Here is a 72,089-nt window from a genome sequence, read left to right on the forward strand (position 1 = left end):
TGAATTATTACACTTTTGCTCTTGTTCAACGTTATGAAATATTTTGTTATCTGAGAAGCTATTTCAAGTGTTGGGTAATTATTTTGCAGCTTAGCTGTAAATTTATTTCGAAAACTGATTGTGAGAATAACTGCGGTGAAAAAGAAGAGAAAAAATCTTTCATTTTTTCTATTCACTTCAATTACACTCATGTAATTTAACATTGCTCTTCAAATCTGATTATGTGATTCATTTATAATAAGAAAATAAGTGTAGGGTCATTTGGGGGTAAATGTAAACAGTTGTTGTTTGAGATAGTGCTGCCAAATGATTAACCCGTTTTTTTACGAAAATCTTTTTATTTATTGTTTAATATTTTTTACAAAAATTTTAAAGTATACAGACATATTTTACAGAGTTTAAACTGTATTTAAAAAAATTCTTCACTTTGATCAGATGAACAGTACAAAATTGGTAAAGCTTTAAAAAATGATCTAAAATGAGGTGTGTTTTTTTATTACAAATGAATGCAGAAATTCAATCATTTTCAAAGATAATAAAATTTTTTGCAGAAATTCAATTATGTTCAACAATTTTTTTTAAAATTCTCGTTGAAATTTCAATAATCTTTAGAAATAATAAAATTCTTCTTCCAAATTCAATTATTTTCAAAAATTTTGGTAAATAAAATTGTTAGCAAAATTTCAATTATTTTCAAAAAATTTTCTCTTTTCCATGATTTTTAATATCTACTATTTTAATAAAATTTTTCAAAAGAATTCAATTATTTAAAAAAAAATTTAATAAAATTCTACGCAAACATTTAATTATTTTAATAAAATAATAAAAATTTTACAGGAATTCAATTATTTACAAATTTTTTATTTTCTTCACAATAATTCAATTAATTTCATTAAATTAAATTTTTTAAAGGGATTCCATTATATTCGTAAAAAATAAAATTCTTTTAAGGAATTCAATTATTTTGATAAATAATAAAACTCATTGCTGAATTTCAATTATTTTTAACACAATTTTTATTGAATTTCTGGAAAAATGTAATTATTCTTAAAAATTTTATTAAAATTCGTCAAGAGAATTCAATTCTTTAAAAATGTTTTTGATAAAATTCTTTATGATAATTGAATTTTAAGAAACATTCAATTATTCAAAAATTATTTCTTTTTGTATTAAAATAATTGAATTCTAGTAGAATTTTTTAATAAAAAATTAAAAATTGATTTCAAAATGAATTTCAATTGAAATTTTATTTATAATTGAATATTAAAAGCATTAGAGAGTGAATTTTTAGAAATAATTGAATTTTGAAAAGGTTTGAAATTAAAATCTTTGAAAATCTGAATTTTTCATATTTTTAGCTAACAATTGTGTGGAATTAATTTTTTTGAGAAATTTTAATTGTGGATTTTGTTGTTCAAATTACTTCAAGTTTTTATTTTCTAATACATATTTAATTGAGGAATTTACGAATAATTGAAATTTTGCAAAATTGAATTGTAAACAAATGAATTTGAAAATTCTTAAAGACCTTTTTCAAAAATTATTAAAAATAAATAGAGAAGAATTTTAGTTAAAAACACGAGAAGAAAATTTAATTTTGGAAAAGTTACTAATTGTTGCAAAAATTCAATTATGTTCAAGAGTTCAATTAAATATTGTTCAAAAATAATAAAATTCTTCTTCGGGATTTAATTATTTTCACAAATAATAAAACTCATCCCAGAATTTCAATTATTTTTAATACAATTTTAATCGCATTTCTCAAAAAATGAAATTACTCTAAATTTTTTTATTAAAATTGGTCGAAGGAATTCAATTATTTAAAAATTAAAAACTTGTTGATAAAATTTTTTATAAGAATTCAGTTAAAAGAATAACATTCAATTATTCAATAAATTATTCATTTTTGTGTTAAAATAATTGAATTGTAGTAGAATATTTTAATGAAAATTGATTTAAAAATTAATTTCAGTTAAAATTTTAGATTCTAATTGAATATTAAAAACAATATAGCGTGAATTTTTAGAAATAATTAAATTTTGAAATTAATTTTTTTGAGAAAGTTTAATTTGATGATTTTTTTATATTATTTGAAGTTTTTATTTTGTGATATATTTTTAATTGAAGAATTTACGAAAAACTGAAATTTCGTAAAATTGAATATTGTAAACAAATAGATTTGAAATGTCAAAGAACTTTTTCGAAAATTATTATAAATTATTGATTTAAAGAAGAATTTTAGTTAAAAATTCATGAAAATAATAATTGAATTGATAATGATTTTATCACTCGGTTATCTTCAATTATTATAAAATATGAAGAAATCGATCACTCTGAGTCGAAGACTCGGAGTTAGCGATATCTTCATGTTTTATTGTTATGGAAAATTTAATTATTTCTCTTATTTGACTTATTGAATTTTCGCAAAAAATATTATTATTTATAAACAGAATCAAATTTTTTCAAAGAATGTTATTAAAATTATTGAAAATAACTTAATAATTATCATTAAAAATTTGTTTAAATAATTTAATTCTTGCGAAAAATGGTATTAACATTTTTGAAAATAATAAACAAGAATAGGTAATTATGTAGTTAATAGGTAAATTTTTTAAATTTTGAATCAGAAATTATTTAACAATTAATATATTTGAAAATATAAAATTTTAATTTGCTAAATAATAAATGGAACAGTAACATTTACAATAGTAATTAATAATTATTACATTTATTATTATAATCATAAGAATGTAAAGAACAAAAATTATAATTTATCTTCAAAAAATGGTTTATTTATATTATTTAAATGTTTATAAATATTTTCATTATTACATGATATATACACAGCGTTCGCAAAATTTTCAAAACATCTTCAAGCTTTTACAATATTTCTTCAAATTCTTCAAATATCGCAGATTGCTTTAATTTTCTTCAGATTTGAAGAAAAATCTTTCAATAATCTGGCAGCACTGGTTTGAGATTAATTTAAAGACTTAAAATTAAGGAAACTTAAATTCTAAATGACTAGCAAAACAGTTCAATATAGTTTCATAATAGAAAAAAATGTCCTTATCACCCCACATTCCTCTATTCAAGAATTCAATTAAACATTTTTCAATAAAAATTTCAATCCAAAACTTTAAAAATAAAAATGCCAAAAGCTTTGAAATAAAAACAAATTTCACCGATATTCGTATAAAAAATGAAAAAAAAAATTTATTCGAAAATGTCAATAATATATTACTTGCTGCTACTATTAGTGAATCAAGTTTTCAATATATATTCAAGTTGGCGAGGAGTCGTAAAGAAAAAAAATCTCTTTTAATTTGAAATTGAAAGAGTTTTTAGAATCCTTTACAACGTCATATTCAGTATTTAATAGCCTTGCCAGACTGAAGATTCAGGGTGATGGCTGTACGCGCGCATTAACAGTAACTATGAAAAGAGAAGTATCACTTTAAAGAAAATGCTTTTAAATGTTTTAAATTATCGTTTTCGTGAAACTAACGGGCTATATTTATAAAGGCTTTATGTCCATTTTGCGAAGGTGTGTAACAATAATGCTAAAATTTACGACAGTAGTAAAATCTCCCACTAAATAAAAAAAAACAGAAAAAAAAGAAGAATCTTCCACTAAACTAAAAGAGAAAAAGTATTTACTTAAATTACTCAAATATATTAAAATTTATTAATATTAAATTATGTTCGCTTAAATACCTATATTGTCATTTTTTGACTTTTTTCCCTTAACTGTTTTCCTATATTTTTCTCTCTTTAACTATTTCCTATATATTTTATCCCTTAACGTATTACCATATTTTTTCTTTCACTATTTCTTATATTTTTTTTCTTAACTAATTCCTATATTTTTTATAGATCTTAATTAATTATATATTATTAATATAATATATTAATAATCATAAAATTAAATAATTAAATAAAAAATAATTAAATGAAGTCAATTTTTGAATAAATAAAAACGATTGCCAGAATATTATTATAAAACATGACCGAGTGATAAAATCATTATTTTATATTATTAGAGTATTGTTACTGTTACATCTTCAAAATTATTTTTATCATTACAAATCAATTATTATTTTCTACAATTTTTAACTAAAATTCTTCTGTAAATCAACTATTTTTATAATTATTGAGAAAGTTCTTTCAGAATTTTTTAATTCATTTGTTTACAATTCAATTATTCTAAATTTCGATTATTTGAAAATTCTTCAATTAAATATATATTAGAAAATAAAATTTTGAAATAATTTCAAAACAAATTCAATTCAACTTTTTCAAAAAAAATTAATTAAATTTTAAATAGAAAAATAAATAATTTATTGAATAATTGAATGTTTCTTTAAATTGAATTCTTATAAAGAATTTTAACAACAAATTTTTAAATAATTAAATTCTATTTACGAATTTTTATCAATTTTTTAAGAATAATTATTATATTTTTAGAGGAATTCGATTAAAATTGTATTAAATACAATCCTTCCTCTGTGAGGAAGAAAAATAATTAAAATTCTACTATATTTGTTATTCATGAAAATAATTTAATTCTTGGGAAGAATTTTATTAAAATTTTCAAAAATAATTAAATTTCTGATAAAAATTCGTAGAAATTCAATTATTTTCAAAAAATTTAATAAAATTCTTATTATAAATGAGAAATAACAAAATTCTTTGCAGATATTAAATTATTTTCAGTAATTTTTATAAAATTTTTCTCAAAAATTTAAATATTTTCATTAAATAATAAAAATCTTTGCAGACATTCAATTATTTTGAAAAATTTTAATAAAATTCTTGTTTTGATAAAACTTGTTCTTAGAAAATAGAAATTCAATTACTTTTAATAAAAAAATTTTTTTTTTTAAATAATTTAATTCTGATGAAAAATTATTTGTGAAAATAATTGAATTCTTGCAAAGAATTTTATATTACTTCAAATTTTACATATAATACATTATGATAATAATTAAAGTCTTTCGAGAATTTAATTAAAATTGTATTCAAAATAATTTAATTTTGATAAAAAATTTTATTTAAACTTTGAAAAGTATTTGAAATCTTTAGAAAAGTTTTATTAAAATTGTATTCAGAATAATTACATTTTTGCCAAAAATTTTATTCTTTAAAAAAATAATTAAAACCTTTTTAAAAATTTTATTTTTTATAAAAATAATTGAATTATTGCGAAGAAATTGATAAAAAAAATTGGTAAATAATTGAATTTCTGTGAAATTTTTATTATGTATAAAAAAATAATTAAATGTTTGCGTAGAATTTTATTAAAATTTTATTTAAATAATTGAATTATTTTGGAAAATTTTATTAAAATAGTAGATATTGAAAATTATTGAATTCAGGAAAATTTTTGAAAATAATTGAAATTTTGCCAAGAATTATATTAAAATTTTTGAAAATAATTGAATTTCTGAGAAGAATTTTATTATTTATATAGACAATTGATATTTTAATTTTGACGAGAATTTTAAAAAATTTTTCAGAAGAATTTTAATACTTTTGCAAATAATATTGAATTTCTCCAAAATTCAATTTTTTAAGTGTTTTTAACTAAAAATCTTTTATGTTTAATAAATGACTAAATAGATATTAAAAAATTTAACTAATTTCAGAAGAATTAGAATTATTAAAATTTTTCAAATCTGTAAGTTCTTTAAAATTTGTAATTAAATTCATTCAAAATTAAAATTTTATAAAATTGAAAATTAAAACATTTTGAAGTTAATATATTTATAAAAATTGTAAATGCAATTCTTATAAAATTCTATTATTTTTAAAATTATCAAGTAAAATTATTTATTAATGATTTATAAATAATAATTTTTTTATGAATTCTAAAAACTTAATTTTTTCCAGTACTTCTAATAAAAATCTCTGACTTTTCCCTGACTTCCCTAATCTGTGGCAACCTTGATTAAATTAATTGAATTTCGCGCGATTACAGTTCATTAAATTGCCGCCTAGATGGCATGAAAGTTCTCTCACAAACGAAGTGAAGAAAATAGAAATGAATTATGGTCGTAATAAAAAATTGTTTAGTTTTTGTTATAAAATGAATAATATAAATTACAATAAATAAATTGTACACTAATATATTTCAAACAGTTCTCAGTATTATTTTATATTAAATTTATAAATATTTAATTGAGTTGTCTCAAAAGTTAGTTTATAAATTGATCCAGAATGTCAAACATTTAATTAGAATTAGTCACACCCTTAAGAATTAATTACCAATTTCTTTTAGTAAAATTGTTACTAATTCATATTTAGAGAGAACACACACCAGCCATAGACTGTATTTCTCGATCTCATCGCTCCTTTTTTTCTCTTAGATCGCAACTATAAATTTACCTATGATCCACCGACCGGTGGGCACAATTATCCGTATTTATATTGCCGGCACGGCTCTAATTGCCTTGTGTAATTCTCAATAATCGTAAATACACGCGTCAAAAGGTGTTGAAACTGCAACACGCCTCAAGGAGCATGGCCGATAAATAAATCACGGCCAGGACGAGATAGGTAATCTAATTCCGCGATATGGGTAGCGAGAGAGGCATCGAGAGAGTCAAGTCCGTGAAGCGCGAAATACAAGAAGAAGAAAAAGAAGGACGCTGGTGAATCACTCGTTACAAAATAATCAAGACATCCCCCATACCCTTTATAAACATACAGACATAAAAAAAGAAAAAGAATCAGATAAAATTAATTTCATTTTCTGTGTATTATAAATTATCGAACCGATCTTTTTTTTTTTATTTCCTCTCATATATATTATTATGCCATTTATTTATATTTCATTAAAAGAGATGTATAAGTGGCGTGGGTGAAAAGGAAAGTCAATGAAATCCATATTGATAATAATTGTTTCCGAAACGTTTATAACTTGTAGGAGGAATGGAATTTACGAGGTTTGATATTATTTCAATAAACTAATGAGCATTGTGAATAGACAGATAATAAAAGTTTTCTATTATATTCGAAAGAATGTTGCAATATTGTTGCGTTTATTTTTTTTTCCTCCATTCTTGATAGGAACATTGTTGTAAGATCGATGTAGGTTGTAAATAAAGGAAAAATTATTTTTTTTAATGTAATAAACGAAAGATGTTTTCGGAAGAGAGTTTATTGAACTTTTTGGCCAAGGCGGAAAAGATCTATAGAAATTTCCCGAATCATTCTATATAGAATTATTCAAGGGGAAATTATTATTCGAAGATAAAATTATAATTGAAAGAAATCAAATTAAAATATAGTTCAAACATATGAATTCAACAATTAAAAAACACTTAAAACAACTTAAAAATTCGAACAAACTACAAACTAATATGTAGCGCACAATTTACATTTCACTGTTTTCAAGGACGTAGGAAACGAAAAAGGTAAAAAATCAATTTCTCTGAAAGTTATTTTCAAAAAAGCTTGGTTTACAATTAAAAGCGATACCATCTACGTAAAATAATGAAAATCACTACTGACATACAAGAATTGATACCGTAAAGTAGAGTTCCACTTTGGAAAATTTTTTAGAACTGAGAAGTTCAGTTTCAAGTTGTCAATCTAATGTTTCTATTGCAGCTTTCAATTTCCTACTATTACGATGAAGAGTTACAATTTCATTATAATGATTTAAATGCTGATGATATGTTTCGAAGAAATTGCTGATATGAAGTTCGTAAAGTTCAACGTATTTTTAATAATAATCGGAACAGGCAGTCTGGGGGACGCACCAAAACATGATTACCTGAAAGGATTCACAAACTATCTGCAGAAAGAGTCGAAATTACATCAGGTAATTTAGAATTTATTTATTAAATTTAATAATTAGAGTAGAACGGGGTGAAAAAGCCACATTTTTACATTTGACACTATAAAATCTGAATTTAAATTTTTTTTCTCAAATTTCCAATTGGCATTGAAGGTTTAGCTATTAAGCTTGAATATTCTTGACGGAAATATTTTTTATTCCATGAAAGGACTAAATTATAAGAGTTTTACGAATGCACTGCAAGTGGCTTTTTTGTATCACCTGGTGGAGGGAAAAAGCCACCTCGCGATTTTAGCAAAATATGTTATTAACATTGGTATTTTTATAGTTTTCCTTTATTTATATAACAAATAATCTTATTTTTAAAATATTTTAATAAATTTTAAAGAGCTTTTAGCAAGGAAAATTGAATATTATGTTAAGTTTACCTGTTTTCCATTTACACTACCAAGTTTTTATACCTTTTTTTAAAATCTTCCTTAAATTTCATCACAGATGCCAAACTTTGTTGCAACCGTTTCTTCGTTGTTTATTTTTTTAGCGCACTTTAAACTATTTTTTCGTTGTGTTTAATTAATTTTATTAAGTAAACACGCGAAAATTTTATAAAATTAGAAGGTTAGTTTAAGTAGAAAACAAATGAATTTCACCTAATATTCAATGGATTTTTGTCCCTGGCTTTTTCACCCCCAAGACCAGTTTTTCTAAAAGCTATAATAAATTTTAAATTCAGTTCAATTTCCAAAAATTAACATTGTATACGTTTTTAGTATAGTTTTCTGCTTATGTACAAACATTTACTTTTATTACCCGTTCACTTAAACAGGTTATAATATGTTCGAAAAGTTCATCGAAATATTGTACGCAGAGTAACTCAAAAATTAAAATTACAATAAAAACTATATTACTATAGGTACAACATCCAAACTAGAATCAAAAGTTGCGTATTACCTAATAGTTTTTATAATCTAAATGGCTGATAAATCGGTTTAACAGTTTTAAAATAAAAGTCAAATGGCTTTTTTGCACCTTGGCTCTTTCACCCCGTTCTACCATATTAATTATTAATAATTAAATTAAACAATTATAAAGATACTTATATTTTGATAAAAATTAACTAATTAGGTACAACTATATTGTAATAATTAATATAATAATATTATTAACCCTAGACTCCTTCACAAAGCTACATAATACATTACTGCCCAACCGGGGTGCAATAATACCACAAATTTGTTTAATAGTCCACACTAGGTGTCCAATCTGATGAATTTTGAAAATAACGGTCAAAAGCAACAGCAGAAGGTTAATATACCTTAAAAATGTGATGAAATAATTGAAGAAATCAGAAAATCTAAAAAAAATATTTAGACAATGACGTAGTTTAAATTTTACTGTGGTACCAAAAACCCTCTGTTAAGGAGTCTAGGATTAATAATAATAAAAAAATGCTATTATTAATTTATTCAATTAATTAATCAATAAGTGAATGAAATATAAAATTAATATAAACGTTGTTGATGCAATAATAATTGTGATATTAAAGCATCCACGGAACCTCATGATTTAACAAAAATAAATATACAAATGTTTAAATTGTACTTACATCCTCTGCTTATTATGCGATTAAATATGTTCGAAATATTTTCAGCAACCATGATTACATAAGCATTACAAAAAATATAATTCTATTAATTTTTTCAGTTAAATAAGTTATCAATAATCATGAATTAAAACAACGATAAATAATAGTAATTAATTGCTTAACTCTTATACATTTGTATAAGAACTGATAAAAATAAATAAATAAATAAATAATAAATTATTATTTATTCAATAGAACTGATTAAAAATCAATCAAATCAGGAACAGCACAAAATCGTCCGGTTCTGTGGATTTAAACATATATACTTATTTTGATTATTGAATATAATTATTGTCTCAGGTAATGTTTGTCATTGGCGATCATATGATGAATTATCCAAGTTCAAGAGTAAATCCTCTCGTTCGAGAAGTTGGCAAGCACTTTCCAACCTTGTGCATCACATTGTCTTCTTTTCGGTACCAATTCATCGAGACTAACTACTCGTCGGCTCTACAAAATCCCAGAAGAACGACATTGTTTATTCTATTTCTCAGCGGCAACCCAAACGAAACTAGGATTCAAGAAGTAACTGTAGGTGAACAACTGAATAGTCTGTCAATGGGATATCCACATCCGAAATGTTTGATCAACCTATTTCCACACAACAAGTCTTTATCAATAGAAAAATTGCTTCAAAATTGGTGGCGAAATGAATTTCCCCAATGGGAAGTAAACGATTGGTTCAATAATGGGCCATGCTTGGCGAACTCCGTTCCATTATTGGAACATTAATGGCAACCATCATTGGACCACCAATGGTTTAAACTTGGGATGATCACGCTACTGCCAATGATCGGTATCCAAGCATCGGGCCAATATTAGTTGCCAAGGAATTGCCAAGAAAACAAAATCGATTTTTAAAAGCTTGATTTTTTATTGGCAGCCAACAAAAAACCAAGGTTTTGAAAATTGATTTTTTTTAATTATTAATTAAAATTTATTTTCAAAAAATATATTTTTCAAAAATTAATTTTAAAAAAATATATTTTTCAAAAATATATATTTTTTTAAATTAATAGAACATATTAATTTAATTTGTCACCTCTGGTAAAACAAAGATGAAAGACTGATAAATTCCCTCACTTTATATCTTACAGTGGAGGGATAACTGTGAATGTCTTTGCGAGAGAGGAGCAGGTACTTATATAGAGCCAGTGAAACAGGTCACAAGCGAGAAGAAATCACTAGCATGCACTCTGGCGGCGCTTGTCGGAAGTGGCGCAACGTTGGTTGCCAAGCGCTGTGTCGATAACGTCAGGATATGCATGCGCGCCAGAAAACAGTTCCGACAAGCGCCGCCAGAGTGCATGCTAGTGATTTTTTCTCGCTTGTGACCTGTTTCACTGGCTCTATATAAGTACCTGCTCCTCTCTCGCAAAGACATTCACAGTTATCCCTTCACTGTAAGATATAAAGTGAGGGAATTTATCAGTCTTTCATCTTTGTTTTACCAGAGGTGACAAATTAAATTAATATGTTCTATTAATTTAAAAAAATATATTTTTTTAAAATAAATTTTTGAAAAATATATTTTTTTTAAATATAAATTTTTGAAAAATAAATTTTAATTAATAATTAAAAAAAAATAAATTTTCAAAACCTTGGTTTTTTGTTGGCTGCCAATAAAAAATCAAGCTTTTGAAAATCGATTTTGTTTCCTTGGCAATTCCTTGGCAACTAATATTGGCCCGATGCTTGGCTACCGATCATTGGCAGTAGCGTGATCATCCCAAGTTTAAACCATTGGTGGTCCAATGATGGTTGCCAATTGTTTTGCCAAGAAAAAACCATTGGGTACCAAGCATGGCCCATTATTGAACCAATCGTTAACATTGGCAACTTCCCGTTGGGTCTCGATATTGCTGTAATGACGCAACCAAACGACAACCAAAGATTCTTGATAAGCGACAAATTAAATCAATCGATTTTACATCAGATGAATCCTTTTTCTGGAACCTATTTCACTCAGAAATTAACAGATGACGTACAATGGTTCCCGAACAAACTGAGAAACCTGCATAAGTATATGTTAAAATTTTGCTTCACTACTGATCAAAATTCTTTACCAAAAGGAGAAAATCTGAAAAAAATCAGAAGATTTGCTAGTCTTTTAACGACAAATATGAATTGTCGTACGAAAACATTATTTTTTAAAATCAAAGATTTTGGAGTATTAAGTTCGCTTCTGTCTGCATACAAAATGGAAATGGATTTACTTCACAAAAGCGTTCTGTTAGTCAAGCAGAGTCATGTAAAAAGTTATAGAATGCGTATAACAAGTATTGGTAGCTTGAAAGCTGTAATTCCCAAAAATTCAAGAACAACTAAAACTTTTACAATGTCTGACGAATTAATTACTATTATGTGTGTCACCGTCGGTGCAATTATTTTGCTTCGGATCACAGCTCTCGTGTTAAAATTGAGTAGGAGAACATGGCAAACTTTTAACGTCAGTCGAATTGTACTGGGAATGTCAACCGACAACGAGCCTGAAGAATCTCCAGAAAGAATAATTTTTGGCGTGTTAATGCTCTGTTGTATTGCATACTCCAGCTACTTTTATTCAATAATTCTGGACATCAATTGGCGACCACAAGCGGAAATAACAACACTCAAAGAATTGCTTGATACCGACCTGATACCTATGACATATTCAGAAATAAAGGAACACTTTTTCTTTAGTCCTATCTCAGAGGTTCAGAAACTAGGAACAAAATCTACTGTGTTTCCTGATCATTGGTGGAATTTTGACTGCCTGGATTTCTTGTCTAAGTATGGAAATGTGACCTGCATAATAAACAATTCTCAAGAAGTGGTTAAAAATTTCGTATCAAGAACACAAAAAAGGAACATGAAGGTACTACTGAAGTCTTTATCATATTACTTCAAGACGTTCATATCAAGACATAGTTCACCATACATTGATCAATTTAACAAAAAAATTCTGCGAGCCTCAGAATCTGGCATACTGTCAAAATTGATACACAATGATATAAAGGAACAACGTAAAGATCCCTCTGGGCCGGAGGAAATATCAGGTGAAAAATTACTTCCACTGATTTTTCACACTATGGCTATTGGATACACTCTTGCATTGATCGCTTTCATTGCCGAAGTTCTAAGCGTCATAAGATGGTCGAAAATTCGCTTGTTTTGCACAAGTCGAATGAACATGATTAGCGATATATTTCGCTAAAAGGTGCGTAGTTTAAATGTATAGTATTTGAACTGCGCCAAAAATTCTGTTTTGAATGTTATTCCAATAATATTAATCAAATATTTTGAAAGTTGATTTTAAATAATTTGTAGATTTGAAAAATTTTTGCCTTGTATTTTGGTTGACGTTCAACTGTTTTTCTCTATTATTTAAAACATTTCATGGACGAATGCTTAGACTTTCTATATTCAATATATCTGTTAAAGGAAGTCAAAATTTTGAGAAATATTTAACTAAATATTTAAAAGAATGTAGTTTTTAATGATGGAAAGAAGATACTTTAAAAAGTAGTACGGAACCAGAAAAAAAAATTAAAAAATGGGAAATATGCTACACAAACATGAAGCATAATTTTTATTACAATATTTGCAAGGACATAGAAACCTTACCAGGAAAAATCAATACTTTCAATGTTGTACAAAACGTACTTTTAAAATTAAAATGATTCCATCTACGAAAATTAAAAATGATATTTACAGAAATAAGAATAAAAATAATACAGGAATAGAGCATTTTATCATACACGAAAGTACTTGAGTTGGTTAAAACTGACGAGTTTTTCTTTCTTAAAGTTATAATTTCATAACATGTTTTAACTTCTGATATGAAATTCTTAAAGTAGTTTATTTTCTATCATTATTGGAACTGTTAACTTAAAAGATCCACCAAAAAATTATTACCTAAGAGGATTATCAAACTATCTGCAGAAAGAGACGAAATTTTATCAGGTAATTCAAAATTTATAATTAATTACAATCTTACATTTGGTATACAGAAAAGAATAATTCAGCGCATTTTACACAACTTTCTGGACTATCGAATACAGACATCTATTTCAGAATATTCTGCAAAAATTTGCTGAATCAATTTTTTCGTGAACAAAAAATATTGTTACAATGATAATAGATTAATATAAATTCTTTTTGGTTTCTAAATATAATTATTGTATTAGGTAATATTTGTCGTTGATGATCACATGATGAATTCAACTTCAAAAGTAAATCCTCTCGTTCAGGAAGTGACAAAACATTTTACAATGTCTGATTACGTCTGATTACGAAAATGTAACCTGTATAATAGCCAATGCTGAAGAAGATGTTAAATATTTCGAATTGAGACAACAACAAAAACAACATAAAAGTACTTCCGGAATCTGTGATATATTATATTGAGTCATGGATGCCGAGATTCGATTCTTCTTACATTGAACGCTTTAACGAAATAATTCTCCGAGCTTCGGAATCTGGTATATTGTCAAAATTGTTATATTGTTAGGCAGAAATACAGCAACCCGTGTAGAAATTTAACCATGGCCCAAATAGGGGCCAGATCTTTTGATCATTGTGTAGGCCATATCATGGCATGAAACACCTTCCCAGATCTGGCCCAAGTGTGGCCAGACTTGGGCCAGATCTGGGAAGGTGTTTCATGCCATGATATGGCCTAGATATGGCAATTTCTACACGGGAAAGCTACATAATATTATACCTGTACCGGAGGAGATTTATTTATTTATTTATTTATTGAAAATAAGTCCACTGGTTTGTTACATTATGGCTATTATTGGATACACTTTCGCATTGGTCATTATTACTGTCGTTATTACTGTAAGTTTAAGCATCATCAGTTGGTCGAAAATTCGTCTGATTTTCATGGGTCAATTAAACAGGATAAGAGAAAAATTCTAAACGCGAACAGTTTCCTAACAGTATTGCTCCTCAGGTAAATTTTAAGAATATGCTTTAAAGTAGTTGAAAATTTTTAAGAATTTTATCTTGTCCTCTAATTGTTCTTTATCTTTGCATATTTTAAGCGTTAGAAATATATTCAGCACAAAAGTATTAGCATATTTATTTAAATGAAAATTATAGCGTTCTGTTTTTTCAAAATATTTTTCTAATCTATGAAAATATATAATATAATCAATATAGAATTACTACACTATTATCAAATGCAGTGAAACCTACATATATCGGATTTTAAGGGACCGGGAAAAATTTTAAGGGACACTGAAAAAAATTAATTGATTTAAATAACCGATTAATTGACTATTATCAATTAAATATTTAATTGAATCAAATAATATTTATTGGAGTCAATTAAATGGTATTTGCTTCAAATACAAAAATTATTGGTTCAAATACCATTTAATCAAATAAATTTTTTTTTTAGTGTATAATGGGGATTCTACTGTAAATATTTACTTCACACAAAAATGTTTTATCACTTTATTTTTAAAATTTAATTTAAATTTTCGATTAAATATATTTAGGTTTCTGAAGTTAGCGTCGACGCTGAGTATCGAAAAATATTTTTTTTTTCACAAAACCGAAAAGAATTGCTCAATTTTTTTTTAAGATTGAAAAAGTAGATGCTGGTACTGGACTTAGGTATAGATGCTGAGCGTCGACTTATATATTTATTAATTTTAAACCAGTAGTTCCTGATTTTGAAACATTTTACAAATGTTTGCTAATTCATTGATGTGAAACTAAAATTACAGAAAATAATATATGTACAAAAATTATTTTGTTATAACTAAATAAACATTTCTTTGAAAATAGTCAAGTAATACATTATTTAAAAGAAATGTTTTTAGTTTAGTTGCTTAATTAATTAATTAATACTTAATTAATCACGATGAAAATTTTCTGTATTGGTCAACTATTTTTGTCTAAAATAAATATTTCTTTTTAACTTAGCATCGATACAAATTGATTTTTTAATGTAGAGACATAAAATATTTCTTTATGGAAAATGTTAAATGTTGAAAGGTCAGACATATGAAATCAATAAAATAATAATGGTACAAATTGTTTTTAACACTTTCTAAAATGACAAATTAATTAAATAAAATTAGAAATGTAAATTATCAAAATTTCTCTTTTTTATTTATACTTAAGTAGAAATGGTACGTTTTCGTCAGACTACATAGTTATTAATGGCTAAATTGTCCTATGAATTTCATTTGGCATAAATAAATTTTTTTTATTCAAATAAATTTTTATTTGGATCCAATATAGGTACTTTTTTTGGTCAAATAAATTTCTTTTTGTTCCAATTAATTTTTTGGCTCAAATTTCCTTTGCGCTCAAATTAATTTTTTGGCTCAAATTTCTTTGCGCTCAAATTAATTTTTTGGCTTAAATTTCTTTGCGCTCAAATTAATTTTTTGGCTCAAATTTCTTTGCGCTCAAATTAATTTTTTGGCTTAAATTTCTTTGCGCTCAAATTAATTTTTTGGCTCAAATTTTTTTGCGCTCAAATATATTTTCTTGGAGGAAAATTAATTTCTTTGGACGAAAATAAATTTTCCATTTGAAGCAAATAAATTTTTATTTGTCTATGTCACAGTGCCTACTAAATTATGTACTTTTTTGAAACAAAAAAATTTATTCAACACTTAATAATATTTTTTTTTCAACTAAAGTGATTGTGATTGTTAAACATCCCAAAAAGAAAAAAATGCCGTAAATAAAACCACTTTAGCAATAACTGTTTTTAATTTATTCAACGCAAGAGACTAAAAAAAATTGAAGTTTCCGCCGTCAATTTCCGGCACTTTGTTTCTGACCCTATTGTTCAAAAAAAAGAAGACAATTTCAAAAAGTTTTTCTTCTAACGAAATCTTTATTCTTTTATTTTATTCGTATCGCGTTTAAGAAATGAAGGCTGCAACAACGAATGTCCGGTTGTTCCTCGAATTCGATCACGTAGTTATTCTTAACGCTTTACATTGTGCGTTGCGCGTGCTATGCGTAGATCAGTGTTAAATTGTGTGGGTTCATCGAAGCAATAAACTTTACATATAAGCGCCTGTAAAAATACCTGTAAAAAATGCGGGTGGCAAAGTCAGGTACAATTTCTTCCAAGGAACTTCTCCCTTTACTCTTTTCAATCAACAGGAAGTGACTATATATATATATATATATATATATATTCACCTGGCGCCACTTAGTTTTATAGCTTAAATAAATTCATCCCTTTACTGAATCATTTTCCTATTTTTATTCTCAGTCAGAAAATTTGAATTTTTCTTTCAATCAATTTTTCTATATTATTAATTTTGAAAGAAAAAAATTTAGTACTCAATTTTCGAATTAAAAAATGTATCTTCTTTACAACTTTTTAAAATTTAAGATTTGCGTAAAATTTTTTTTTAAATATCCATTGTTTCTTGTTGTTCCAAAAAAAAAACTTATAACGGAGAAACGTAAAAACGTGATTTCTTCCTTTCATTCAAAGCGTGTAATAAAATGTCAGCATCAATTTCAATTTGTCGTATATTGTGAGCATTGGAATAGTGCATTCAGACTGTTTTTTTTTCTTCATCATGCTCGAATTTGAGTTTCTTAATCAAGAATTCATATGCACTCTTAAAGTTTATGTGAAATTATGTATTCCGGGTACGACGCGGATTTCACCAGACTCATCTAAAAGAGAGATTCATATTATTCCCGGATTTCCCACTGAATTTTCGAAAGCGTTTAACGTGCAAGAATTCTAATCTTTGCAGTATGCGCGACCAACGCACACGATATTTTTTCTTCTGCTTCTTCTTCTTTTTTTTTTTTTTTGCCTTTAGGAAAAGGAGAAATTTGCATGCGTCGGTTTGAACTATGGCATGATGGGTAACAACTCCTGAAAGAGGAGTTCATCAAAGAGATAACGAACTTTATTCGTGAATTAAAATATCTGCGAGAGATAAAAGTCGAATCGTTTAATTTCACCGGTGCATTTTAATGTGCTCGTGACGAGACTTTATAAATATTTCGAAAATGGAAAAAAATTTTCATAAATACGATACTACCTTTTTTTTTCAGCTGAAAACTTTGATAAATTTTTAATTCAAATCTCCAAGTTTCTTTTTTCATTTCTTCGATTTTTTTATATTAAAGGAACTCTGAAGGATTCATGAGAATATCTGATCGAAATTATTAATAATTGTTAAATTTAGCTATTTTTTAAATTCGCTCAAAAATCTTTCGAGCGGTTTTTTTGAGATAAAAAAATCAATTTCAATTTTTTTCTTTTTAATTGTTTTTTATTGGATAAAAAGTGGAGATGAAAATAGTTTCGAAAATCTCGGATGCAATTTTCATACTATTCGTAGAAAAAATAGAATTTTCGATTAATATGGGATACAACACGGTATTCAAAAGATTCCATGAAAACGCACCGGATGTGCAAGGGTTCGTGGGCGACAGTAGAATATTATTTCTTTTATCCACCGGCATAACGAATGCTGGATGCATGTCAATTTCTGATCCATCTCAGAATTCACCTTCCATTTCATTTCCTCCACCAACGAAAACCAAAGGACGTGCTTCCTGCTTTATTACATCTTCAATCGAATTTAAATACATTGCTCCTTGAATACAACAATTATTAAAGAGAGAAAAAAATCACTGTAAAGTTTTGAAGTGCAATCAATTTTCAATTTTAAATTATCATCATTAAATCTATTTCACTACCAATTTAGTAAACAGTAAATTAATTAATTACAGAAAAGGCAAAAGTTACAAACTCTGACAAAAACATGGGCATATAATTTACTTTTCCATATTCTTGATCATCAGAAAATTATTCATCTGAAGTTTGTCAAAAAAAAATCTACTTTTCCATATTTTTGATCATAAAAAAATTATTCATCTGAAGTTTGTCAAAAAAGTGATAATAAACATTAAAAACTTCAGTACAGTTCTAATTAATAAGAAACAAATAATAATTAAAAAAAAATAGTAAAAATATAATTAAAAGCTATTACTTCCCACATCCTAACGATGACAAAACAACAAGAAAAACGCAATAATTATTCTAAATCATAATTTCCGAATGAAGCAAAGAAAAGAAATATTTGACAATCCTTAAATTATATATTCCATCGCTTTTTAATTTGTCAAATTATTTCTCAAGAGTGAAGCAGTATGATTAAAAATCACACTAAAAAAGGAAAAAATAATAAAATTATCGTCTCACGAATATATTTATATGAAGTAAAGAAGAAAAAAAACGCATTTGTTTGAAAATGAGTACGCGGGGAAGTTAAGTAATTATTATTATATGAGATATTGCAGACAGGTGCACCTAACACGAGATGATCCGTTCTAATGTATGCACAACTATAAATGGTCACGAGACAACGTATATATATATAATAAACAGTCGATTACTAGAATTTGTCAACAGGTCACTATTATTTTTTTTCGCAACGAACGATAAGCCCCGCGTATTTTTTTTCTCTTTTTTTCATTTTTTTCTTTTTTTTTTTGCAATGTGCGGGACTCGGGAATTAGAGCGCACTTCCGACCTGTACTCTCCTCTTTCCCTTTCCATTTCATTCCTTTCAAGTCCTTCATTATGAAAGGTCTAAACTCACCGCGCTAAAATAAGAATTTTTTTTTTTTACAAAAGCATTTAAAAACAAAGTAGCAACAATTCGCGCGCAAAAGCGCGCGGCTAACTTTTTACTGCCTTTTTTTTTAAATAAAATTAGCAATTTTAAAAATAATAGAATTTAAAAATTTTTTAATTTCAATTTTTGTTGAAAACACTAAAAAAATTCAATTTTGGAGAAATTACAAATAATTGCAAAAATTCAATTTTTTTTAAAAAAAAAAAAAAAAATAGAATTCTTCTTATAAAATTCAACTTTCAAAATTTGAAAAAAATTCCAATTATCTTTATAAATAACAAAATTCTTCTACAAAGTTCAATTATTTTCATAAATGTCAAAAAAATTCTTGTCCTAATTTAAATTATTTTCAAAATTTTTTCTAATTTCAATGATTTTCAATATCTACTATTTTAATAAAATTTCCCAAAAAGAATTTAATTATTTAAAACGAATTTTAATAAAATTGTATGCAAACATTTAATTATTTTCATAAATAATAAAAATTTCAGAGGAATTCAATTATTTTCATAAATAATAAAATTTTTTTAAGGAATTCAATTATTATTTTCGTAAAAAATAATTTAAAATTCTAGAAAATAATAATTGAATTAAAAATAGGAATTGTCCAAATATTTTTCTTCTTTTTCTAAAAAAAAAATAATAATTTTGTTAAAAAAATTGTGATTTATAAACAAAAATAATACAAAATAAATAAATTTTCTATTTCTTAATCACAATTGTTTAACAATTTTCTAATTTTGTTTAGAAGTAAAGAACAAAAATTGAAAATATTTTTTGATGGATCAAAAAAATTATTTTTTTAAATTTGAGTAAAATTTTTAAATTAAAAATATCAGACTTCGCACTCAATAATTAATTCTAAAAAAGTAGTAGAAAGTAGCTTTGAGACCACAAAAAAATTAGTAAAAAAGTAGCTAATATCGAAAAATTAAACTTGACGACCAAAAAAACTCATTTTAAAAACTTCACAAAAACTGACAAAAATTCCATTCTATATATTTTATTTTCCTGACTTTTTTCCCTAATTTTAATCAAAAATATTTACTTTTTTCTTCTCCTACTGCTAATAAATTCAATTCTTCTGTAACGAATTATATTATTCATGAAAGAATTTAAATATTTATTCAAATAATTTAATTCTTATCAAGAATTTTATTAAAATTTTGAAATAATTGATTTCTTTCGACTAATTTTATGCAAATTCTAATTTAAATAATTCCTGAGAAATTTTTATTAGTCTTAAAAAAATCCAATTCTTAAAAAGATTTTTACAAAAAACATTTTTAAATAATTAAATTCTGTTTGGAAATTTTATAATAATAGTAGATTTTAAAAAACATTGAATTTCGAAAAGTTTTTAAAAATAATTAAATTTTACAAAGAATTCTATTAAAATTTTTTACAATAATTGAATGTCTGTGTGGTATTTTATTAAATTTTTTTGAAAATAATTGAATTTCTAAAAATCACTTTATTATTTATGAAAGTAATTGAATTCTTGAGAACGATTTTATTAGAATTTTTTAAAATAATTGAATTTCCAAAAAAATATATTACTTTTAAAAATAATTGAATTCTTGTGATGAATATTATTATTTATGAAAATAATTGAATTTTGCAACGAATTTGATTAAAATGTAAATAATTGAATTCTTGGGAAGAATTTTATTAAAATCTAAAAGAATAATTGAATTATTTCAAAAAAATTTAATTAAAATTGTATTTAAAATAATTGATTTCTTTCGATTAATTTTATTTAAATATTTGAAAATAATTGAATTCCTGTGAAAACTTCTATAATTTTTGTAAATAATTCAATTCTTTTAAAGGATTTAAAAAAACATTTTTTTTAAATAATTGATTTTTTCGAGGAATTGAAATTAAATTTTTAAGAATAATTAAATTTTTTGGTCAATTCCTGTAAAATTGTATTAAAAATAATTGAAATCCTGCGATGAATTTTATTAATTATGAAAATAATTGAATAGTTGTAAAGAATTTTATAAAAATTTCCAAAAATAATTGAATTCCCGAGAAGAATTTTATTATTTATGAAAACAACTGAATTATTGCGAAAAATTTTATTAAAATATTTAAAAAGTATTAAATTTCTGTAAAATTTTTTGTTTATTTTTGAAAATAATTATATTCTTTACAAGAATTTTATAAATATCCTTTTAAATAATTAATTTTTTCGAAATATAATGAATATTATGCAAATTTTATTTTAAATAATTAAATTCTTGTCGAAAACTTTATTTGTGAAAATAATTGAATTTTTTGATTAATTAATTTAAAATAACATTAAAAATAATTGAAATTCTCCGATGAGTTTTATTATTTATGAAAATAATTGAATTCTTGCTTAGAATTTTATCAAAAAATTTTTTTAAATATTGAATTTCCATGAAAAATGTTATTATTAGTGAAAGTAATTGAATGTATAAAAATTTTGTTAAGTAATTGATTTTTTTGAATTTTTGTTCAAAGTGCTATTCTAAATAAATTAAATGAATGAAAGAGTGAACGAACATTCAAATTATTAAAGTTAATTTTTAAGAACCAAAGAAATAGTAATTAAAAAATCTTTTTTAAAAAATTAAAAAATTTTTTAATTATCGAAAGTTTTTATTAATTAAATTTTTAATTTCTCTCGATCAAAAGATCAGTTTAATGAAGAAATAAATTTCGGCAGATCGAAATGTATGACAAGGACGATTCGTTATTAATTTTTGCGTTTTTGATTAAAAAAAATGATCTTTTTCGTGACAAAATAAAAAAAAAAAAAAAAAAAAAAAAGAGATGATTACGAGTAAATTGCAGGTATATCAGATCGGTTGATGACGATCGGCGCGCGTATCACCTGTAATGATCTTAATCACGAGTTGCATCATCGATGCTTCTTGGAATGTAAATATTTCCCAGGCCAGGACGTTATGATCTAACAACTCGATCGTCCATATATATTGCCCGTATAATAATCGAGAAAGACCGGTCCAAGTGTTTTGAAAAGGCAAAAAAAGTGGGAGAAGTGTACACAAGCAAAATATTAGTGCAATATATTAATAGCCAACATCACACTGCAATTAACATTGATTTACTTTTAACAACGCTTAATTACTTCTATTTCTTCACATACCCTTCTCTTTATTATTGATTTTTACATAAACACCATATGCTTGACCTTAATTACAAGGAAAATGCTTCTATTAAAATAAACAAGGGAAAAAAAATATTTATTACCATTATATATTTTAATTAACTTCAATTTCTATATTTAACCTATAATATCAAACTGCAATCAAATATATATTATTTTAATTAACTTGGAATTATATAGCTTTAAGTGAACTGGTTAATTGATTATATGTCTTTAGAGCAAAAAAATTAAATTATTTTTTGAAAAAAAGGAATTGAACAAATAGTCAATTAAAAACTTGTTCACTTTTCATTTTATCATTTGCTTTACTTTTTTAACTATTTTTTTATAGTTTTTTGTTTTTTAATTGTTAAATTATAATTTATAATATATTATATAATAATTGTATTTTTGTAAAATAAATTTTACTTCAAACAACTATAAATTTCACTATTTCAGCTAAATTTTTAATTGTTTCAATTAAAAATTAAAACAAATGTAATTTATGTAAAATGTAATTTATTTACTTCTTGTTTAAATTAAATTTTTTTAACAATAATTTTATGTTATTATCAAAAAAATTAATTCTAGTTTCTGAATATAAAATTGAAGTTTTTAAATTTCATTGTAATCAATGATTTACGAAAATATTTTTGATAAACAATAATATTTCGTTAATTTGAACGTTTAAAACTTGTGGAAATAAAACTTCTAAATAATTTTAGTTATTAAATTTTAATTTTTTATAGTTTCTTGGAAACACCTCTATAATTACATAAATTCAATTTTCAATTTAAATCAATAAATAAATTTTGGTATTTAAAATTACAAAAATATGTAGTTTGACTTTTGATTTTGTCTGTCAGTCCAAGTATTTTAAAAGTTAATTCTGAAAAAAATTATTTTTACAACAATTTCTCAAAAATTAAGTAAATCAATTATTTTCAAAAGTAATAAAATTCTTATCACAAAATTCAATTATGTTGAAAATTTACAAAAAAATCTCGACAAAATCCCAATTATTATCTTTAGAAATAATTAAATTCTTCTCTGAAATTCAATTATTTTCAAAAATTTTAATAAAATTCTTGGCAAAATTTTAATTATTTTCAAAAATTCCCCTCAATTCTCAATCATTTTCAATATCTACTATTTTATAATAAAATTTTTCAAAAGATTTCAATTATTTAAAAAAAGTGTTGATAAAATTTAAAGCAAACATTACATTATTTTCAAAAAATAATAAAATTTTTTACCGAGATTCAATTATTTTCCATGAATAATAAAACTTATCATAGAATTCCAATTATTTTTAATACAATTATTTTAATCGAATTCCTCGAAAAATGTAATTATTCTTGAAAATTTTATTCAAATTCGACAAAAAAATTATATTATTTAGAAATTTGTTGATAAAATTATTAAAAATTTTGAAATTATTATTTCAATTTTAAAAAATATTCATTTATTCAATAAATTATTTATTTTTGCATTTAAATAATTCAATTCTTGTAAAGAATTTTTATTAAATTCTTTTTAAATAATTAAAGTCCTGTGAAGAATTTTATTATTTATGAAAATAGTTCAATTCTTGCAACGAATTTTAATTAAATTTTTTTTCAAAAAATTGAAATCCTGTAAAGAATTGTATTATTTATGAAAATAATTGAATTCTTGCAACGCATTTTATTACATTTTTTTTAAATAATTGAATTCATTTAAGAAATTTTATTGAAATAGTAGATTTTGAAAATATTTTAATTTCAGCAAAGAGTTACATTATTTGTGAAATTGAATTGAATTCTTGCAAAAAATTTTTGAAAATAATTACATTTTTTAAGAAATTAATTTAAAATTTTATTAAAAATAATTGGAATCCTATGAAGAATTTTATTATTTATGAAAATAATTAAATTCATGTGAAAAATTTTATTACTTGTAAAAATAATTAAATTCTTGGGAAGGATTTTATTAAAATTTTTGTAAATAGTACAATTTTTTTTGGAAAATTTTATATAAATTTAAATTATTACAACATGAAGATATTAATAACTCCGAGTCGAAGAGTGATCGATATCTTCATGTTTTGTAATAATATTCTTATAATTTGTTGAATTTCATAGAGATTTGAATTTGAAATTTTTTTTGAAAATCTGAATTCCTATGGAATAATAATAATGATTAAATTTTTATTTAAAAAAGAATTTATTAATGTTTTGAAATAATTTTACAATTAAGAAAATTAGTAATTAAATGTAATAGAAAATTTTTTTGAGTATCTAATCATTTTAAAAGCAAAAAATATTAGACTCTAATCATAATAGAAATGTTAAAATAATATTAAAATACAAAAATTGTAGAATTTCCACGGAATCTCCACGGAAGTTCAATGGAATTTTTCGACGTGGGAAATATAAAAATTAAATTAAAAATAAAATGAGACAAGAGTAGAAACAAAATTAAATAAAAGATAAAATACAAACGCTGGAATAAAAATGCAAAAATAACAATTCGAGAAAAAAAATGAATTTCACATGTGCAAATTTATTAGTCTCGAACAAACGTTATTATTAAATTTTCATGTTTTTAATTTTCAATAAATACCAATCAAAGTCATTAAAATATCATCTATATACGAGGGAAAATTAATTTTTCATTTAGCACACACATATATATATGAGTAATTAGAAGTCATAAGTGAATAGAACGTGCAAATGAATGTTCCAGGATAAAGAGCATAAATCAAGCGTTATTTTACGATCGCCATCTGATTCCTCTCCTATATTGTCTATACTATATGTACATATATATATTTATAAATATATACGTAATATTTTCTCAGATTGATAATATAATGTCGAATGCGCCAATTTGCGATGAAAATTAACATGCACACGCGTGATTGCTATTTTCCAAAGAAATAAAGGCGCAGTATATAGACGAATCACGGATGTAAAGCCTGTTCGATGAGCAGACAGTAATTTTCCACACCATCATTCTTTTGTAAAATTAATAGCAGTTATATATGTATATATATAGAAAAACAATCATTTATATATTTAACGCGCGAAGAATATAATTTCCCCTTTTTGTGAGAAAATTTACTCTCAACATTTATTTTTATAATATATTTTTTTTGACAGAAATAAATTTTTTTTGGTGGACATAAAGTTTTAATTTAAACCAAATAGAATGTATTTATTTATTACAAGTTTAACGGGTTATACCCTTGATTTATAGTAAATAAATTTTGTATTTAAATGTTAAACAAATAAAACTTTTCACTAAATGTGAAAATCAAATTTTCGGCTAAAAAAAAAATGCTTGACATAGAAATTGAAACTGTGAAATAAAATTTATCATACTGCTTTTACTTTGACAGATTTTTTTTTCATCTTCATTTTCACTTTCATAGATTTTTTGTCGCCTTCATTTTTAATTTAATAGAGTTTTTTATTTTTATTGTTACTGCAAGTAAAAGTGTAATTAAAAAAAATCTATCAAAGTGAAAATGAAAGTGAAAATAAAAATCTAACAAAATTAAAATAATAATAAAAATATTTTTATTTTCAATTTCACTTTGATATAGAAAGTGAAAATAAACTGCAAGTTTTTTAATGACAGTAATTATTTCTTAATTAAATTTAAAATAGAAGTTAAGAATTATTTTTTAACGAATTTTCCATGTTCAGTTATGAATATTGGAAAATTACTGATATGAAAATAGTTGAATAAAATTTAGGTGAAATTAAAATTTTGAATACAAAATATTAGAAAAAGAACTTTTTTACCAGACTTCATCACTATTTTTTAGTAAAATTCACCTAGAGAAAAATTATATTTGAACCAAATATAATATATTTGAATGAAATAAAAGTGTATTTGTCTCAGACCCTCTACTAACTTTTTTATTTGTTTTAAATAAAAATTTTATTCGGCACAAGAAAACATTTTTTTGCACTAAATTTATTAACCAAACAATTTTATTTAAATCAAATTAATTTTATTTAAATCTAATAAAATTTCTTTGAAACAAATAAATTAAAATTATTTTGTAACAAACATTTTAGGTAATTAACAAATAATTGTTAAAACTAATTAACTAAATTACTTTAATAAATAATATTTTTTTCATATTCCAGGAAAACATTTTAGTAAAATAAAAATTCTTTATCTTCTAAGAATAATTGATAAATTGTTAGATGTGTAGAATAATTCAAGTTTAAATTAAAGTTAATTAAAAAATTAAAAAGAATTTAAATTATTATACATTAATTTATTTAAATATTATTATTTTTTAAGTTTTCCAGGAAAACATTTTATCCAAAAAATTTTTTTTTTTAATTTAATCTGTTATTATTAATTTTTCCTCCTTATTTAAAAAATAATAAATTAATATTATTATTGATAAAATTTAACTCAAAATAAAAAAATTATTCAGCCAAATAATTGTTAAAACTAAATAAATTTAACAAATAATTTTTTTTTCATAGTCCAGGAAAACATTCTAGTAAATTAAAAATTCTTTATCTTCTAAGAATTATTTTTTTTTATGTTTAAGAAAACCCAAAATTGAAATTTTGTGCAATGTTAGCAAAGCAGTTATAAATTTTGTAAATTTTGATTTTTAATAAAATTAATTTTTCTTACGTAAATTAAAAAAAATTTTTTATAATTTTTATTTTATAATCATAATTTTTGTAAAGTTTTCAGTTTTTTTTAAATATTTGAAATATATTTTCTGATTACACATGTGCACCCATTTATATTACTAGGCATTATTGTTAATTATCAATTGACACCGGAACGAAAAACTACACGCGCGCATTTTTTTAGCTAGTAACAAAAAAAATTTATTTAAAATAAATAAATAAAACAAAAAATATATAAAAATTTTATTTATGCTAAATAATAATTTTATTTGAAAAAAATAAATAATTTACTATGCTCTGCGACAAATATACTTTTACTTGACTCAAAGAAATTACAGATTTGGCTAAAATAAAATTTTTCTTTGGGTGTAGTTAGTTTTTAAAATTTAGTAGTACTCACTAATTTTGAATTAGTAAAAATGGTTACTAATTTTAATCAGTGATTGACATTTTGCTTCTTAATTAGTAAATTTTACTAATGAATACTAATGTCTAGTAATTTGTTATTATTTTATCATTTTACTAATATTAAAAATAGTGTTTTATTATTTTATTAATTATTTTATTATTATTATTTTATTATTATTTTACTAATAAATAGTTATTTCTACTAATTTATTTTACAATTTGCTTTTGAATTAGTAAATTTGACTAAATTTAGTACCTATTTACTAATTCGAAAGAAAAATGTCAGGTAATAATTTAAATTAGTAAACACTTTTAATAATTCAAAATTAAAGTGTGGTAAACTTGAAATTAGTAGAAGTAGTAGTATTTAAATTCGTAGTAGTTGTTGTAGTCATTTTTTAACCAAAATTTTAGAAAATAGTTAAAATAAATTATCAAAAAAATTTTTTTCTAATTGTGAATTATTCACCATCTAATTTAGATTTTCGAAAAAATATAATAAAATTGCATCGTACCTTGTGAAAATTTCGCATTAAAATTGACAATCAAGCGTGATAATTATCAACATACCTCATAAAATAAAAGTTTCAACAAGTTTTTCACAATCGATTATTATTATTATATTTTCATCTTCAATTTCTTTTTTAAAGTAAAGTTAACACCTTCGGCGTTTAAGTTAATAGTCGTTAAAATGCCAAAGATGATGACTCGCAGTTGAATTACACTAAAAGGCTATATAAAAGTCCACAGGTATACATAGAGAAATTTTTCAATGACGGATAATCAGAAATTTTTAATGATTTAATACTATTATGGTGAAAATCAAATAGAAACATTTTATATCATCTCTTATTAATCATTTTACGGCTAATTGTTGATTATAATTTAATTACGAATTAATTACCAATGGATCCAATTTAAAAAGAATCATTTAATCAACAATCGTTGGAAAAAAACCTTTTATAGTCACTTAATTCTTTTTTTTTCTTTTTTTTAGAATAGAAAACTCTCTATTCTAAATGCGTGTGATTATTTTCATAATTGATCAAAGAAAATTTATGAAAATCGGTAATATGAATAAAAACAAGGTATAAAATATTTTTATTGGCTAGTGAATAACGGGAAGATACTAAAAAGTGAAATTAAATTTTGAAATTCAAATTGTTTTTTTTAAATTATGACTTTTATGAATAAAATTACGAATTAAAAATTAAAAATTGACTGACGAAATTGAATTAAAAATTTCGTTCTTTTATTCTTCGAGACAAAAAAAAAAAAAGAAATAATGAGTTCAAAGAAATTTGTTTCAGGTGCTAAAGAATTATAAGATCTATAAATTCGATTTGTATAGCCTAACAATAATTATATTGCTCGAGAGCAAAAGTTGCCAACTCAGAATTCGCGAGATATGGTTCAACAAGTTTTGCTCTCTGAGAACAGTTTTAAACAGTTTCATTCTTGGAGGGCAACAAAACCGATTGCGTTTCCTGAATCGGAAAACGTATGCGCTCCCAGCTTTAAATTATAAATCAAGAGATAAGACTCTCTCTCTCTCTCTTTCTCTCTTTATTGGACCTCTCTGTCTCTCTCTGTTTCGTTTTCATACACAGAAACACAAACGCTGAAAGAGTAAAAAGTAAAGTTCGTGAAGGCTTTTAAGCTCGTACATCATTGAGAGTTACGCCTCCTGTATTTGCTTAGTCGTGCTTGGGAGGCGCGGATAAGGCCGAGATGAAACAATTAATAATCAGGATGAGGCCACGAAACACCATCCCGGGCCAGATGGTCGTCCAAGTTACTCTCATGATATTTCTCTTTATGCTGTTAACAAGTTTCTCTTATTGTTTGCTCGCTCGATAAATTCCCCTTTCAACTTTTCACTCTTGAGATTTTTTTTCCTCCCCCCACCCACAGAGATCGATATTGATTTTTCAAAGTCAATTATAGCATGCGGCTATTTATATGTTAATAATTGTTTATTAATTATTTCATTCAACGTCTTCAGGAAAAAAATTTTCCACTTCGAATTCTTATTTTTTTTACTATTATTTACTTCAGGAAGTTAATTTGGGACTTTAGCAGTAAAGAACGTTTAATTACATTATTGTTGAATAATATATTGTTATTATTGATACATTAACTTTTTTATGTTCCAAAGACGATTAAAATTCATGAAATTTTTTCCATATAATTATGTGTTAATACAAATACTGTATTTTATTAACGTTTTTATACATATTGCATTTGTTTAAACAATTTATGATCGCAAAATCATATAATTTTCAAATAAACAGAGAGATTAGCAAATTTTTGACAACTTTTTACCTTCTTTTAGTTTTGCTTGGTATTAAATTAATAAATTAAAGGCAATATTTACATTGAAATATTATTTAAACAATTTTTACACAAATTAATAATTTGTTTAAAAATTGTAATCACATAAGTTTTAGTAAATTGCAAAATTAGGAAAAAACTGCAACTTTCTAGGTGCATTCTGTATAAAGTTGGTAAAAAAATAAAAAATAAAAAAATAGTTTAAATAATAATTCAATTTTTATTCTTTATCTGTGATCATTCAAGGTTTAGTAAATTGCAAAATTAAGAAAAAACTGCGAATTTCTGTTTCAGGATTGCCACAAAAATTTAATTTTGTTTTTCCCTGACTTTTCCCTGATTCCCAAACAAAATTTTCACTTTTTCCTTAACCCTGAAGAATATTCTGATTCACTCCAAAAATTATTAGATACTCAAAAAAATGTTCTATTACATTTATTTACAAATTTCTTTAATTCTAAAATTATTCGAAAACACTAATAACTTCTTTTTTAAATAAATATTTAATCATTATTATTTTTCTATAGGAATTAAGATTTTCAAATTTAAATCTTTTAAAATTCAATAGCTTATTAGAATATTATTGTAAAACATGAAGAAATCGATCACTCCGAGTCGAAGACTCGGAAGACTCTATTTTTATATTTTATAATAAATTTAAAATGAGAACATAATTGAATTCTTGCAAAAAATTTTTGCAAAAAATTTTGTTAAAGAATTGAATTCCTATGAAAAAATTTATTTGTAAAAATAATTGAATTCTGGAGAAAAATATTATTATTTATAAAAATAATTAATTTCTTGTGAAGAATGTTATTCAAATTTTTGAAAATAATTAAATTTCTCAGAATTTTTGAAAACTTTTTGAAAATAATTAAATTCCATCGATAAATTTCATTAAAAAATTAAAAATAATTTAAATCTGACGAGCAATTAAAAAAATTTTTTTTTCAAATAATTGAATTCCTTTGAAAATGATTATTTTTGAAAAGAATTGAATTCTTGGGAAAAATTTTATTAAAAATTTCTTAAATAATTGATTTGCTTCGAAGAAATTTATTTTTTACGAAAATAATTGAATTATTTCGAAGATTTTTGCAAACATTTTTGACAATAATTGTATTCCTAGGAAGAATGTTATATTTTACGAAAATAATTGTATTCCATGATCAATTACTTTATTATAATTTTTCAAATTTTTATAAAGCATTTTATCAAAATTTTTAAAAATAATTAAATTATCGAGACAAATTTTATTATTTATGAAAATAATTGATTTCTTGTGAAGTACTTTATTCCAATTTTTTTTTAATAATTGAATTTTTAAGAAGAATTGTATTAAAAATAATTGAATTGCATAGGAAAATTTTATTAAAATTGCAATTTTATTAACTAAATCTTGTAAAGAATTTTGTTAACATTTTTTTTAATAATACAACTTTAAAAAGGATTTTATTTTAATTATTCGAAATAATTAAATTTCTCAGAACTATTTTCTTTTCAATTCTCTAAATATATTTAAATTCTTTCGAGAAACCTCATTAGAAAATTGAAAATAATTGAATTGGTTTGAAGAAATTTATAAAAAATTGGTAATTAATTGAATTCCTGTGAAACTTTTATTAAAGTATTGTTTAAATATTTGAATTCTTTTGGAAAATTATATTAAAATAGTAGATATTAAAAATGAATGAAATGAGGAAAGTTTTTGAAAATAATTGAAATTTTACCAAGAATTTTATTAAATTTTTTGAAAATAATTGAATTTCAGAGAAGAATTTTATTATTTATAAAGTGAATTGAAATTTTGACAAGAATTTTTAAAAATTTTTGAACATAATTGAATTTATGCGAAGAAGTTTATAACATTTCAAAATAATTAAATTTCTGGAATCAATTGTTCTTAATCAATTTTTCAAGAATTAAGTTATTTAATATTTAATTAAGTTATTGAAAAGGAAATTATTGTCATAGAAGTAGAAAAAATTGAAGGTCTTGTATTATAATTCTTGTCGATTTCATAGTTTATGAGGCAAAGAAGAAAGACTCCAAAATTCTGAATTTTCTTAGAAATTCTAAAAATTAAATTTTTTTCAGTAGATATCTAAATATTTATTTGATAATACACAAGTAATCCGTTATTTGAATCAAATAAATTTTTTCTCAGTGTAGAATTTTATTCTCCAATATAATTAAAAAAAATTGTCTATCTTACAAAAAAGAAATTCTTGAAATGTTTATAAATAATTGAATTTCAGGTTTTAAATTATTTTTAGAGTGCAAAAGACAAAATCAAAATCAAGCTAAAAATTTGAATTCTTAAATCAAAATTCTGACTGAAAAACAAGGAAAAACAAAACCAAATTTTTCTGTCAATCCTGATTTATTAGGAAAAAATTTCTCTTAAAAATTGAAAAAATAATTGAATTTTGACGTTATTAATTTTATCTTGAAAAAATTTTTGTTCTTTTAATTGATAATAATTATAAACGTGAACTTCACTGAAGTAAAGTTTTTGGAAAATTTGCATCAGCAATTTTCAGAAATAATTAAAGTTCAGAAGTTTTTAACTTTTAAATTGTAAAGTTTCGTTAATATTAATTTCTGTAAAAAATACTAATAATAATAATTAAAGAAAATATGAATATTTCAAATAAATTTACAATTGAAAACATTCACAATACAATGTTTACAAATAAAATGAATGTATTAGAAACTTTTGATAATATCATTTTTAGAGTAAATCTTAGAATATTCTTTAGGATCAGGGAAAAAGTCAAAATTCTGTCTCGAAGTAAGGAAAAAGCAAAATTAAATTCTGTTTAATAACACAGAAGAAAATTTAAATTTCTTACAGAGAATAAATTTCGCCGTTACTAAAAATGATTCTTAATTTTTAATTCTCAAAGAATACGGGTCAAAAGTACACTTTTCACTTTATATAGTCTCTCTCTCTCTCTCTTTCTTGAATGGAAATTCTGCCTCTTTGAGACTTAAAAGGCGTGAAAATAAAACCCTCTTTTAGACGCATTATTCAAAAGGGAGGCGATTGAATCAATTGTTTTGCGGTGTGTGCGAATTTCAATTACAAATTGCAACACCAAATATCTACCCGAGTGTCATGTGCATAGTGTGGGTACTGCTTTATATTATTCGTTCGACAAAATGCGACGGGACAATGGAACAATAAAGACTGCCTCGATAAAAATCATCTCATAAATCTTAAGGTGATCTAGTTTACGCCGCGTAAATACTTCATCCGGCTTCCCTTGAACTGATGTCATTTTATCTCTAATCTGTTTTTTTTCTCTCTCTCTCTTTCTTTCTTCGCTTAATTCAATCACAAAAACAGGAAAAAAAACAATACATGCAATTTATGTTGCCAAAATAAATAAAAAACAAAAAATGCAACCGATTTACGTACAGAAAAGAAAATTCAGAAGAAATTATTTTTACGAAATTAATTTCGAAATTATTTTCGACATTAATTTTATAAACATTTTTTCTCTTTATTTTTAAAAAAACTTTGAATTTTATTAAAACAGTTGAAATTAAGAAATAGAATTATTGATGCAAATTTTTTCCTTATGAAAATTGAGAATTTTCTACAAAAATATTAAGAAACGGAAGTATCTAATGTTTTTCTTCTCAAAAGAAAAAAATGAGTTTGTAAACAATATTGTTATTGAGAAATAAAAGTTATGCATAAAATAAGTATATTTCCTACTTCTTGATCAAAATTTTTTAACAATTAACAATTCTCTAGTATTTTTTATAAATAAAATGGAAAATAATTTGCATAATAATTTAGATCAGTCGAACGAAATTTGTTATAGAAAAAAGCATATACAAATATAAACGAAATGGGTATATTTTTTATTTGTTAATCATAATTTTTTTTAAATTTTCTAATTTGTAATATTATTTTATTATAAATCATAAAAATATACCTGCATATTTTCGATTTGTCAAACAATATTTTTTAAGGAAAAAAAAACAAAAGCATACACGGAAACTAACTTTAAACTGCGGACAGAATGAATGAAAGAATACGGAGATGAATATAGTTAATTAATTTAGAAAGCAATTTTAAAAAGAAAATAGTTTTACGAAAAAATGATTTTTATGATCTTTATTATTGTGCATTATAGAATAATGTTTTAGATGTTCTGAAAGTTGCCCTCTCTTTCTCTTTGGATGAGAGCAATAAGGCGGCTCAAGCAAAGAGCGAACTGGCGTACCGAATTGATGCACACGAAACGGCATGTCCGGAATGTTATAATCGCGAACCTTTGAACCCGCAAACTCAAGACTCCCACACCCCAAGATTCCTTCAAAACAAAAAAAAAAGAGGAAAAAAAAATTAAGCCCGTTTTCCACCTTTAAAATTGCTCATGCGAGGATTCTTTCTGGACCGATACTTACATTTAAGGATCCACGAATTTATAATCTTCCGCGCTCCATATACGTATATTCGATTGCGTGCCAGCTACCGAAAAATCAACCCTCCACTTTATTATGCAATCAAAAAATAACGAGTGAAAAATTTTTAAATTTAAATCTTCTTCAATTTTCGAATTCAAAAAAAAAAAAAAATGTTCTGCAACAGTAAATAAATAATTACATGCAGAAATATTATTCTGATGGGCAAATTTTTTAAAAAATTTATTTTCTAATCCAGCTGAAAAAGTTCTAAAATATTTGACTTGAAATCACTCTATGTAATGCAGCTTAAACCTTTAAGGACGGGACGGACACGTTTTGGAAACAATTTTTGATGATAATTTTCTAGGAGACAAGATTTTTTAAAATATTCAAAATAATCAGAAAAAAAAATAATTCAAAAATAATTCAGAATCTTCACTCAGAATTTAGGAAAACAAATCAAAAACCAAAAATTTCGGGCCATTAACTAAAATAATCTTCGTATTTCATTCTTACATTAATGTCCACACTTTGAAGTTAGTTTTTGTGTATGCATTTGTTTCTGTTTTTTCTTTAAAAATATTGTTTGACAAATCGAAAACAGACAGGTATTTTTTCACGACTTATAATAAAATAATATTTTAAATTAAAAAAAATGAAGAGTTTAAAAAAAAATTATTAACAAATAAATTTTGATTATTACATGCTTTTTCCATAACAAATTTCGTTTGACTACTCTAAATTATAAAAAAATTTTCTCCTTTTGATTTATAAAAAATAGAAAATTGTTAATTGTAAAAAAATTATGATTAAGAAATAGGAAATAAATCATCATTTTATGCATAATTTTTATTTCTCAATAACAATATTGTTCACAAACTGATTCTTTTCTTTGGGAAAGAAAACATTACATGTTCCCATTCCTTAATATTTCTGTAGAATATTCTCAATTTTCATAAGGAAATAATTTGCATATTTTTATTTGTTAATTACAATTGCTTTAATAAAATTATTCAAAATTTTTTAAAAATAAAGGAAAAAAAGTTTTATAAATTCTATTTGTCAATTACAAATTTTAATTCAAAATAAGCTTGAAACTTTTTAAATTTTTAGGAACAAAAATTTTTTTAAAAAAATTAAATTCCATCGAGAAATTTCATTAAAAAATTGAAAATAATTAAAATCTGACAAGCAATTAAAAAAAAATTTGTTTTAATAATTGAATTCCTTTGAAAATGTTTATTTTTGAAAATAATTAAATTCTTGGGAAAAATTTTATTAAAATTTCTTAAATAATTGATTTTCTTCGAAGAATTTGATTTTTACAAAAATAATTAAATTGTTTCGAAGATTTTTACAAACATTTTTGACAATAATTGAATTCCTAAGAAGAATTTTATATTTTACGAAAATAATTGTATTCTATGATGAATTTTATTATAATTTTTCAAATTTACATAAAGCATTTTATCAAATTTTTTTAAATAATTGAATCTTCGAGGAAAATTTTATTATTTATGAAAATAATTGATTTCTTGCGAAGAACTTTATTCCAATTTTTTTTTAATAATCGTATTCTGAAGAAGAATTGTATTGAAAATAATTGAATTGTATAGGAACATTTTATTAAAATTGCAATTTTCTTAACTAAATCTTGTAAAGAATTTTGTCAACATTTTTTTAAATAATAGAATTTTTAAAAGAATTTTATTTAAATTTTTCGAAATAATTGAATTGCTCAGAACTATTTTTTTCAATTCTCTGAATATATTTGAATTCTTTCGAGAAACTTCATTAGAAAATTAAAAATAATTGAATTTGGTTCGAAGAAATGTATAATTAAAACTGGTAAGTAATTGAATTCCTGTGAAACTATTATTAAAATTTTGTTTAAATAATTGAATTCTTTTGGAAAATTATATTAAAATAGTAGATACCAATTAAAAATAATTGAAATGAGGAAAATTTTTGAAAATAATTGAAATTTTGCTAAGAATTTTATTAAATTTTTTTGAAAATAATTGAATTTCGGAGAAGAATTTTATTATTTATAAAGATAATTGAAATTTTGACAAGAATTTTTTAAAATTTTGGAACATAATTGAATTTATGCGAAAAAGTTTATCACCTTTGAAAATATTTGAATTTCTGTAATCAGTTGTTCTTAAAATTTCAAATTGAAATTTTGAAGTAAAAGAAATTTTTAAGTAAAATTATTCATGAAATAATTTATAAATAATAATTTTATGATAGTTTTTCAAGAATTAAGTTATTTAATATTTAATTAAGTTATTTAAAAAGAAATTATTATAGTTTATGAGGCAAACAAAAAAGACTCCAAAATTCCGAATTTTCTTATAAATTCTAAAAATTTAATTTTTTTCAGTACTTTTAATAAAAATCCCTGACTTTTCCCTGTGGCAACCCTGTTGGAACAAATGCTCAAATTTAGTTAAATATTGTTACTCGGTGGTTTTCGGGGTCGCTGATTACGAATCTGAACTTAGTTTTCAAAAATTCAAAATGGCGGATCCAATATGGCGGAAGATTTTCCAAAACTAACTTATTGAGGAGTTTTTGGGGCCGTTGAATATAAAATTCTCGGACGTTTTCCTGATTAATTCTACTTGCCCTGACTTTTCCCTGAATTCTCTGACCTGTAGGTACCTGTAGGTACCGTTCTTGATGAGAACGGTTTACAAATCTAAATAGAGGAAACGAAACGAAAACAAAATTCTAAATACCTAAAGGGAATAAAACAGAATTCAAATTAAAAAATTTGAATAAAAGAAATAAAATACAAATAGAAATCTAAATAGAGGGTTTTTTCTAAATGCCGACTGAGGAATGATCATCATCATCATCATCATCATCTCGAACAGGTGTCTCATGCGTTGGCGATTTTCTCCCAGTGATCAAAGGACTATGAAGGTAGACGTTGCACTAAACACGTCATGCCATCTTTCAATCCCAGAGAATGGTAGCCGTACAGCATCTGCAAGGGCATATTCCGCATTATCGAATCGTACCTAAAGGTGTAAATCACTAGATGCGTAGGCACATGGCACACTACTCTTTTTATCGTCAACTCTCTCTCTGCATTCTTCCTCCTTTCTTTTTCCTTTCCAATCACACAATTTTCCATCCTCATTCCTCCTTTCAACCCTTTATCTCTCTCCTCTCTCTCTTTAGTCTTTCTCTCTTGGTTTCACTCGATTCCTCCCCGGTTCAACCTCCCCCTTATGTTTCTTATTGCCGCGGACCATCTCAAGTTGCTGGGACACGGCATCAGTTGCCTGACAAGGCGTATAATTAATCCTTAATGACGCTGGCATAAATCCATCCCGGTAAGCCGTTCGCTCGTACAAGAAGAACTTTACTAGCAAAATCAGCGCCAGCTTTGTCGCTGTCGTCCATTTTCCCAGTTATTTATGCGCCCGTCAGAATCATATACGAATGAATTGGCCTATGGAGGAGAAAAAAAAGATGGTTTTACCTCGCACAGCATCTTTTGAATCGTTCTCAGAGTGCTGAAAATGAAAATGATTTCTGTCGCCTGCCTCTCGATATGTATATAAAATTACCTCCATCATGAACATATATATATGAAACCGGAGAAACGGTTATAATTGAAATTTTCTTATTCCGAAAGTTGTCACTATACTCTTTTTTTTTCCCCCAGCTAATAATAATACGAGAGGAGATAACGGTGTGCGAGCAAGACTCTATTGCCATTTTTCTCGAATACGTCACATTAACATACTTGAAAGATGACCTTGAAATATGACACAGGTCATGAGGTTGATGCGACAATAAAATTGTCTAATTAAACCAAGAATGTTGAATTTTATATCGGTTAATACTTCCCTCATCGCGCATAGAAAACTGATTTATCGAAGTTGACTGTAATATTTTTCTCCTGACATATTTTAGAAAAAAATGATTGATTCATTCTCCAGAGACGCGCGCAATGTTGAATTTTTAAAGAGTCTAAAAATAAATTGATGTTCATAATAAAAAGTTTTTACTCTTTCTAATTATTTTGTAACAAAATATAAAATAAATATTTGTATTATAATATTATAATATATTGTATTATATATTATTATATTTATCCTTTATTTCATCCAATTATTATTATATGTTCCCTAAATCAGCATTTAATCCTTTTTTTTTTGTACAAAATAATAAAAATTGTTCGAAAGAGAAAAAAGAATGTGTATAGGTATACATGTTGGTGCAATTTCATGCAAACAATCATTGGAAAGACTCTCTCACGGATTGAGAATCTGGTTCGTAAACCTTGACTCCTAGTGACCGGATCAAACTCAGTAATATTTATCGATAAAGTAACGTTAATTATCCAATGTGGTTTACCAGCTTGTTGTTAAAAGATCTACTCTCGAGTTTACGATCCAATTACGGATGCGAAGGAGGCGCGTTACTTTAAATTTCATTTTACTGCACAATTAAAAATTCAATTTACTGTTCTCGTTTCAGTGATTCTCAACTTTTTTTCCAATCATTTTCCCTCTTGACTTCTTTTCATCCTTTTTTTCTTTAATTATAAATGTTTTTTTTTACTAAATTATCAAACAATTTTTAAACAACAACAACATTAAACAATAATAATAATATGAAAGTTTTTCAATAAAACTTATTCAAAGAAACAAATTGATCCTAAGGGATTTTGAAATTAAATTCACAAAAATTCTTAAGAAATATTAAGAATTATCCAATAGTAAAATATAAAATCATTATATGATCAAAATCATCTTGCTCCAGATGAGGAGAATCATAATTTCGATCCTCAAAGAAGAAAATTTAAGGAAGATTACTTTTTTAAGAAAGGATTAAAATGACTTAAAATCAAAAAGAAAGTGAATCTTTTCATAATCTTTTTTTGAATCATTCGAATAAACCTCTCGAATGTTACATACAGATGGGACAAAAAGAATTCTTATACAAGAATCAGCGGCAGTTCATGATATGCGGTTAAAAAGAAAAGAAGAGCGCGAGAGTCATCGCAAACGCACCCATAAGGACCGTTGCTCTAGACTCACGTACATCCTTAATGCCAAATGTACCATCCATTTTCTTACCATATAAGTTTCTATCAAAAACCCGGATCGTAATCCAGAAATCTTCCTCTTTCACTATGATGACCCCTTGAGAAAATATTCCCGGTGAAACTTCACGTACTTCCTTTCTGCCATTGAGAAAATAAAGGATATGCCCTCAACGACATTTATACATATAGTATGCCGATAAAATTACACAAGAATCATATAGAGATAATTTTCGAAAAGAACTAACTTTCTTTGTCCTTATTATGCATTTTCTAACCTGTCGCTAATTTTCTATACTTATGTCAACTATATACACGCAATTATTTTTAAGTATAACTGAAAGTAAACAACTGTGCAATTGTTTTCAGTGTAAAAATCATGTCTTCTATTGAGACCCATTTGGGCTAAAAACAAATTAACAAATTTCGAAAACAAAGAGGGTGTCAGTTTCATTAAATAAAATTTAATGTCAATTTAATATTATTAGTAAAATTGTGATAAAGAAATTAAATTAAATAACATAATAATATATAGTTATAATAAAATATACCCAGTGTCCACGTTCTAGAACTGTTCTAGAACAGTTAATGGAAATAAAGAACAGTTCTAGAACGGTTCCAGAATTGTTCCAGTAGGTGCACACTGGGTAATAATGTAATATATAATTAAATCAAAAATAGAAAAGATTTAAGTATAGAAAATATGCTAAAATAGGTGCTAAATATTCTTAATGTCCGAATAAATTTCTTTCGCTGCTTTAATACTTTGTTATTGCAGTGTTAAAAAAAATTTGTTCAAATTCACAGTGAAGATAATAATAATCTTCCTTAATCATAATAAGGAAATGAAGAGAGCAGAGTTGAGAGGTTAAAATAATAATGATTCATCGTAAATGAATATTGAAATATCGGAGATAAAATGTTTAGATGCTATAAATACAAGTATAATGAATATGAATTGATGACGAACGCACTTTCGTCTACATGTTTAATGTATCCAATAATTAAAATACAATTAGCCGTTGCACACGTGAGGCACAGGTCAATAAATCAACGAAGAGGTCGAGTCCTGCCCTTCTTTAGAATCCGGGGCTTATTGTGCGAGCCTTTCCCCCCTTTTCATACAATGCGCGTATATATAGATAAGTTTTTCTTTTACTCGCGCGAAAGACTATCATCAAAGCGCGGAGTCCTTTTTTCCCGATTTTCTTTAACTCAAGAGTATGGCAAACAAATCTCAAATTCTAATTATAAATATATTTATTTTCCTCTTCTTCCTTATTTTTTTCTAACTTCCAGTTTATTTACAATTACGGACCAATTACTGACAAAAATATAACCAGTCCGAGTCAAATAAGAGAACATTTTACTTAAAACCAAAAATTAAATTTTGCATAACTATAAAACATGAAGATATCGATAACTCCGAGTTCGGAGTGATTCGACTCGGAGTTATCGATTTCTTCATGTTTTATAATAATTAAAGATGACCGAGTGATAAAATTATTATCAATTCAATTATTATTTTCAAGAAATTTTAACAAAAATTCTTCTTTAAATCAATTATTTTTATTAATTTTCAAAAAAGTTCTTTGACAATTTTCAAATCCATTTCTTTACAATATTCAATTTTACTAAATTTCAATTATTCGTAAATTCTTTAATTAAATATATATTACAAAATAAAAACTTAAAATAATATAAAAAAATCCGAAATTCAACTTTCTCAAAAATATTAATTTCAAAATTCAATTATTTCTAAAACTCCACGCTAAATTGCTTTTCATATTCAATTATTATTTAAAATTTTAATTGAAATTCATTTTTAAATCAATTTTTATTAAAGTTCTACTACAATTCAATTATTTATCTACAAAAGTAAATAATTTATTAAATAATTCAATGTTTCTTAAAATTCAATTCCCATAAAGAATTTTATCAACATAATTGAATTTTTGCTAAGAATTTTAATAAACTTTTCAAGGATAATTACATTTTTCGAGGAATTTGATTAAAACGGTATTAATAAATTAATTAAAATTCTACGATGAGTTTTATAGTTTTATTATTTGTGAAAATAATTAAATTCCGAAGAAGAATTTTATTATTTTTGAACAATATTTAATTTTTGCGAAGAGTATTATTACTCTTGAAAATAATTGAATTTCTGCAATAATTTGTAACTTTTCCAAAATTATATTTTTTTTCGTGTTTTTAACTAAAATTCTTCTCTAAAAGCATTATTTTTATTTTTTAATAATTTTTTAATTTTCAAATTCATTTGTTTACAAATCCAATTTTTAAAAATTTCAATTATTCGTAAACTCTTCAATTAAATATGTATTAGAAAATAAAAATATTAAATAATTCCAAAAAAAATTTGCAATTAAACTTTCTCAAAAAAATTAATTCCACAGAACTGGTAGTTAAAAATATAAAAATTCACCCTATATTGCTTTTAATATTCAATTCTAATATAAAATTTCAACTGAAATTCATTTTTAAATCAATTTTTATTAAAAAATTCTACTAGAATTGAAATATTTTAATACAAAAAGAAATAATTTATTGAATTATTGAATGTTTCTTAACATTCAATTATCGTCAAGAATTTTATAAAAAAGATTTTTAAATAATTAAATTCTCTTGATGAATTTTGATAAAATTTTTAAGAATAATTAAATTTTTCTAGAAATTCGATTAAAATTGTGTTAAAAATAATTGAAATTCAGCAATGAATTTTATTATATTTATGAAAATAATTGAATTACAAAAACAAATTTTATTATTTACGAAAATAATTGAATCCCTGTGAAGTTTTTATTATTTTATGAAAGTAATTAAATGTTTGCGTAGAATTTTATTAATTTTTATTAAATTATTGAATTCTTTTTAAAAATTTTATTAAAATAGTAGATATTGAAAATAATTGAAAAGAGGAAAATTTTTGAAAATATAATTGAAATTTTACCAACAATTTTATTTATCAAAATTTTTGAAAACAATTGAATTTCAGAGAAGAATTTTATTATTTTTAAAAATAATTGAAATTTCCAGGAGAATTTTAAAAAATTCTTGAACATAATTTAATTTCTGCGAAGAATTTTATTACCTTTGAAAATAATTGAAATTTCTGCATTTATTTGTAATTTCTCTAAAATTCTCCAAATTATATCGTACAATTTACGAACTTTTCGTTCTTTTTCAATCAAAAAAATTACGGACTTTACGGACCTTTTTTCAAAAATCTTATTTTTACGGACTTTAACCAAAGTTACGGGATTTACGGACCTAGTTCGAGTCCTGAGGATTTTTGTAATGCTAAAGATATGAAAAATAAAAGAAAAAGCAGGAAACTAAGAATTAATAGAAAAAAATTTAAATTAAAAATTAAGAAATAAAAACTATAAATGAAGAATAAAAGAAAGAGAGGAATAAAAAAAGAAAAGAAAAAAATCGAAATTTTTAGAAAAAAATAATGAAACAAACAAAAGGAAATAAGAAAATTGACACTTTTCAGAAAAAAATAACGAAGAGATGGAAAAATAAATAAAAAATAAGAAGAAAAGAAGCAAAGAAGAGAAGAATTTTACGTTCATTAGAAAAAATAGCGAATAGAAAAATAAAAGAAGAAGCAAAATAAAGAAGAAAATCGTCATATTTCTGAAAAAAATAACGAAGAGATAAGATATAAAAGAATATTAGAAAAAAATCGACACTTTTCAGAAAAAACAATGAAGAGATAAAAAAAGAAGAAACAAAAAGAAAATCGAGGTTCTTTAAAAAAAGATGAGGTGCAAAAAAAATAAGGGAAGAGGAAAAATTAGTCTTTGAAGATGCACATAAGTTGTAAAATAAAATGATGAGAGATGGTTCTTGAGAGCATATATGAAAGATGTTAAAAGAAGAAGGATCTGTAGGCGAACTATGCTGGGTATCCAGGATGAAGGTTGGGCACCAAGTTAACCAGCCACCCGTGTATTCAGTCTATATCCTGAGAACAATCAGACCTACCAACTAAATGCGTGGGCAACATCGCAAAAAGTACATTCCGAGAAACATTCCCATTATCTATGTTATCACTTCTAATCAGGCGAAAGAGCAAGTTTCAACATTTTTTTTATATCTTTCAAAAAAAATTTTCAAACAGAAAAAATAATGTAAATAATAGTGTAATTATACTATTATTAGTATTGTTAAGATTGTTTTATAATTTATATATTACAATTTATACTTATTATTTGCAACTTGTAAAGTATTAGACAGTCAAATTAATTTTAATTGCCACGTGGAAAATGTGAACATTACATTAAAATTTTACTCTTTTAATTCTAAATTAATTTAAATTGTTTGTAATCTAATTATATTTATCAAAAAAATATTATAATAAAAAATAATATGAACGATTATAATAATACTAATAATACAAAAAAAAATTGTTACGAAAACTACAATTCAACTGATTTTTTATTATCTCTCATGGTCGGTTATTGCCTCATAAATAAAATATTATCAAAACTTGCATATAATTAACAAAATTTTGCATGTATATCTACTTGCGAAAGAAGAAAATAGAATACTTTATTTTCTAGTTAAAATTCAAAGTGCTTTAGTATTGTACATACAACTTTTTCTTTTTTCCTCAATAAACTCATTCGGCAAAAATAATTTTCAAGAAATATTAAATTTTTCAGAAATTCTGAATAAAAATTAAATAAATACAAATTTTGATTTTGTTAAATTAATTTAAAATTTAAAATTAATTTCTTTAATATGGTAAGTGAATATTAATACAGGTGATACAAATTTTTAGTGTGAACATTGTATTACAATGTGAATATACTCTCGAATTTTATTTAAACCAACTGTAATAATTTATTTGAGTTAAATAAAAGTATATTTGTCTCAGAGCCAACTAGGTTATTTATTTGTTTTACATAAAAATTTCATTCGATATAAAGAAAACGTTTATTTAAACCAAATAAAATTTTTTTTAAACCAAAAAAACGTTTATTTGAACCAAATAAAATTTATTTGAAACAAATAAAAAGTCCAGTTGGCTCTGAGTCAAATATATCTTTTTCCTGAGTGCAAACTTTACTTACAATAAACTTTATAATTTTTTTTTATAATTACCCATAATTAATATATTTACTGCTTATAATCATTAAATTAATTTGATCATTTATTGTTAATTTTACACTGAAAAAAATTTATTTGATTCAAATAACTGATTACTTGTCTGTAATCAAATAACTATTTACTTGAATCGAATAAAATTTTTTTAGGTGCACAACAAAAAATACTACAATAAAGTAAATAAAAAAATTCAATGAGTTGATCAATAATTATATAAATAATATTATAAATTGTTATAAGTAAAATAAAATATAATTAAAATGATAAAAAATTCTATAATATACATAGAAATCATAAATTTAATTCGAATTTATTATTCTAGTTGAAAAATATAATCGCAAAATTACCAATGAAATATGTGGATACGAGAAAAATTCTAATTAGATCCGAACCTTTTTGTTCAACTGTGACAGCAAATCCCGGCGAGAGGAAATATGATTCCGCTCAAAGCTATATTAAAAAAAAAGATGTGAGTATTTGAATTTTTTTGAATATTTTCAAATAATAATAAATGTTAATTATTTATTTGCAAAATAAATTAAAAATTATGGTTTCATTATTAGATTGGAAATATGGGAATTATTTATCTCAATAGACCTGGTAAACTTAATTCAATGAATTGGTCAATGGCAATTTATATGTACAAAATACTTGAAGAGTGGGAAAATTGTAAAACTCATGTTATTTGGCAAAGTAATGTAAAAAATATATTTTCTGCTGGCGGTGACGTTAGAGCACTTCATTTTGTGAATGGATTGGACACAGGCACAAGATTTGGAATAGAAGTGACAAAATTTTTTCACAGGTAATTTTCAAATTAAAAAAGAATTTAAAAAATTTTTTTAATAAAGAAAAGAAGTACTATAAAAAAAATTTATTTGATTCAAATAGAAATTACAAAATCTATCAATCGATTACTTGATTATTATCAATTAAATAATTTTTATTTGACTCAATAAAATGGCATTTGCTTCGGTTATTTTGAATCAAATAATATTTTTTTTCAGTGAAAGAAAGTAAAACAAAAAAAAAAAAAAAGAAACAAAAAAATTAAGAAAATAAAACAAAATATAAAATAAAAAAAATAAAATATAAAATAAAAAAATAAAATAAAACAAAGTAAAAAAGAAAATAAAAGAATAAAGAATAAACAAAATATAGAAAAGAAAATAAATAAATTTTTAAAAAAGTAAATTAGAAAAGTAAAATAAAAAAAATAATAAAAAAAGAGAAGCAAAAAAAGGTACTGTAGTTTTTTTTTTTAAATAAAAAAACGAGCTTTAAGGAGAATTATTTTTAGATTATGTTATTTTGTCGCTAATTATCAAAAGCCATTTATTACAATTATGGATGGTCTTTCTTTTGGTGGAGTAAGTGGAATTGCTATCAACAGTAAATTTACAGTAGCAACCGAAAATACAATGTACGCTACTCCAGAAACATCAATTGGCTCTACGCCTGATGTTGGTAATATTTATAAATTATCAAAATTAGATAAAAATCTAGGCTTGTATCTTGGCCTCACTGGAGCTAAATTAAAAGGTAAGAATATTTTAGTTTATTTTTCTTTCTAAAATTCACATAGCAAAATAATAATGAAAACAAAAGTTTAAATACACAACATTAAAATAGAAACGAAAATAATTTAAATAAATAAAATTGAAATATAAAAACGAAAATAATTAAAATAAATAAATCCCTCTCTTTTAATTAAAATAAATAAAATTTAAATAAAAGCAAACATAATTAAAATAAAATGTAAAATAACAACATAAACAAATAAAATAAAAATAAAAACTCAACAGTAATAAATTAATTTCGAACATAAAATATTTTTTGATATACGCTCTTTTCAGGAAGTGACGTTTATTTGGCTGGCATAACAACCCACTTTATTCCCTCCAGTCGAATACATTTATTAACGAAAGAATTAACAGAATCAAATGGCTCAGATATTAGTGAAATTTTAAAACAGCATCACATGAAAAATTTGCCTAATCAATCTAGTATGGAGCCGTACGCAGAAAAAATCAATCACTGCTTTTCAGCTCCGACAGTTGAAGAAATAATTGATAGGTATCGTATATTTCATAACTATCAATAAGTGAATAAAAAGTGCTTTTACAAACACACAGTTCTATTGTAATTTTCTACAAATAAATATTGATTAGATTGAAGAACGATAATTCAGATTGGAGTAAAAATGTGGTAAAAACAATCATGGCAAATTCACCAACAGCTTTAAAAATGACTAAACAAGCTTTTGATATTTCCTCCGAAAAAAATTTCCCAGATTGTTTAAAAATGGAATTTGGTTTAACGTACGCTGCAATGCATACTGACTTTGGCGAAGGTGAGAAACAATTTCAGTATTTAATTAAAGAGTAGAAACTCTTTTCACTTTTTACCCCATAAAAATCGTAAATTAAAATTTTTTTTTCAAATTTTCAACTGCTACTTGAAAGTTTAGTTATAAAGCTTCGAAATTCTTGTCAGACTTCAGAAATTTAATTAATTAATAGCTAATTAATTAATTTTCGAAATAAGTAAATTGAAGTTAAATAAAATAATATACAATGATTATTGTAATATTTATAATAAATAAGTAAAAAAAACAAATCAGTAAAATAAATAAATGAAAATAGTAAATAAATAATAATAAATAATTTACTCTTAGGTATTCGCGCACGATTAATTGACAAGGATAACAAACCAAATTGGCAGCCAAAAACTTTAAATGCAGTTACAGAAGATTACATTAATCAACTATTTTCCATGGTTCCCAATTATGATCAACTCGAACTGTAATTTTCTTAAATAATAAAAGTAAAATAAAAATTCAATTTTTTAAACTTCTTTTATGTTATCAATAAATTTTCCAATAGCAATAACGTAGAAAATGTGAAACAAATTAAAAAAGAAAAGTAATTAAATTAAAAATTGTATAAATTATAAACTGTGCAAATTATAAATTGTGTAAATTATAAATTGTGCAAATTATAAATTGTGTAAATTATAAATTCTATAGGTTCTAAATTATACCTAAACTGATCAAAAATAATTCAGTCACCAAATAAAAAATATTTCCTAATAAATACTACAAGGAAGAAATTAAAAATAAAATATATGACATTAAGCATTATGAAATCTAAATGCAAGATAAAAAATTTGCGAAGAAAATAAATTAGTAAATAGTGAAAAAAAGAAATTAAGAAAAAAACAAAACAAAAATGTCGTTGAGAATAATGGGCTAGTTTTGTGGTCTAGTGCATTTCAGTGAGGATCCAATTGAAACTACAGTAGCGGTCGAGGGAAAATTCACTCTGAACTGTCGTCATGAGAAAACAGGAGATATTACCCAAAACCCACAGTTTAAATTAGAAGCAGCGTATAAACTACAAATTGAGCTGGCAAATTGCATCGTGGTATACTTGCTACTCGCTCATTGGCTCAATTTTCCAACAAGTCCTCACCATCCGGAAGCATTCGAATTTTTCTTTTTCATCTCTTTTCCTCATACTTTATTACACTTTTTTTTTCTCATTTTTCTCACGTTTTCATATAAAACACCAAGTTTTCTCTTTGTTATTAACTTTTGTCTGTTGTATGTTTTGTTACATTAGACAAATTTCTTTTAGATCAATTTGCGAACGTTTTGTAACAACTTCAATATACTTTATAAAACTAAAACTTTATAAAATTATAATTTATAATTTTTTTACTACTGATTAAAACTCAGAATTTGGCATTCTATCTGCAACTATCAACAATCCAATAAATTCCAACTGTATATACTTCAGGGCTCGAACCAGTGAAATTATTTAAAAATACAGACTTTACGGACTAAAAATGAAAAATTATGGACTAATTACTGCGACAAAAATATAACCAGTCCGAGTCAAATAAGAGAACATTTTACTTAAAACTTAAAAAATAAATTTTGCATAATGATAAAACATGAAGAAATCGATCACTCCGAGTCTTCGACTCGGAGTGATCGCTTTCCTCATGTTTTCTAATAATTAAAGATGACCGAGAGATAAAATCATTATCAATTCAATTATTATTTTCAAGAATTTTTAACTAAAATTCATCTTTAAATCAATTATTTTTAATAATTTTCGAAACACTTCTTTGACAAATTACAAATCCATTTGTTTATAATATTCAATTTTAGGATGTATAAAATATAAGATTTCAACTAAAATTCATTTTTAAATCAATTTTTAAATAATTAAATTCTTTCGACCAATTTTAATAAAAAAATTTTAGAGTAATTACATTTTTCAAGAAATTTGATTAAAATTGTATTGAAAATAATTGAAATTCTGCGATTTTCAATTTTAATTTTAAACTTCTTCAAAATTCAATTATTTGGGTGATTCTTCTGAAAGTGACATTTTTGATGTCTCGATTAATTTTATAAAATCTACTCACTAATAATTGTTAATTATTTTCATAATAAAAATTTAGCACTTACTTTTCATTAAAAAAAAGAAATTAAACAATTTTATTCTACTGAATTTATACAAGAGCTAAAATAATTTCATCTCCGAAGCCTTTTTTGCATGTCTCCAATAGGACTTCTATAAGAAAACTAAATTTCTATGCTTTTTTCCAACTGTTAGAAATTTTTTTGAAAATATTGTCAGAAAGTACAATGTTTTTCTGTCATAACGTATTTTTTTTTAAATTTTAAGACCTCTGTTTTATATATGATAAAAATATTAAAACTTTGTCTTCGGTTTTAGGTTAAAATTACCTCACGATGATTAATGATATTTTTGTACATTAAAAGTATTCTTAATAAAATTTTAATGCATAATTTAATAAAGTTGAGAATCTGATGTTTAATTTGCCCATATATTATTTGTGAAAAGGAGAGGAATTATTCCTTCTATAAATAGTCAAATTTTACTTATTGTCCCGAGCAAAAATTCAATTTCATCTCCGAAGCCTTGCTCTTTATTAAATAATTGAATATACGAATAACTTTGACGAAATATTTTTTACTATAATATAAAATTACGTTGTGAAATTTGTATATTTTATTAAAAAATATATTTTAATTCCGCCCTAATGTGAATAAATGTGAAAAAAATTTATTTTTCATCTCCGAAGCTTTCATCTCCGAAGCCTTTTCCTTGAAATGGGCAAATTTTTCTTTTGTTTTTAGTATTTACCTGCATTAAATTGAAAATATTAACCTAAATAACTATCAAATTAATATATTATTTATTATTAAAATATGCAGATTATTATTTTTTAAACAGTGTAATTGTATTATGAATTAAGTGGATGATATTAGTGTATATATTTAATAAAAAAATCTAACGCGAAACAAATATAACCAATCAATTGATGCAACGCAAAGACAATCTTTTAAAAGAAGAAAAACTTTAATATTTTGAACAATTAATTTTGCGCAACTTGAATTCTTACTCCTGAGTACGAAATAAAGTAAGTTCAATAGAAAAAACCATATTATTTAAAAAAAAAATAAGTTAAAAAATCGAACTTCAAAAGTAGCACTTTCAGAAGAATCACCCATTTCTAAAAATTCAGGCTCTAATGCTTTTAATATTTAATGATAATATAAAATTTCAACTGAAATTCGATTTTAAATCAATTTCTCTCTATAAGCATTATTATTAATAATTTTTGAAAAAGTTCTTTGAGAATTTTCAAATTCATTTGTTTACAATTCAATTTTACAAAATTACAATTTTTCGTAAATTCTTCAATTAAATATGTATTAGAAAATAAAAACTTGAAATAATTTAAAAAAAAAATCCGCAATTAAACTTTCTCAAAAAAAATTAATTCCTAAGAATTGTTAGTTAAAAATATGAAAAATTCAAATATTCAAAGATTTTAATTTGAAACCTTCTCAAAATTCAATTATTTCTAAAAATTCACGCTCTAATGCTTTTAAAATTCAATGATATTATAAAATTTTAACTAAAATTCGTTTTTAAATTAATTTTTATTAAAAATTCTACTAGAATTCAATTCACATACAAAAATAAATAATTTTTTGAATAATTAAATGTTTCTTAAAATTGAATTTCCATAACGAATCGATATCAACAAATTTTCAAATAATTGAATTCTATCAAAGAATTTTAATAACATTTTTAAGAATAATTACATTTGTCGAGAAATTCGATTAAAATTAAATTAAAAATAATTGAAATTCTGCGATGAGTTTTATTATTTGCGAAAATAATTGAATCCCTAAGAAAAATTTTATAACTTTTGAACAATATTTAATTTTTGCGAAGAATATTATTACTCTTGAAAACAATTGAATTTTTTGCAATAATTTGTAACTTTTATAAAATTAAATTTTTTTTCGTGGTTTTAACTAAAATTCTTCTATAAATGCATTCTTTTTAATAATTTTTGAAAAAGTTCTTTAAGAATTTTTAAATTTATTTGTTAATAATTCAATTTAACAAAATTTCAATTATTCGTAAATTCTTCAATTAAATATGTATTAGAAGATAAAAACTTGAAATAATTTCAAAAAAAAAAATTCCGCAAAATTAAAGTTTTTCAAAAATAAAATTAATTCCAGAGAATTGTTAGTTGAAAATATGAAAAATTCAGATTTTCAAAGATTTTAATTTAAAAGTTAAAACCTTTTCAATATTCGATTATTTTTAAAAATTCACGCTATATTGCTATTAACATTCAATTCAAATATAAAATTTCAACTGAAATTCATTTTTAAATCAATTTTTATTAGAAAATTTTAATAGAATTCAATTATTTAAACACAAAATAAAAAATTTATTGAATAATTAAATGTTTCTTAAAATGCAGTTATGATAAAGAATTCTATCACTTTTTTTTAAAAAAAATTAAATCCTCTTGACGAATTTTTAATAAAATTTTTTAGAGTAATTACATTTTTCTAGGGATTCTATTAAAATTGTGTTAGAAATAATTGAAATTCAGCAATGAGTTTCATTATTTATGAAAATAATTGAATTCATAAAAGATTTTTATTATTTACGAAAATAATTGAATCCCTGTAAAAATTTTATTACTGATAAAAATAATTGAATTGTTGCGAAGAAATTTATAAAAAAATTTGTAAATAATTGAATTCATGTGAAATTTTTATTATTTTATGACAAAACAATTAAATGTTTGTGTAGATTTTTATTAAATTTTTCTTAAATAATTGAATTTTTTTGGAAAATTTTATTATAATTGTATGTAGATATTGAAAATCATTGAAAAGAGGAAAGTTTTTGAAAATAATTGAAATTTTGCCAACAATTTTTTTTACCAAAATTTTTTAAAATAATTGAATTTCGGAGAAGAATTTTATTATTTCTGAAAATAATTGAAATTTTGACTAGAATTTTTTTAAATTTTTTAACATAATTGAATTTATGCGAAGAATTTTATTACCTTTGAAAATAATTGAATTTCTGCAAAAACATTTGTAATTTTTCTAAAATTCTCCAAATTATATCTTACAATTTACGAACTTTTCGTTTTTTTTCAATCAAATTACAGACTTTACGGACCTTTTTTAAAAAAACTGACTTTTACGGATTTCAAGCAATGTTACGGACTCTTACGGGATTTACGGACCTAAATAGTTTAATAAAATATATTTTCAAATATTAATGAAGTATTAATTTTGAAATATTGATTTCTGTCTTATCGATGATAAGCGAAATAAATATATATCCGCTAAATTGACACCTTACCATCTTATAATAATTATTATCACGGAAAAAACCCATTTACCATCTTATGATATCTAAATAGTTTGAGCCCTGATACTTGCTGGCAATCCAGCTAATGTTATTTTGCATTTTCGCTAATCTAACAGTAAATCATTTTTGATTTTGATTCGATAATCATATCAGAAATAATTTTATTTGTTTTATTAGTTGGTATGCAAAATAATTGAACCCTCATAACTGTTAGTTGTAGTTGTTGGTAGTCCACCTAATGTTTGCTTCAGTTGTTGTTAATTCAAGAACTTTTTTCGTTAGCGAGTTCGTTAGTTGGTAGCAATCTAAACACTTGTTGCTACATTTTTAAGCAATCAATCCATTCTTTTTTAATTGTAGTTAATGTCAATCGAAATAATTGTAACTTTAATTATTACAAATCCAAAAACCTTTAAATTTAGCATAGCTGTAATTACTTTAATTGGTAGTAATTTAACTGATTTTCGATAACACAATAAAACAATAGCCAAAACGAATGACTTTATTCGTAAGGATCTGTCGAATTGCAGACTAAATTGTTTAGGATCCAAAAAGTGTAAATTAAGTTTCATTTGTTGGTATACAAAAAAAAAATTGGAGCTTCAAATTCTACTTGTAAGTTTTTGGTCGTAATACACATAATTTTAGCTTTAATTTTATTGTTGTTGATATATACTCAAAAATTTTTCTTGCGCAACATTTAGTCAAATTTCACGAAACCCAGATAAAATAAAATCTTCTCTATTTCCATAATTCTTAATTTAATTTTCATGTTTAAGAATTTGGAGAAAGTTAAAAACTTCTGCACATGATCCGTATAGAAATGTAAAAGACACAAACACACATATATACATAATCGGATGTTTTTGCTTCGAAAATGTTTTATAACATTGACATGGGTCTGTTAAAAACACAAGTATATCAATCTCGATTATTAATTAGACGATAGTTAATATAAAAGAAATACGATGCTCGAGTTGGAGCTAATGATGCTAAAACTTTCTAATGGTGGATCAGTCGATTGCCAAAACCCGTCTTTTTCATCACCGATCGTTGATACTTTTTGGTCTCTTAATGAATGAGTGCCAATCCTTTTTAAGAAGAGCCACACGTGTCATTTTCTCTAAGAAGCGGAGCACACCAAATGAACGACTTATAATATTTCTTAATGAGAAGAAGATATTTTGGGTCAAACTCATTTTTCATGTTGTATAATATATAACATTTTTTTTCCTCTTTTTTTTCGCTGATCGCTTTTTTCACTGACGGATTAGCCAAATAAGTGTACACAATACTTCGAAATTTGACCACTAATATTAATTAAATAAATTTATTCACGTTTTATTATTTTCCTATTAGTTAATTCATTTATTTGTTGCAATAAAAAATACAATCACAGTTTCCCTCGTCGAAGATTTAAAGTAGTGGAGAAAATTTAATTTAGAAGCAGTTACAAATGATTGCAGAAATTCAATTATTTTCAAAAGTAATAAAATTCTTCGCAGAAATTCAAATTGTATGTCCAAAAATTTTTAAAAATGCCAAGTAAAAATTTTAATTATCTTTAAAAAAAATTCTTCAAAATTCAATTATTTTTATAAAATTTAATAAAATTCTTAGCAAAATTTCAATTATTTTCAAAAATTTTCCTCAATTCAATCATTTTCAATATCTATTTTTATAAAATTTTTCAAAAGATTTCAATTATTTAAAAAAAGTGTTGATATAATTCTGAGCAAATATTAAATTATTTGCATAAATAATAAATTTTTTTGCCGAGATTCAATTATTTTCATGGATAATAAAACTCATCATAGATAGAAATAATAATAATAATAATTGAAATGAAATCATGTGAATAATTTTATTATTTAGGAGAATAATTGAATTCTTGTAAAGAATGTTTATTACATTTTTTTTAAATAATTGAAGTCCTGTGAAGAATTTTATTATTTATGAAAATAATTGAATTCTTTCAACGAATTTTTATTAAATTTTTTTTAAATAATTGAAATCCTGTAAAGAATTGTATTATTTATGAAAATAAATTGCAGAAAATTTTTGCAAATAATTACATTTTTCGAGGAATTTATTTTAAATTATATTAAAAATAATTTAAATCCTATATAAAATTTGATTAGTTATGAAAATAATTGAATTCTTACAACCAATTTTATTACATTTTTTTAAATAATTGAATTCATGTGAAAAGTTTTATAACTTGTAAAAATAATTGAATTCTTATTGGAAAGGATTTTATTAAAAATTTTGTAAATAATTAAATTTTGTTTTAAAAAATTGTATGAAAAATTATATTATTATAAAACATAAAGATATTTTAAAGAAGTTACAGCAACAATTTAATTTATGTTTTATACAAATATTTTGAAAAGTTATTGAATTTAAAAAGGTTTCAATTAAAATTTTTTTAAATTTTGATTATTTTGGAAAAATAATAATGATTTAATATTTATTTAAAAAAGGAGTCATTGATGTTTTCGAATAATTTTACAATTTTAGAAATTTTATTAAAATTCCTCGAAAAAATTCAATTACTTAAAAAATTTGTGTTAAAATTCTTAATGAGAATTCAATTTTGAAAAACAGTCATTTATTCAATAAATTATTTGTTTTTGTATTAAATAATTTGATTCTCGTAGAATTTTCTAATAAAAGTTAATTTAAAAATGAATTTCAGTTAAAATTTTTGATAATAATTGAATATTAAAAGCATTATAGCATGAATTTTCAAAAATAATTGAATATTAAATATATTTTTAAAAATAATTATATTTTTCAAAGAATTTACTTAAAATTGTATTAAAAATAATTGAAATACTGTGAAGAATTTTACTATTTAGGAGAAAAATTAAATTGTTGTAAAGAATGTTTATTACATTTTTTTTAAATAATTGATTTCTTTTAAGAAATTTTATTAAAATATCAGATTTTAAAAATATTTAAATTTCAGCGAAGAATTTAATTACTTGTGAAATGTAATTAAATACATGCAAAAAATTTTTGAAAATAATTACATTTTTCGAGAAATTTATTTACAATTATATTAAAAATAATTGAAATCCTGTGAAAAATTTTATTACTTGTAAAAATAATTGAATTCTTAGGAAGGATTTCATTAAAATTTTTGTAAATAATTTAATTTTGTATTGTTTCGAAAAATTTTATGGAAATTTAAATTATTATAAAACATTTAATTCTTGTTTTGTAAAAATATTTTTAAAAGTTATTGAATTTTAAAAGATTTGAATTTAAATTTTTGTAAATTTTGATTCTTATGGATTCTAATAATTTTTAAAGTGAATCAGAATATTCTTTAGGGTCAGGGAAAAATTCAAAATTTTTGATTGTCTGGAAATCAAGGAAATTCTGTAAGTTTTTTTATTTTAATAATATTTTAACATTTGTATTATGATTAGAGTCTAATAATAAGGTTTGTTGCAATTTTGTTTGTAAAATCATTCAAATTTTGCAAATAAATTGCAACAAAGCTTATTATTAGACTCTAAAATCATAATTTCCAAGGGGGTACTTCCATGGAATTTTTCGACCTGGATTTTCTAAGGATATCAAAATTGAGACAAAAAACGAATAAAAAGTGTTGCGAAGGAACATTTTTGATTCGTTTTTTGTCTCAATTTCATATCCATAATGAAATTTCTTCTTTTTTCTAACAATAAAAAGAATAAAAATTTTCCACAAATTCTCGACAAGAAACTGATTGCAAAATAATCTTTTTTTTTTGTGGGGTCATATGCGCACCGACAAAAAATGCACCTTTTTTTCTAAAACCCAGTGAAATGGATTTCATCAAGATTTGATTATAACATTTTTGTCGAAACAAACGTAATTCCCTAAGAAGGTCAACGAGCTAAAGCAATTTAAATTGTTCGTTAAAAGACTGTGTGTCGCATTCTAGTACAATTTAGCCAATTGCAAGGAGACGAAATAATTATGCCACAGCAATAAGAGAAATGTCGGATACGGTAAAAGGAAACAAACAACAGTTTTATAAATGGGAAACAGAGTTGCGCTAAATATGGCAATTTGTCGTTGAAATAGTTAAATAAAAGTAAAAAGTTAAAAATAAGTAACTAACAGGCGAAAATAAATAAACTAGTTCGAGTTGAATTTATACATCACGAAAATTAGTCTCCCTAATGTGGTGCAACTGTTTTTTATTCTGTTGCAATTGTATAATTAGTGGCACGACAATTTCCTAGTGATTTCGCGAATTGCACATACACGAGAGAGAGAGAGAAAAAAAAGAGAGATACGACGCGAGTGTTCTATAAGATGCCACCTGCAAGAGATCGGAGCGCGCGAAGAGGTGCATTTAGCGCTGAGTTAACCACAAAATTAAGTCATAAATTAAAGAAAGGCACGGAGAGCTAATGGCGTTTCCTCTCTCGTAGCTTTAAACTTCACGTAGGTGGATATAATGCACCAACTTATACAGCAAACACGTTCCCTATTCGAAACTAGTTTATTGTTATAGGTGAGAATTTTCGTCATTAAATGAGCGCCATTAATATTGTATATAGCGATATACGGTAACAAATTAGATACATAATTTGTAAAATTAACCATATATATATAAATTTAATAAATGAAACTTATACATGAAAATAATAATGAAATTCTAATTAAAAATTTAATTGCCAAACAATTTTTGTATCTCGTCGTCTTCTTCTTTTTAATTCCCGAAATGATATAATTTACTATAAAAGTACCAAGATATAATTTACTCTCTTCGTGTCGATGCTATCTGTTTAATTGTAGATATTAAACTTTTGATACTGAAACTTGACCAAACATATAAATTAAATATCATGTGATGAAGAGGATGCAATAAATTTTAACCGCGCTCTCGCCGAGGATATGATTATCACTTATTAACGATCAGACTGATTAAAACCAGGCCACTTTCTGATTCGTTCAAATCTCTCAAGTTCAAATTGGGAATCTCAATTTTCAAATTGGGCACAATTTCATTTTTTTTTTTTTTTTTTGCTTCCTCGTAGTGGAGGAGACTTTGTAGTCCTCCAAATTATAAACTTTTTAAAAATGGTTTAAATAAAATATAATTACTTACGAAATAAAGTCGATAGAAAACAGCATGTTCAACTTACCTGAAACAAAGATAAAAGAAAATAAATTTTTATTATTACATATAATAATTATTCATTAATTCTGTATTGATTCATTCATACTGATCGCAGATTGAAGTGAATCACAATATTTTAATGTTTATTGTAAATTATATAACTGAGAAATCTAAAAGATGTTTGTTTATAAAATAAAAGTAACAAATTTTAATGAAATACAAGAATTTGATCCATGGAAGGTAAAAAATAAGAACATAAAATTTATGTCATATTTTTTTGTTCTTATTTTTTTACCTTCCATGGACCAAATTTTTGTATTTCATTAAAAACTTTCGGAAGGAAATTTACATTATTAAATATAATATTATTCAGAAATTTATTAAAAAATTTTTTTAAACTTTCTATTTCATAAATACAATTTTTTTTACAAAATCTTGTTTTTTTTTGAAAAAGCAGAAAAATAAATAAATTTAAACCATATATATATTTCTCAATCACAATTTTTTGTTAACAAATCTTCTGTTTTTATTGTGATAAATAAAAAATTATTTGCAAGTTGTCCACAAAAATTACTACAAAAAAGAAATTAAATTCAAACGTCTTTTTTCCCAAATTATAATCTTCTGCTAACGAAATGCTAAGAAATCGATCACTCCGAGTCAAAGGCTCGGATTTCAATTTCCTCATGTTTCTTATAATAAATTTAAGATGACACAGTGATACAATCATTATTTTATATAAGCATATTGTAACTATAAATTCAAATTCTCAAAGATTTTAATTTGAACCCTTTGCAAAATTCAATTATTTCTAAAAATTCACACAATAACTCTCCTAATATTCAATTATTATCGAAAATTTTACGTGAAATTTATTTTTTAATAAATTTTTATTAGAAAATTTTTCGAGAATCCAATTATTTACATACAAAAATAAATAATTTATTCAGTAATTGAATATTTCTTAAAATTGAATTTTTATGAAGAATTTTATCAAAAATTTTTTAAAATAATTGAATTCTTTCGGTGAATTTTAAAAGAAAATTTTGAAAATAAATACAATTTTCTATAATTATATTTAAAATTGTATAAAAAATAATTGAAATTCTGCGATAAGTTTTGTTATTTATGAAAATAATTGAATTTTTGCAACGAATTTTATTAAAAAATATTTTAAAAAATTGAATTCCTGTAAAGAATTTTATTTGTAAAAATAATTGAATTCTAGAGAGAAATAATATTATTCATGAAAATAATTAATTTCTTGTGAAGAATTTTATTCAAATTTTTTTAAATAATTGAATTTCTCAGAATTTTTTAAATCTTTTTGAAAATAATTGAATTTTATCGAGAAATTTCATTAAAAAATTAGAAATAATTGAAATCTGACAAAGAATTTAAAAAAATTCTTTTTTAAATAATTGAATTCCTGTGAAAATGTTTATTTTTGAAAAGAATTGAATTCTTGGTGAGAATTTTATTAAAATTTCTTAAATAATTGAATTTCTTTTGAAGAATTTTATTTTTTACGAAAATAATTGAATTCTTTCAAAGATTCTTACAAACATTTTTGACAATAATTGTATTCCTAGGAAGACTGTTATATTTTACGAAAATAATTTTATTCTACGACCAATTTTATTATAATTTTTCAAAATTATAAAGCATTTTATCAAAATTTTTTTAAATAATTGAATTCTCAAGAAAAATTTTATTATTTATAAAAATAATTGATTTGTAGCGAAGAATTTTATTCAAAATTTTTTTAAAATTATTGAATTCCTATAAGAAATGTATTATTTGTGAAAATAATTGCATTCTCAAGAAGAATTGTTTTGAATATAATTGAATTGTATAGGAAAATTTTAATAAAATTGGAAGTTTATTAACTAAATCTTGTAAAGAATTTTGTCAAAATTTTTTTAAATAATAGAATTTTTAAAAGAATTTTATTAAAAATTTTCAAAATAATTGAATTTTACAGAACTATTTTTTTCAATTCTCTGAATATATTTGAAATCTTTGGAGAAACTTCATTAAAAAATTTGAAAATTACTGAATTGGAGCGAAGAAATATATAAAAAATTAATATGTATTTGAATTCCTGTGAAATTTTTATTAAAATTTTGTTTAAGTAATAGAATTCTTTTGTATAATTATATTAAAATAGTAGATATTAATAATAGGTAATTGAAATAAGGAAAATTTTTGAAATTTTGCCAAGAATTTTATTAAATTTTTTGAAAATAATTGAATTTTGGAGAAGAATTTTATTATTTATAAAGATAATTGAAATTTTGACGAAAGTTTTAAAAATTTTTTGAACATAATTGAATTTATGCGAAGAAGTTCATCACTTTTGAAAATAATTAAATTTCTGTAATCAGTTGTTCTTAAAATTTCTATTTAAATTCATTAAAAATTGATATTTTTTAAAATTTCATATTAAAACCTTTGAAGTTCATCTATTTATGGAGATTGTAAACGCAACTCTTTTTAAATTCAATTAATTTAAAAATTTTTAAGTAAAATTTTTTCATTAAATAATTTATAAATAATAATTTTATGATACTTCTTCAAGAATTAAGTTATTTAATATTTAATTAAGTTATTGAAAAAGAAATTATTATCATAGAAGTAGAAAAAATTGAATGTTTTCTATTAGAATTCGTGGTAATTTTATAATTTATGAGTCAAACAAAAAAGACACAAAAATTCAGAATGTTCTTATAAATTCTAAAAAGTTAATATTTTCCAGTACTTTTAATAAAAATCCCTGACTTTTCCCTGAATTCCCTGACTTCTCTGAGTTATGGTAACCCAGTAAATATATCTGTATTCACAATAAACAATCCGCTTTAAATTTCAAAGTCAATCCCTCCAACACACACTAAATCAGAAGGTCAAGAAGAGAAAAAGGGTTAAAAATGAAATTGTGCCCATCATACGAGAGTTGGGACCCTAATTTTCCCGCGTAAATCGACCGGTAATGCGTGACGTCATCGTACATCAGGCCCGCTGCGCTGATTGGGTGCGAGAATTGGAGCCCGCCAATTACCCGGTGACCCGTGTACGATTTATGGGGTCAGTCGTAACTCACGTTGTGAATCTTTGCGCGCTCATCCACTCCATAAACCTATTCCATATAACTCGGCACCATAATTCCTATGGGGGGTTCCATTCGTTCATTCGCTTGGCAAGGCTTGCTTACTCGCGAGGTTTATACAGAGGTATATACATATATAGACGCTTGTATGGAAGAGGATGCCTTTTCAAGAAAAAGAAGTTGCGCGGGGCGAAGGCGTTACGAAGAGCCCTCGCCGTGATAAATCGACGACAAATTGAAAATGTCGAAAGTCCCGCGGATCGCGCTCGCTTATTGCGCGCATTTACATCCATCTTCCGCTCAAGGATCGCCAGGCACAAATTCAATGGTGTTTCATTATATTGAAATATTTATGATTGTTTTCCTTTTTTTTTGTCGAATTTGAATTTTTAAATGTGTTGTTGTTCTGAAAAATATTTTATTTTTACAGGACAATGGCGAAACAATTAGGTAATTGAGTGACGCAAAATGATTTTCGTTATAGGGTGACAAAGTGTCATTTCGGCAAATGTTCGGATTATGTTCCAGATTACTTCAATGTTGCTTATTTTAATTTTTTCAACATATGATTTCTGTTATTATTCGAACGATATGTTGTAGTTTTAATTCCTAGAAATAAACCAAATAAAAAACATTTATTCAAATTTTCGGTAGTTATATAGGACATCCTAAATATCAGGAGAGAGAAAGAAGACAAGAGAATCTCTCACCTATCTTAAATTTTTTGTTTTACTTCTTTGCCAAAATCGAGAGGCTCTGTATAATTTTTCAATTTGCTTTCACCGTGAAAAGATCGGTATCTCTTCGCGTGCCGCCCCTAACCGACTCTCATATAGCCTAAAGGTGAAAAAGTTCATCGGGGATCCGTATTCTTGTGTCAACTTCCCTAAAAAAAAGAAACGATTTTTTCTGTTGTCTTCTATAAATATATGTATATAGTAGAAATAACATATTTTAACATTGTATAGAAAATTTACGTCTAATATCTGAAAATCGACTAAAATATAAAATGAATAGGCTTCATCTTCCTAGTTCTCACGCTATCAAGGACCTGTTGAGCTTAAGCGAAAGAGAAAGATAGTTAACTCCTAGGACAAATCGTCCTTATTTCTCCCTCTTACTTCCTGATAGTATATCATTCTCTAACTGATGGTATTCAACCTAAAAATTCAATTCGATTTATTAAACAATCATTTTTTGTCTGGAAATAATTTCTATACTTCTTACATTGATTACGTCGATATTCGATTACTTCGACTACTTTAATTACTTCAACAACTTCTAATTTAATATGGGAGAAAATAATTAAACTGCTGAAAATTATAATTTTCCTTTCGCCTTTTCATTTTTCGAAATGAAAAATCAGGAGTTTAAAATAAGAATAAACAAAGATGATTAATAGACGATGGGATGAATGTTTGAGAACCACTGTTGTGTGTCTGCGACCTGTGACCCTTCGCCCACACGAGGACGCCATCCACCAGCAGCGTGATAGTGAGATGACCAAAGGGTATATAAGGAAAAGACTCCGGATGGGGGCAAAGATGGTCCCAGAGGGGATCCAGTGGATGAAGGGGGGAACGGTATGGGTAAAGGAAGTTCGGTCACTGATCGCGCATACTGTTTCGCGCAACCTGTAAACTGGTACCAACTGGAAAAATAACACTTCCTTGCACCAGACACTCCTGACATGAGTGTATATACCTACATCCATAATCCGAAGCCACAATCACTTTAAACATCATCATGGAATATGGACCTTACAGTTATTATTTATACTGCGAGATTCCAGTTTTTTTGAACATGAAAAATCGGAATAATCAAAAATAACCAAGTAATGGTTACCATAGCAACTATTTCCATAACAACCCTTGACATGTTAATTGTTAATGGTTACCATGTTTCCATGATTGGAACCTAAACATAATGAATAACGAGAAATTACCGTTGAAATTAAAATCCCATTTGCGTTTCAATGTGTCAGTGGAGTATTTAAACCTAGAAACTTAGTTTGCGAATGGAAACATGTGCCCATGTTGTTATAAACTGCCGCCCTCGCTTGAGACGATAAGATCAACCGATATTGATCGGCGGTACCATTTATACCGGTGCCTCCAGTGTCGGTGAAGTAATTATCCTTAGATCTCTAGGCTGCCTACCAACATAAGCATATTCTCTCTCTCTTCTATCTTTCCATATCTGTTTCTCTGATTCCACCCACGCAATATACGCGCAGCGCGAGCAATATAAGAACTTTTTTGATTACGCCATATAACTATATGAGATTGGGTCGCTATCGGGCGTTAGTCACCTCTCGTCATGGGAGAGCCCCTCAGATGCTGTTCAATGTTCACCTATGAATCACACACGCGATTCCAAAGTTACTTTCGCACGCTCACTAATATCAAGGTCTTCCGGTTCCTTCCACTTCCTGTACAGTCGAGAAGTAAAATCGCTTATTTGATATCTATTTTCTAATTTTTTAAATGATAAATACTTTGTAGATATTTAATGTGGACACAAAATTTAGAACGTCTCGCTGTAATGAAACACTTGCTTTATAATTATTAGCTGTACTAACTAACAATAATTCCTATATGTACTGTTATGTCTCAAACATACTAGAGCTGTGCAAAATAATTCGAACCGCACTGTTCGAATTTCTTCACCTAGTCCGGCATCGGTGATTCGAACCTGATTTATTCACAGAACCGAAAGCTCTGATATTAAGGGACAGGATTTAAGAAAGAGACTGTCAAATTGAAGTTAAATTATTAAAGTTTTTATTCGAATTCTTCTAGAATTAGAATCAGAGAGAAAGAGTCCAGATGTCTTCAGGGATATTGAAACAAAATTAAAACTTTGTGGAATCAATCGAGAATTTAAGGGAACAACATTTAAAAGTATTAGTTACTTATCTTATTCTTAAAGTCATAGACCTAACATGCGATACATCTTTTAGTGTGAGGTCGAAGAAATGACGTTGTCTAGCGGAAACAGAAAATGCAGTAGATTTCCCTCAAATTGTTTTCGGGTCAGTCAAAGTGAAAGGTCTGGAGTTCAGGTGTCAACACCTCTCAGCCTAGGAATGACCGAATTATTGATTTGAAGTTGAAGTAATGCAGTCCTTAGAAAAATAGAAATGTGCCTCGTAGTAGAAATTATTTCCTTGAATGAACTTGTCTGCGACGAGACTCGAGGAATTCACTTGGTACTTGAAGAGATTTTTGGAACTGGAGTCGAAGAATAAACTCGATGACAATACACAACTTGTTAACTTGGTCGCGGTTGCTGGACTGACAAAGCAGACGCGAAGTTGATTCGGTGGTGACTTGTGGACTAGTTAAGTTGAAGGCGTTTCCTGGACTGACTAATTCGGCAAGGGTGGCACCTTTTGTAGGTTCCTTTTTAGTAACGTAATTAAACAGGCTGACCAATTAAAGAATAATTAAATGAACTTAAAAAAAGATAACTTTACTAAAAAAGATGTTAATCCCAACCAATAAATTAGCAGCAGCATGGTTTACAAACCAAAAGTAATCATAGAAAAAAAGGTTACCCCAACTATTCTTTTCCCTCAGTTTTTAAATTTTTAACTACTTTGGCTAATTCAGTTGCGCCAGCAAGGCGCAACTGAATTATCCAAAGTAGTTAAAAATCATCTAAAACACCCAACATTTTTTTTCTCCAGATGCAAAAATATAAATTAGTATTTGAAAGTGCAAAAGTTATAGCTCACTATCTGTGAACGCTCGTAAAGTTTCATCAAAGATCGAATTGGCCATGCGCCGAGAGAAAGAAGTGGTACTGGAAGCAGCGAGCTAATTCGCGAGTGATGAGCTGCCCCGGAGTGGCCGTTCTCGTTTCTTCTTCTTCTTCTTCATCATCATTTTCCTCATCTTCCTCTTCTCTCTTTAACCACACGCCTGCTTTGTACGTATACATACGTATACGTGGTCCGCGGTGTCTGCGGACTCGTGAGTTCCCACGGACGGGACCTGGAGAAGTTCTTTCAAGTTTGAAAACACGGCAATCAGTGTAACTGCTTATACACTACTTTATACCGTGTCGGGCACATTTACCTACCCCCTTTTTCGAATGCAGTTCAAGATTCTCTCGACCCGCATCCTTCAGACTTAAACATTTACTTTTCTCTAATAAACCGCTCATTTTCAAGAGTCAAACTCTCATCCTCTCATCTCATTTCACTTTGATTGCGGAATGACAATAATCAGTTTCATTTTATTTAACGCAATTGAAAAAAAACACTTTGGAATTTTACCGCGACACAATTAAGAATATACTAGCGCAAATTCATTAAAGACGCGAAAAAAAGGAGCATTGAGAGGTGAAACCAACCGTTTTTTTTTCTAGAGGACATTTAGTTTCTTTTTCTACGTGAAAGTTTGCTCTTTAAGTTTATAAAATTCCTGTAAATCCTCGCAGGTTATTATCATTCCTGATATAGGTATTTCTAAACGTTGACTCGAGGAGATAAATCAAGTAAAGTGATTCTTGTTTTGTGTTGATGGGCAAAAGAAATGAAAGTTTGCTTCTGCGATATTGGAAATGTTCTCACAAAAATTGTCCATCTTTGATTTCTTTTTTAATTTACAAAAACAATTCTTTTTTCAAAGTCAAAAAAATCAAACAACTGTTTCAATAGATTGATCGTCACAAAGGGCTTGTTCTAAATTTTTTTCCATCGTTTTTATAATGTAAAAATTAAAAAATACTAAACTCTTGTGTTGAAAATACGACCCAAAGACATATTATCTTTGAGTCATATATATATAGGAGTCAGTCAGAGAGAATTATTACCATTGTATCTGTCATTTAAACCAAAGATATGTGCTATATATGAATATTGTAATTTATGATTATTACTGTAATTTACGATCACAATAAACTAAATCGATTTACAGCGTTTCAAAATACTATCAATACGATTATCTGAATTGATGATGAAAACCATAAAAAGAAGTTGGTTTTATTTCCCATATTTCTAATGAGATATATCATTATGCATTAGTAATCAATGTTGTTTTTTCTTCTAACAACATTATATTAATTGTATTACAGATCTTGATTTGTTATAATAAAAAAAAATACAGTAGCATATCATAAATGTAAATATTTAAGGAGAAAATGAAATAAAGAAGAAAACTAATATAAATAGGGAATAAAACTGAGAAACTCGTGTTTTTAAATTAGGAAAAATTAATTATTTTCTTCTTGGTAATGACCCAAAAAATTTTCCTTTGTTAAACTGGGCCACTGATAATTAGTAGCTGTTTGATTTTTTCTTCGAACTGTTCAATAACAATATAAGATTTTATGACCGAGTATCAAAATGAAAATTTTTTGAAACTCATTTGTCTTTTCAACTTTTAGATCCGATTTTCGAAAAAAAAGAATAAAAACTTCTTAAACAAAATGTTTCTCTAATTAATTTTCAAAATAAAGGAAATTTTTCCTTCTACTCATCTCTGAGACTCGGAAAATGACGAAATTATGTATGCATACATGGTGACACGTAGGTAAATGATCGGTCCTCCTACCTTCAATTGTCATCGGGCGTTGCATCCTCTCGATGCGGAAAAAAAATAAGAAAAACGGTAGGTTGCGAGAACTGTTGAGTAATTGGAACACGACCTCTGTCAACCCCCGCTAACCCTAAATGGTCAGCGGAAACGACTTCTCCTTAGGGAAGAGCTCTCCCAGGGGATTCTTGAGCAATTTCGTCGCTCGGATGCATTTCGCGTTTTTTTTTAACACGGCCACCTACCGACCAATCGCTCACATATCCAATGCAACTATATTCTATATATATGTATACACTTTCGTTCGCGCTTCATTGTCCACCCACGAACATTTATGCTAATCCGATTCTCGATGTCGGAAAACCTAAGGAGTGTCGAATGCAGGATATTGCAAATAATTCGTTTTACAATCGTTACATTAAATTCTCCTCTAAGTGAGTCTTCTTTTATATATATACATATACTATTTGTAAAATGTCTTATCTTTTGTACTGTCGATATATGCAGATAAGATGAATCATTTTATATTGTAAAATATTCATAAACATGTTTCGCGTCTCTTTTTTGATGAAGTTGTTCACATGACTTTTTTGATACTTGATGATGAATTAAGACAACTCATTGTGCTCGCTTTTTCTATTTTTTTTGTCCCTTCTTCTACAACTGCATTCAAGAAAAAAATGTAAAAAAAAATGAGAAAAAAATGTACTGCTGGTAACATTGTTGTTGCCAATTTTCCACGCTTTTGCTCATTTCCAATTCCCTGACTTTTCCAAGTTTTTCAGGTTAAAAACGAAATTATTCCAGGTTTTTAAAACTACATTATTGTTGCCAACAAAAATTTAATTTTGTTTTTTTCTGACTTTCCCTTGAATTCCAGAAAAAATTCTTACTTCTCCTTGACTCTAAAGAATATTCTCATTCAGTTTAAAAATTATTACTTAGAAAAATGTTCTATTGCTTCTTTTTAAATGAATATTTAATCATTATTATTTTTTAATAAGAATTAAAATTCTTCAAAACATTCAAATTCAAACCTTTTTGAAATTAAATAACTTATAAAAAATTGTTATAAAACATGAAGAAATGGATCACTCCGAGTCTTCGACTCGGAGCAATCGATGTCTTCATGTTTTATAATAATTAAAGATGACCGACTGACAAAATCATTATTTTATATTATAAGAATTTTGTTACTGTAACTTCATCAAAATTATTCTCATTTAAATTCAATTATTTTCTAAAATTCTTCTTTAAATTAATTATTTTGAAAAATTATTGAAAAATTTCTTTGAAAATTTTCAAATCCTTTTGTTTACAATTTAATTTTACGAAATTTCATCGATTATTGGGAAATTATTCAATCAAATATATATTAGAAAATAAAAAATTCAAATAATTTCAAAAAAGTTCTATTAAACTTTTTTAAAAAAATTAAATTTTTATACACAATTTTCAGTTAAAAGTATGAAAAATTCAAACTTTCAAAGATTATAATTTGAAACCTTTTCAAAATTCAATTATTTCTGAAAATTCACGCTATAATACTTTCTCTCTAAAGAATCAGTAAAAATATTTACTATTTCGAAATTAGTGACTGACTTTTTGCTTTTAAATTAGTAAATTTTACTATTAAATTAGTAGAAATGACTATTTATTGGTAAAATCAGCTAATTTGAAAACAAAAAGTCAGTCACTAATTCAAATTAGAAACCATTTTTAATAATTCACAAATTTATAAAGATTAATATTCAATTATTATCTAAAATTTTAACTGAAATTCATATTTAAATCAATTTTTATTAGAAAACTCTACGAGAATTCAATTATTTAAATTCAAAAATAAATAATTTTGTAAATAATTGAATGTTTCTTAAAATTGAACTTTCATAAAGAATTTTATCAACAAATGTTTAAATAATTAAAATTCTGTTGATGAATTTTAAGAAAATTTTTAAAAATAATTTCATTTTTCGAGAAATTAGATTAAAATTGTACTAAAAATAATTGAATCTCTGTAAAAAACTTTTATTGAATTGAGAAAAGTTTTTGAAAATAATTGAAATTTGCCAAGGATTTTATTAGAATTTTTGAAAATAATTGAATTTTGAAGAAGAATTTTATTAAAATTTTTGAAAATAATTGAATTTTAGGGAAAAATTTTAATATTTATAAAAATAATTGAAATTTTGACTATAACTTTTTTTAAACTTTTGACCATAATTGAATTTCTGCGAAGAATTTAATTACTTTTGAAAATAATTGAAATTTGCCAAGGATTTTATTAGAATTTTTGAAAATAATTGAATTTTGAAGAAGAATTTTATTAAAATTTTTGAAAATAATTGAATTTTAGGGAAAAATTTTAATATTTATAAAAATAATTGAAATTTTGACTATAACTTTTTTAAACTTTTGACCATAATTGAATTTCTGCGAAGAATTTAATTACTTTTGAAAATAATTGAAATTTGCCAAGGATTTTATTAGAATTTTTGAAAATAATTGAATTTTGAAGAAGAATTTTATTAAAATTTTTGAAAATAAGTGAATTTTAGGGAAAAATTTTAATATTTATAAAAATAATTGAAATTTTGACTATAACTTTTTTAAACTTTTGACCATAATTGAATTTCTGCGAAGAATTTAATTACTTTTGAAAATAATTGAAATTTGCCAAGGATTTTATTAGAATTTTTGAAAATAATTGAATTTTAGGGAAGAATTTTAATATTTATAAAAATAATTGAAATTTTGACTATAACTTTTTTTAAACTTTTGACCATAATTGAATTTCTGCGAAGAATTTAATTACTTTTGAAAATAATTGAAATTTGCCAAGGATTTTATTAGAATTTTTGAAAATAATTGAATTTTGAAGAAGAATTTTATTAAAATTTTTGAAAATAATTGAATTTTAGGGAAAAATTTTAATATTTATAAAAATAATTGAAATTTTGACTATAACTTTTTTAAACTTTTGACCATAATTGAATTTCTGCGAAGAATTTAATTACTTTTGAAAATAATTGAAATTTGCCAAGGATTTTATTAGAATTTTTGAAAATAATTGAATTTTAGGGAAGAATTTTAATATTTATAAAAATAATTGAAATTTTGACTATAACTTTTTTTAAACTTTTGACCATAATTGAATTTCTGCGAAGAATTTAATTACTTTTGAAAATAATTGAAATTTGCCAAGGATTTTATTAGAATTTTTGAAAATAATTGAATTTTGAAGAAGAATTTTATTAAAATTTTTGAAAATAATTGAATTTTAGGGAAAAATTTTAATATTTATAAAAATAATTGAAATTTTGACTATAACTTTTTTAAACTTTTGACCATAATTGAATTTCTGCGAAGAATTTAATTACTTTTGAAAATAATTGAAATTTGCCAAGGATTTTATTAGAATTTTTGAAAATAATTGAATTTTAGGGAAGAATTTTAATATTTATAAAAATAATTGAAATTTTGACTATAACTTTTTTTAAACTTTTGACCATAATTGAATTTCTGCGAAGAATTTAATTACTTTTGAAAATAATTGAAATTTGCCAAGGATTTTATTAAAATTTTTGAAAATAATTGAATTTTGAAGAAGAATTTTATTACTCATAATAATAATTGGAATTTTGACGAGAATTTTTTAAACTTTTGACCATAATTGAATTTCTTCGAAAAATTTTATTACTTTTGAAAATAATTAAATTCTTGTGACGAATTTTAATAATATATTTCTTTTTAAAATAATTAAATTCTTCTGTGAAATTTTATTGAAATTGTAGATATTAAAAATAATGGAATTTTGATAAATTATTGAAATTAATTAAATTTCTACAAAGAATTTTATTAAAATTATTTTGAAAAAAAATTAAATTTTAAAAAGAATTTCATTAAAATTTTTGAAAATAATACACAAATTATAGGAAGGCTTTTTAAAATAATTAAATTTCTTTGATTAATTTTAATCAAATTTTTAAGAATAGTTTCATTTTTCGATAAATTAGATTAAAATTGTACTAAAAATAATTGAATCTCTGTAAAAAAATTTTTAATGAATTGAGAAAAGTTTTTGAAAATAATTGAAATTTTGACAAGAGTTTTATTAAAATTTTTGAAAATAATTGAATTTTGAAGAAGAATTTTATTATTTATAAAGATAATAAAAATTTTGACAAGAATTATTTTAAACTTTTGACCATAATTGAATTTCTTCGAGGAATTTTTTTACTTATGACAAATAATTGAAAACCTATATTATAGAATTTTATTACTTATGGAAATAATATTGAATTCCTAGTAAAAAATATTATTCATCATGAAAATAATAGAATTATTGCGAAGAAATTAAAAAAAAATTTGTAAATAATAGAATTTCTGTGGAATTTTTAGTACCTATTTAATTCATTCATTAAAAATTGAAATTTTCTAAAATTTCAAATTAAAACCTTTTGAAGTTCATCTATTTATGAAAATTGTAAACGCAACTCTTTTAAAATTACATTAATTTTAAAATATTTAACTAAAATTAGATTTCAAGAATAAGCACAATAACTTTAGAAAACAATAAAAATTTTGACTGGTTCAGATTTAGAAACAATAGTAGTACTAAAAGAAGAATAAAATGGCACACACTTTTTTACAAATTTTGATGAAAGTAATTTGTGATGACAAATATAAATTTTCTCAAAAAAAAAGAAGACAAAACACAGAGTGCGAAATGAATTGCAAAGAAGTGAGAAGAAGAAATCACAATGCAGATTTAAAATAATGTATTCGTCTGGCTCATTTCTTGTACCTCAAGTGACTAATCCTTGATTTCGCACGACACCCGTGAAGAAACTGTTATACATATTGTTCCTCGTTTGGGATTCGTGTCTGCGCGTAGGTGGTCATGTTTGTTACATTTATGCCAGACGAAACGTCAAGTATTATGAATGAAGTTTTGACTTGATTTTAGAGTAAGGATGCTTCCATATATTAAAAAAAAGAACAAAACAAAGAGAAAAACTTAGGATAATTTTGAATTTTTACAATATTTTCAATTATTTCTTTCTATAGAAATTCTTTTCTTATTTATTTCTACTATTTTTATTGATTAAAATCTAAGTAATGATTAACTAACTAATTTTAAAAATCTAATTTTTAGTTAAAAATACAATAAATAATTGTTGCTCTCTGCACCCAAGGTTTAGAATTATATTTTAATATTCATTTGAAAAATTAATAAAATATTAATTTGTATTCTTCTGATTTTCCCCTTTCACAGATTTCTAAATTCAACTTTTCAAAACTTGAATAATTTTGTTAAATAAAGATTTAAATAATTATTATTTGTTTTTCCATGGGACATAAAATTAGAAATATTTCAAATTAAAACCTTCTAAAATTTAATAATTTCTTAAAATTACAATTATAACTCTTCCAAAATAAAATTATTTTCTACAATTTTTAACTAAACTTCATTTCCAAATCAGATATTTTTAATTTTTCTTCCCATTATTTAAATACAAAAATTCAATTTTCCATAATAATTGTAACTGTAGTTTTTTATGGTACTTTTTTATAAAAGTTATTCAGATGAATTACTGAAAATATTTAACAAAAAATGTTGAAAGAAACTGATTTTTAAAAAATTATAATAAATAAATTCTTAAAATTAATTTTTTAAATATATTTTTAAATAATTTTTGAAAGTTTATAGGTTTTTAATTTATACAACTGAAAAATTTCCAAATAATTGAAATTTGGTAAAATCTTCTAAAAATAATTGAATTTTTGAAAAATATAACAATAAATAATCAAATTTTTAAGAAGAATTTTAATTCTAAAAATGAACATGATTTCTTCAAAATTTTAATAAGTCTAAAAAAGTAAATTTAAAAAAAAATTATTTATTTTGTTCGAAGATAATTATTTTCGAACAAAATAAGTCTAATAAGAATGAATTTTAAAAAATTAAAATGAAACCATTATAAGACTCAGTTTTTTAAAAATATTGCAATGTAATTTTACGAAAATAATTGAATTTTCTTTAAAGATTTTTGTACAATTTAAAAGAAACAAATTTTTTGTTAGATTTTAATAAAAAAAAATGTTGAAAATGATTGTTTTCTCCAAAGTGTTAAAAATAATTCTAAAAAATTTTAATGTTATTATTTTTTGTACGTATTTGAATTTTCGGAAATATGTAACAGCAATTATTGAAAACAATTGAATTTTATAACATTAGAAGGGAAAAATTCTGTAAGTATTACTTTTTTCAAAAATACTTTAATATAATTTTTAGAAGCTAATTTTCATTAATTATCATATTTA

At 24.3% G+C, this 72,089-nt stretch overlaps 2 protein-coding genes across 3 annotated transcripts; both read left to right on the top strand.

The window, feature by feature from the left end:
- Positions 1-7,630: 7,630 nt before the first annotated feature.
- On the top strand, positions 7,631-47,092 carry LOC122505017 (3-hydroxyisobutyryl-CoA hydrolase, mitochondrial-like). 2 transcript variants are annotated; one of them, XM_043616422.1, is made up of 7 exons: positions 7,631-7,828; positions 44,572-44,718; positions 44,813-45,054; positions 45,550-45,791; positions 46,106-46,325; positions 46,421-46,602; positions 46,927-47,092. In XM_043616422.1, the coding sequence occupies exons 1-7, from the start codon at positions 7,670-7,672 to the stop codon at positions 47,055-47,057; spliced, it is 1,323 nt and encodes a 440-aa protein (XP_043472357.1). In that variant the 5' UTR covers positions 7,631-7,669; the 3' UTR covers positions 47,058-47,092. The 2 variants fall into 2 exon arrangements, with proteins under 2 accessions (XP_043472357.1, XP_043472358.1); XM_043616423.1 differs by lacking the exon at positions 7,631-7,828 and adding an exon at positions 43,807-43,886.
- Positions 11,337-14,003, top strand: LOC122505018. The gene is made up of 2 exons (XM_043616424.1): positions 11,337-13,394; positions 13,619-14,003. The coding sequence occupies exon 1, from the start codon at positions 11,386-11,388 to the stop codon at positions 12,643-12,645; it is 1,260 nt and encodes a 419-aa protein (XP_043472359.1). The 5' UTR covers positions 11,337-11,385; the 3' UTR covers positions 12,646-13,394; positions 13,619-14,003.
- Positions 47,093-72,089: the final 24,997 nt, after the last annotated feature.

This window comes from Leptopilina heterotoma, unplaced genomic scaffold, assembly GCF_015476425.1.
Source record: "Leptopilina heterotoma isolate Lh14 unplaced genomic scaffold, ASM1547642v1 Lhet_33, whole genome shotgun sequence".
Lineage (NCBI taxonomy): Eukaryota > Metazoa > Arthropoda > Insecta > Hymenoptera > Figitidae > Leptopilina > Leptopilina heterotoma.

Coding starts and splice junctions, on each gene's coding strand:
- LOC122505017 (XM_043616422.1), top strand. CDS start 7,670: ATGCTGATGATATGTTTCGAAGAAATTGCTGATATGAAGTTCGTAAAG. Junction 7,829..44,571: donor AAGAGTCGAAATTACATCAG/GTAATTTAGAAT, acceptor TTATTATTCTAG/TTGAAAAATATAATCGCAAA. Junction 46,603..46,926: donor GCATACTGACTTTGGCGAAG/GTGAGAAACAAT, acceptor ATTTACTCTTAG/GTATTCGCGCACGATTAATT.
- LOC122505018 (XM_043616424.1), top strand. CDS start 11,386: ATGAATCCTTTTTCTGGAACCTATTTCACTCAGAAATTAACAGATGAC.